The 72,089-nt window shown below is 45.3% G+C and overlaps 1 long non-coding RNA gene across 2 annotated transcripts; it reads left to right on the top strand.

Annotated features, from left to right (window-relative positions):
- The first annotated feature begins 12,195 nt into the window (after nucleotides 1-12,195).
- On the top strand, nucleotides 12,196-39,931 carry LOC139241760 (uncharacterized). 2 transcript variants are annotated; one of them, XR_011588955.1, is made up of 4 exons: nucleotides 12,196-12,355; nucleotides 13,436-13,541; nucleotides 38,675-38,757; nucleotides 39,062-39,931. It is a non-coding gene; the product is annotated as an uncharacterized lncRNA (long non-coding RNA). The 2 variants fall into 2 exon arrangements; XR_011588994.1 differs by lacking the exon at nucleotides 12,196-12,355 and adding an exon at nucleotides 13,147-13,341.
- Nucleotides 39,932-72,089: the final 32,158 nt, after the last annotated feature.

Genomic DNA, 72,089 nt, shown 5'->3' with positions numbered 1-72,089 from the left:
GGTGGTGCTGGCATGGGTTCCTCGTAAGGCTTCTCAACCTCATCCTCATCCTCATCCTCCTTCTCCTCCCCCCTCTCTCCTGAGGTGGTCCTGCAATCCCAATTGGCAAATCCTGTCCCCTCATGGTGTCTAAGTTGTGTAGCATGCAGCACACGACAATGAACTCAGAGACCTGCTGAGTGGAGTATTGCCGGCAGCCTTCAGAGTGGTCCAGGCACCGGAAGCACTGTTTGAGCACTCCAATTGTCTGTTCGACGATATTGCGTGTGGCTGCATGGCTGTCATGATAGCAATGCTCGGCTTCTGTCTGAGGGTTCTAGAGGGGGTCTCATGAGCCAGATGGTGAGGCTGCAACCTTTGTCCTCCACATCCAACTCTGGCCTTGTGGTTAAAGCTGAAACAGGCGTGAGACAGTGCTCTACGCAAGATGAAAGCATGATGGATGCTCCCTGGATATTGGGCATTGACTGCCATGAGGCACTGAGTATGGTTGCAGACGCTCTGTACATTCATGGAGTGGAATCTCTTTTGGTTTTGGTAAAACTCTGGATTCTGTAAAGGTTCTTGCAGGGCAATGTGCGTACAGTCACGAGCACCTTGGGAAAGCCAGCAAATCGTCCAAAACCTTTGGGTCTCCTTGGTCATTGGGAAATTTATGAACTCCATCCTGTGTGCGTGTAGTGCAGTAGTCACCTGAATGCAGCAAAGGTTAAGGATGGAGCCTTTGTCCCCCACTGATGCCTGAAAGGAGCCAGAGGCATAAAAGGCAAGTGCGACAGTCACCTTCACCTCGATGGGCAATGCAGTCCTGGTACTGCTGGTAAACTATAGGTTTGCCTGTATGAGCTGGCATATCTCTGTCAGCACTTCTTTTCGGAAGTGCACCATCGTAACGCACTGACCCTCAGAGAGCTGCAGGTATGAGCGATGCTCCCTGTAAAGTTGTTGGGAGTAAGGTCTCCTCCCCATACGTCTGTGACCTCTTCGATTACGTTCAATGAGCCTTCTTGTAGCTTGACGCCATATAAATATAGCAACCAGGAATAATGGTTGAAATAGTATAACACCCATCTTTTAAAATGTTCTCAAATGTCCTTTAAAACAAACTATAAACTCACATAAATTTCATAATGAAAAGTATGCAGTAATACAGCATTCTTCTCCCAATGCTTTTAATCACTCAGAACACTGAGTTTCTTCTCCGTTTATAAGATGGCACCGTTACCGTCTGGTGTGCCCGGGGTGTGACTGTTTTTTGCTGGTGGGTTCCCGAACGGATGCAAAATCGGGCGATATGCTCGAAAGTTTCGCCTGGGATGCTAGCGCAGCGATGCATGACGATTTACGTCAACCAAACGGTGAAAACAACGGGCGGGTACTAAATTTTAGCACCGTGGCAAAACCGTTGCCGAAAGTTCCGCCCGGGTGCAAAATTTTGTGCGCCTCGTTTCGCGCAAAAAAAATTGTTTTTGCGCCCTGCCCAGCCACTAAACGGGGTGCAAATTAGCTGAAAATTCAGTCCTAAAAGAAGTTTTAAACAAGTAATTTCTAACTAGATAGAGATACGTGTTCCTGTGGTAGAAATAAAAACAATAAATGCTGGAAATATTCAGCAGGTCAGGCAGCATCTGTGGAGAGAGATTACTTGCTGTACCTGCATGCTTACTTTTAGTGTTTCATGTACAAGGACCACCAGATCCCTCTGATAACACAGCATTATATAATCTCTCCCCATTTAAATAATAATTTGCTTTTTTATTTTTCCTACCAAAGTGGATAACCTCACATTTTACCACATTATATTCCATCTGCCAATTTTTTGCCCACTCACTTAGCCTATCTATAATTCCTTTGCAGATTATTTGTGTCCTCCTCTCAACTTGCTTTCTCACCTATCTTTGTATCATCAGCAAATTTGGCTACATTTCACTTGGTCCCTTCATTCAACTCATTAATATAGATTGTAAATAGTTGAGACCCCAGCACTGATCCCCGTGGCTGCCCATTAATTACAATTTGCCAACCTGAAAATGACCCATTTATTCCAACTCTCTGTTTTCTCTTAGTTAGCCAATCCTCTATCCCTGACAATATATTACTCCCTACCCTGTGAGCTCTTATCTTGTGCAGTAACCTTTTATGTTGCACCTTATATAATGCCTTCAGGACATCCAAATACATGACATCTACTGGTCCCCCTTTATCTACACTGCTCATTACATCCTCAAAGCACTCCAGCAAATATGCCAAGCATGATTTTCCTTTCATAAAACCATGCTGTCTCTGCTTGACTGTGTTATAATTTTCTAAATGTCCTGCTACTACTTCCTAAATAATGGACTCCAGCATTTTAGGCCAACTGGTCTATAATTTCCTACTTTCTGTCTGTCTCAAAGATTAGTGGGAAAGCGGGTTGTGTAGAGGACACAGAGAGGCTGCAAAGAGATTTAGATAGGTTAAGCGAATGGGCTAAGGTTTGGCAGGCGGAATACAATGTCAGAAAGTGTGAGGTCATCCACCTTGGGAAAAAACACAAAAAAGGGGAATACTATTTGAATGGGGAGAAATTACAACATGCTGCGGTGCAGAGGGACCTGGGGGTCCTTGTGCATGAATCCCAAAAAGTTAGTTTGCAGGTGCAGCAGGTAATCAGGAAGGCGAATGGAATGTTGGCCTTCATTGCGAGAGGGATGGAGTACAAAAGCAGGGAGGTCCTGCTGCAACTGTATAGGGTATTGGTGAGGCCGCACCTGGAGTACTGCATGCAGTTTTGGTCGCCTTACTTAAGGAAGGATATACTGGCTTTGGAGGGGGTACAGAGACGATTCACTAGGCTGATTCTGGAGATGAGGGGGTTACCTTATGATGATAGATTGAGTAGACTGGGTCTTTACTCGTTGGAGTTCAGAAGGATGAGGGGTGATCTTATAGAAACATTTAAAATAATGAAAGGGTTAGACAAGATAGAGGCAGAGAGGTTGTTTCCACTGGTCGGGGAGACTAGAACTAGGGGGCACAGCCTCGAAATACGGGGGAGCCAATTTAAAACCGAGTTGAGAAGGAATTTCTTCTCCCAGAGGGTTGTGAATCTGTGGAATTCTCTGCCCAAGGAAGCAGTTGAGGCTAGCTCATTGAATATATTCAAGTCACACATAGATAGATTTTTAACCAATAAGGAAATTAAGGGTTATGGGGAGCGGGCGGGTAAGTGGAGCTGAGTCCACGGCCAGATCAGCCATGATCTTGTTGAATGGCGGAGCAGCTCGAGGGGCTAGATGGCCTACTCCTGTTCCTAATTCTTATGTTCTTATGTTCTTATGTCTCCTTCTTTAAATATGGGCTTTACATTTGTGGTTTTCCAATCTGCTGGGACCTCCCCAGAATCGAGGGAATTTCGGTAGATTACAACCAATGCATCCACTGTCTTTGCAACCACTTCTTTTAAGAACCTAGGATGCAAGCCATCAGGTCCAGGGGACTTGTTCGCCTTTAATCCTATTATTTTACTGAGTATTACTTCTTTGGTGATAGTGATTGTATTAAGTTCCTCCCCAGTCTATAGCCCCTTGATTATCCACTATTGGGATGTTTTTCATGTCTTCTACTGTGAAGACCGATACAAAATATTTGTTCAATGTCTCTGTCATTTCCCTGTTCCCCATTATTAATTCCCCAGTCTCATCTTCTCGGGGACCAACATTTACATTAGCCACTCTTTTCCTTTTTATGTACCTGTAGAAACTCTTACTATCTGTTTTTATATTTTGTGCTAGTTTATTTTGCTACACTTCCTTCCGGGACGGTAACCCGAATTTATTGAGAGCGGCGAGACTTCTGCACCTGTTGCCTTCGCACAAAGCTCCGCATTTCCTGAGTTTAACAGCCCCCAAACAGGGCAATACTGAATTTCTTGGCCTATGATCCCTAGTTCTAGACTCTCCAGCTAGGGGAAACAACCTCTCAGCATTCACCCTGTCAAGCCCTCTAAGAATTGTATACATTTCAATGAGAACACCTCTCATTCTTCTAAGCTCCAGAGAATATAGGCCTATTCTGCTCAATTTCTCCTCATAGGACAATTCTCTCATTCCAGGAATTGATCTTGAGAACCTTCATTGCACCTCCCCAAAGGCAAGTATATCCTTCCTTAGGTAAGGAGACCAAAACTGTACTCTGTCTCACCAAAGCCATATACAATTGCAGTATGACTTCCTTGCTCTTATACTCCAATCCCCTTGCAATAAAGGCTAACATACCATTTGCCTTCCTGATGGTTTGCTGTACCTGCATTTTAACTTTCTGTTAATAGTGTACAGAGACCCCCAAATCCCTCTGTACTGGTTCTGCCAGCATGTAGCGTATGGCGAGTGATAACTCTGATTCTCCAGGTAGCTTCAACACTACACCAAGAAATATAGCTAAAGGTCAGAGTGTCAGAATCCAAATCCTTTAATAAATACAGTGTGAACTATTGGCACAAAAATAAAGGCAGATCTAGAATTCTTGTAATACGACAGGAACAATCGAATAAAGCTGTAATAAATTGAAGTTACTTATCTCTTACTGTACATCAAAGATAAAATACAATAATTCCAGAATGATTGGACAAGGAGAAGTTACTTATGTAACTGTATTTCTAGGAAGGTTCACAAAGACAGAAGTTTCATTTCTGATTAACAAAAGTTAAAGATAGTTCTAGCTAAAATGGAGGCAGCTCCATGTGGCTTTCTGGCTGTGTTTCTCTCTCTCCCTGTCTTTCTGGCTATCTGTGTCTAATCGGAAAATGCCAACCAGTAGCTGGAAATGATAAGACTCCAATCTATCAAGAAGCACCACAGTCCATCACATCCTCTGCATACCAACATTTACTCGTCTATCACCTGTTAAGCAATATTCTGCTTTTCTATTCTTCCTACCAAAGTAGATCATTTCACATTTCCTCACATTATACTCCATCTGCCACCTTCTTTCCCAATCACTTAACCTTTGCAGGCTCTTTGCGTCCTCCTCATAGATTACTTTCCCACCTAGCTTTTTATCATACAAACTTGGATATATTACACTCAGTACCCTTAACTCATTCATTCATAGGCAGTCCCTCGGAATCGAGGAAGACTTGCTTCCACTCTAAAAATGAGTTCTTAGGTGACTGAACAGTCCAATATGAGAATTACAGTCTCTGTCACAGGTAGGACAGACTGTCGTTGAAGGAAAGAGTGGGTGGGACTGGTTTGCTGCATGCTCCTTCCGCTGCCTGCGCTTAGTTTCTGCATGCTCTCAGTGATGAGACTCGAGGTGCTCAGCACCCTCCTGGATGCACTTCCACCACTTAGGGTGGTCTTTGGCCAGGGACTCCCAGGTGGGGATGTTGCATTTTAGCAAGGAGGCTTTGAGGGTGTCCTTGAAATGTTTCCTCTGCCCACCTTGGGCTCGTTTGCCATGAAGGAGTTCCGAATAGAGCGCTTGCTTAGGGAGTCTTGTGTCAGGCATGCGAACAATGGGGCCTGCCCAGCTGTCAGTGCTTCAATGCTGGGGATGTTGGCCTGGTCGAGGATGCTAATGTTGGTGCGTCTGTCCTCCCAGGAGATTTGCAGGATCTTGCGGAGACATCATTGGTGGCATTTCTCCAGTGATTTGAGGTGTCTATTGTCTATGGTCCACGTCTCTGAGCCATACAGGAGGGCTTAACTAAGTGATTGGTATAGATTGTAAATAGCTGAGGGCCGAACACTGATTCTTGCCATACTCCACTAGTCACATCCTACCATCCCAAAAAGGACTCATTTATTCCTGCTCTGTTTTCTGTCTGTTAACCAATTCTCTATCCATGCTAATATATTACCTCCAATCCCATGAGTCCCAGTCTTGTGTAACAATGTCTTGTGTGGCACCTTATCAAATGTTTTTTGAAAATCCAAATATACTACATCAACTGGTTCTACCTTATCTGCCCTGCTAGTTACACCCTCAAAAAACATGAATAGATTTATCAAACATAATTTTCCTTTCATGTTAACTCTCATATTATGATTTTCCAAGTGCCCTGTTACCTCATCCTTAATAATAGATTCTAGCATTTTCCCTGCAATTAATGTCAGGCTAACTGGTTTATAGGTCCCTTTTTTCTCTCTCCTTCCTTTTTAGAACAGTAAGCTGGGCTTTACTGAGTATTACTGCATGATTTTTAGGTGGTATTGCAGCAGGTATTGTACAGGGCTTTCAAATGCTGGAGCCTCTCACTTTTACACATCAGCTCAATATTCTGACATCACATTTGGATAGTGCTGGGTTAAGTTATCCAAATTGGACATGTGTATTTAAGAGAGGCAGAAATGATATGCTGATGTTATACATCTCCATTTTCTTCATATCTCTTTCATTGGAAATTGTGATATTTTGAGACATAGCTTATATACACAATTGCACAACATGGTTTCCGGACAGGAATTGTGCAGATCACATAGCTTTATTGTCATTACATCAATACTCCACTAGTTGGCTCTATTACAATTCTCCTTCCTTATTGAAGAAGTTAATCCTAACAAATCTTGTTATACATTTCTCAAATGGAACCCATTTCATGTTTCCAAATTCTTTAATAGAATTCTGTAAACAAAGATATTAACTTATTTTACATATTTACAGATTAAACATAACCACTGGTTTTCTATTTCAAAGAGGACACCTTCTTTCTGACCTTGTTGTAGGACTTTGCCTCATTCTAGGCCAAGACTGAGGAGCGTTTTTCTCTAAGGGCTGACCTTCATCTACATTTGGACTCTCAACAACTTTCAGACTGTTTGTCTGCCTGACTCGGACTCAGACTTAAATTCTGACTTTCTCTTGGACTTGTTTCTAGTGCATCTGATGTAGGATTTGCTACTGTTCTCTACTTGTAACAAGACTATCAGACTCATCAGAATACATTGAATCACCACAACTTTCAACTCTTTCCACATCTGTTGGTAAAATATGATCAATGTGAACAAACCTAACCTTTCCATTATTAAACATCTTGACCAAATATATGCGAGGAACACATATCTTCACTACTCTCCCTGGTAACAACTTTAACCATATTAGGTGATGGTTGTTCACTCGAGCCTTCTGGTTCAACTTCAAACTTTTCTTTCTTACTCTACATCTATCATGACTCTCCTTCTGTCTTGATTGTGCCAAGTTTGGCTTTAACAACGAGAACCTGGTTTGTGGCTTTCATTGGAGAAACAACTCTGCTGGTTTTCTACCAGTATTGGTATGAGGAGTATTCCGATAGATAATCAGAAAAATTGTCAGTTTGTGGTCCAACAACAACTGACGTTTCATTGGATTTAGATCTAACATTTTCTTGATGAGGGCATGTTTGACAATTTGTATAGTGCGTCTGCTGCACCACTTGAAGCAGGGTGGTACGGTGGAACTTTGATATGTTTCACATCACTTTTGGTCATGAACTGTGTGAACTCTTCTGAACAAAATTGCGGCCACAATCAGATATAATTTCTTCTGAGAAGCCATATGAAGAAAACAATCTTCGCAAATGGTTTAGTGTTTTGCTTGTTATTTTCTGCATCGGAAACAGCTCTACCCACTTTGAATGACCATCACTATAAATAATTGCTGTCCTTCTAGCTCAGCAAAATCTACATGTAACCTTTGCCACACCATGGGAAACCATTTCCATGACTGTAATGGTACTGATGGTGGTTTCTTGCTCACTGATTGACATGTTGTACACTGACTTATGATGTATCTGTTTATCTAAACCTGGCCACCATAAGTAACTGCGTGCAAAACTCTTTGGACAAGCACATTCCCAGGTATAACAATTTAGACCTGAACCTATTTTGGATAACCAGTCTTGCTCTCTACATGATACAATCTTTATCCACAGAGAATTAATTCCTATGAATGAAGTATGGATGAATATTTGCCTCTGATACCTGGTTTGGCCATCCAGTTACTATGTAATCATACACCCTTGACATAACTGGGTCACATTTTGTTGCCCTACCAATCTCTTCAGCTGTGACTGGCAGCTCGTCAATGCATGAAAAATAGAACACTTCTTCCCAATTGGGTGTAACTTGTGATGGGGATGGCAACCTGGACATAGCATCAGCACTACTGTGATCAGCTGATCATCTGTACTTAATGTCATACGTATATGCTGACAATCAAAGCCCATCTCTGCATTCGGACTGCAACTAAGGTTGGAATTGGGGACTTTGGATGGAGGATTGCAGTCAGGTGCTTATGGTCAGTAACTATGGTAAACTTATTAGCAAATAAGTATTTGTGAAACTTCTTGACCACAAAAATCAATAACAAAGCTTTCCTTTCAATTGGTTAATTCTGCTTCCTGGCACTGAGAGTGCATGAAGCAAAAGCAATTCATCTCTCTTCCCCAATATCTAGTACATGAGAGATCACTGCCCAACTCCATATGGCGAGGTGTCACACGCTAGCTTGCTCTCCTTCGATATGTCATAGTGAACTAACATGGTACTATCTACTAATTGGTTTTTACACTCTTTGAATGCTGTGTCACATTATTTTGACTACTTCCAAGGGTCTGTTTTTTCAACAGCTCATTCAGTGGATGGAGCAATGTAGCCAAATTTGGGAGGAACTTCCCATAATAATAATCGAAGTTCAGTGACGTTCTTGGGAGTGCTGATTGCTGATTGAATCCAGCTTTCCCTTGGTTGGATGTAAACCATCTTTGTGAGCAGTCACTCGTACTCCATGCTTCTTTAGCTGTTTGAGCACTTGATTCAACACCTTATCATGGGTTTTCTTGTTTGGTGCTGAAATGGCACACTACCCCTTCAATCTCTTGCAAAAATTTGATTCATCACCTCCTAGAATATGTCAGGGTCGAAGGCACTGCATATGGTAGCCTATTTAACTGATATAGGTCTAAGTGAATATTTATAGTCAAGCATGACTTGGACTCTTCATCTAACTCAAGTTGTAGGTAGGCATTTGTTAGATCTAACTTTGAAAAGATCTGGCCACCTGTCAGCATTGTGAACAAATCTTCCACATTTGGCAACATTTGGTAGATTACCTGGTTTACGGTTACCTTATAATCACCACACAGCCTTATCTTACCATCTCACTTAGGGACAACAACAATGAGTGTAGCCCAATTACTCAGATCTACCTTCGAGATAATGTTCTCAGTTTCTAGTCTTTTGGGTTTTTGCTCAACTGTCCCCTCGAGTGTGTATGGTACGGGATGTGGTTTGCAGTAAACTGGTCTAGCATCCTTCTGCACTCTGACACTCACCTTGAAGTCTTGGATCGGACTGTCTGTTTCAAGGAACAGCCTCGGATACTGCTTGATGACATCATGTTTCGATGCAAATTTTGTTTCCACACGAAAAATCTCATTCCAATCCAGCTTCAGTGATCCCAACCAATTTCTACCTATCAAGGCAGGCTTGTCACCTGCTAGTACTATGAGAGGCAAGCTCTGATACTGATCCTTGTATTTCACTACTATGGTGACACTTCCTACTACAGGTTTTAACACTCCTGAGTAGTCTTGCAGCTCTACCTTTGATTTCTTTAGTTGATAATAACACAACTTGTTGCTATATAATGATTCCGGTACTAGGCTCACAAATCCACCCATGTCAATTTCCATGGGTATCCTGGTTCCTGCAATGTCTACATAGATTAGGATATGTCGCAAGTTGCTGTTAGATAGCCTCGTGCTCCTGATAACATGTATCTCCAAAACATCCTCGTCATTTTGCTTCTCTTCACTGCTATGTAGTGTCTGGCAATTTCTACTTCTAGCATTGCCAGTCGGTTTACTTCTCTGTCCGCAAGATGCCCAGTTTTCTTGCAGTAGAAACACTGTGCCTTCACATATGGACAGTTTTAAGTCAGGTGTTGACTCAGGCAGAAATAGCACAACTTCAATGCACTGTTAATTTGGCCAGTTGCTGAGGCCTTGGGGCCCAACTGCCTTGTACTTTTAGCTTGAAGCCGATTCACCTCGATTGTCTGACGACTGGAAGTGGTGTGAAATTCTCGAGTGTATTGGCCGGCAATATCCATCGACATAACTGTCTGACAAGCTAAATCAAAATTCAAGTTGAGGGTTGTCAACAATTTACTTCTGATTCATTCATTTTTCAACCCACAAACAAAGCTGTCATACAAAGGTTGATCATAAAAATGTCCAAAATGCCAATGCAATGTACTCACTGGTACCCTCATCATTTAATTCATCGCATGTTCCAAAACGATAACTTAGTTAGAATCTCCTTCAGTGTGGTGTCCTTCGGTTTGGAGAGAACAAGCATATTTTTCAAGGTTTCATACACCTCAGGGCCTGCTTCAGTCAAGAAAATAGCCTGTTTCATTTCTAAAACCGCTCGGTTTAATCGGGGACTCCAGTGATACTATTTGCAGTGAAAAACATTTCTAGCTGCTCCATATATGCTTCGAAAGTCTCTCGATCACAATGGAACTCACCCAACTGCCCTATTATTCCCATAGGTGTGGCCATCTGGACTCTGGCAACCTCAACAGTTCAGCCACATCTGCTCAAAATTTACCTTGGATTTTTAAGCTTTTCTGCAAAAGGAAGAACCTCTAACAGACGCTCCGTCAGTTGACAGGATTATACTCCAACAAAAATTTCAGCAAGGGAATCCGAAAATCGCATCCTCATCGTCCATCTGTGATATCTTGGGACACAGCTTATACACACAACTGCACAACATGGCTTCCGGATAAGAACTGTGCAGAGCACATGGCTTTATTGTTATGACATCAGTAGACTCCAACCAATTCACAGGCAGAATTACATAATTGAGTTTGTCAGCTCTTCTGCTGACCTCATTCCTGTGCTCAGCAAATTGAAGCTGTGCTGCTGAAACAGTTTTTGCTGGAGTGGCCCCTTTGAGTTTTTTCAGGCCCTTGAATTGTTCAGCAGTGTGCTATTCTCCCCACTCTCCTGCCCCACGATGGGGAGCTCCCCAATATTAACTAACCTGTAATATTAAAATTAGCGATACTCCACAATAGGATGAGACTCACAGACTTTTCGTGCAGTGGGTATGAATCATGTTCTAACATTATTCTGCTTGGCTTTTTGCCCATGTATAAAATCTAGTCTATTTTGTCCGAATCATTTCTTTTGCACAGGTGCACTAAATATAAACTTTTGTCATGGCTTTTTCTCTCTCTCTAAGAGTTCAGCAGAACCAAAGGACGATGTACCATAGTTACAATAATGTATTCAGCTCTAATTAGACTGAATGTATCATTTAGCAGTGGGGAACTGGGTTAATTGTGACAGAAGTTTAAATAATGTAAGTGGCTGGGAGACAGCTGCAAATTAAAAGAACTGTGGTGCTTTGGCTATCTGCATTTTTGGATCATTCAAAATGTGATTTGGGAAAAGCAAAGTAGATCATGTTTCTTTAATTGCTTTATAGTCGTTTATTGGAATCTATTGAGCCTGCTCCCCAAAGACTTAAAAAGAAACAAACATACTAAGCATTTTTTTCTACCAGCACAATACATTAGAAAGTCTGAGTAAAACCTTTTTAACTGAAGGAGAAACAAGAATGCTTGACATTTTACAGTAACATCATCCATTTTTTAGCAGCTTCATAAATCATTACATTTTAAAAATAAAATTACGCACAAGTTACTGAGTGCTAAACAAATTCACGATACGATAGCATTGCTGCTTGGAATCCTGCTTCCCCAAAATGGTGTGCCTGGCAATGGCAGGAGGTCAATAAAATTGATTTTAATTTAAAGACTTTTGGAAGCTAATTTTTTAAAAATATATTGTTTAAGCAGGGTCTAGACAAATGCTTTCAGTGATTTTTTTTTCTTTTAAAAAAAAACTATTCCTTGTAGCTTCTTAACAAATTACTTCTGCAGCAGTTCCTTTGTATTGGAAGCCATTTAAAGCCAAACTAGTACAGATAGATTATGTTTCTGGAAATACCTTATAAATGCACTAACGAGAAAATATAACAAAATTAAGATCTGAAATTGTGTTTTGATATTAATAAATGAACAAAGTTGAGTGCTTGATTTCTTGGTGAGCTACGGGTTATAATGGGCTGACTATGAACTCAAAAAAACAGGTGGGTTGTTGTCGGGTCAGATGGAAACAATCTGAAACAGGAACCGTACCCGCCGATAATTTTAACAGATGTGGGAGAAGGGGCGGGAGAACAATTCACTTGCAGGAAGCGGACTGGTCATGTAAATATTTTAATGAGGCTACCTGCCTTCATTTTGTCACTCATTCTATTTTAATTCATGTCGGCCGAGTTTCCAAAAAGGAAGCGAGAAGGGCTGATTCCATGAGGTAAGTGTCTTTACAGCACTGCTTGTGGGCCAGGAGGAGCAGGAGTGCTTCCCCGCCAGCCAAACAAGCTACCCAGTAAACACTCGCCCCATATCAGATCCCTCCCTCCGCCCAACCACCATCTGCTCCTCCTGACCACCATCAGAGGCCCTGCCCGACCACCATCTTCTACCACCGACCACCATCCAACACCCAACCATCATCGAACCCCTCATCACGATTGGAACTCCCTCCTGATTGGAACTCCCCGCGATCGGAACATCCCCCCACCATGATCGGCCCACCCATCCACAATAGCGTCCTCCTATCTTCCATGTTTCCCAACCTCACAACTCCATGCTAAAATCCAGGTAAATGTTGCAGGAGTGAACCCTTAGAAACCAAAAACCAATAAAAAGACAAAGAAGGAAAGAAAGAATGTTTGCATTTCGCATAAATTTGCATTTATATCATGTCTTTCATAATCTCAGGATAACCCTGTTAGATCTCTTAATTTTCAAAGAGATTCAAAATCCGGTATTAGGTTAAAGTAACTTTATTTCAGCATCAGCAGCAGCAGTTCTTGGCAGAGTTCCAGCTCTTTGTTACACTCGAGCACATGTCTGAAAATGGCTGAATTTATACCGGATCAACTTACAACAATGAACTCGCCCCCATTGATACTATTGGCTCAATTGACTCAACAATATGAGTTGTTAACCCATGGTTGGCTCTCAGCCCAAAGTCCTGAGATGTCAAATGTGATTGATGGCTTAATACATCATGCCATTTCACACGTACACAAACTAACTGCTGTCTGTGTTTTCTCCCAACTTTGCAGCTTGCTTGTATTCTGTATCACCCAAAGGGCTTTATAGCCAACTAATACTTCTGAAGTGCAGTGGAAAGTGCAGCAGCATATTATGAAAGGAATTAGGAAAATAAAATAAGTTACATTTACAGTAAGCAAAGGATTAAAGCATGATAAGGATCAACTGACATTGAAGGTCAGGAAGTGGCTGCAATACTAAATTACATTTTCACAATTCTTTCTCTTTCAAATTCTCTGACTATTTTCTCCCATCTCTCCTCATCTCCAAGGGAGCAGGAGGTGGGTCTCATGGACAAGATGAGCTTGGTGAGGACATAAGGGGAGACAGGAGAAGAACTAGAGAGAAACTCCTGGAGGAATTGATTCTTTACTGAGGTTGGTACACTCATAATAAAGGATGAAACTGTGTACAATGAGCAAGTGTGATCTTAGCTCCTTTGATAAGACTCCAGAGTGCAGGTACCTCGTGGGTGGTCTGCTTATATACTGTGCTCCCAAGGGATGCTGGGATCCCTTGGGACTCTAACAGGTGGGCCCTCTGGTGGTCAGGTGTAATGCAAGTTACAAAGGGTTAAATACATTACATCACTCCCCCGTGAAGTCAATAGTACACTTATTTACAAGGTGAGACGATCTGGGGCTTTGCGCTCCCTTGTCGATCGTCTTGGTACAAATGCGGGTGTGGGTGGGTTGGTCACTTCTTCACTGGGCTGTTGGCCTGCTGGTCTGGCCGGGCTGCTGGGGATGATGAGTTCAGCTTCGTGGTCAACCATGATGTCAGTTGCCACTTGTGTATGTGTTGGAGGGTCAAAGTTGGTGGTGTCCTCTTCGGGTTGTTCGTAGCTGTTGGTTAACCGCAATTTGATTTGGTCCAAATGTTTTCTGTGCGTTTGTCCATTGGCTAATTTGACCTGAAACACCCTACTCCCCTCTTTGGCTGTGACCGTGCCAGCGAGCCATTTGGGACCATGTCCATAACTGAGCACAAACACGGGATCATTGATCTCAATATCGTGTGACAAATTTGTGCGGTCATGGTACATACTTTGTTGATGCCGCTTGCCCTCCTCGTGATCATGGAGATCAGGGTGGACAAGAGAGAGCCTTGTTTTGAGCGCCCTTTTCGTGACCAGCTCGGCTGGGGAAACCCCGGTTACCTCGTTGCCAATTGGTACACTCATAATAAAGGATGAAACTATGTACAATGAGCAAATGTGAACTTAGCTCCTTTAATAAGACTCCAGAGTGCAGGTACCTCGTGGGTAGCCTGCTTATATATTGTGCTCCCAAGGGATGGTGGGACTCCAACAGGTGGGCCCTCTGGTGGTCAGGTGTCATGCAGGTTACACAGGGTTAAATACATTACAGAGGTCTGGTCACCTCTACCTCATTGATGTAGCTTTTATCTGTGATTTGGGGCAGAAAAGAAGCTCGACACCATTCAGGACAAAGCAGCTCGCTTGATCATCATCCTATCCACCACCTTAAACACTCGCTCCCTCCACCACCGGCGCACTGTGGCTGCAGTGTGCACCATCTACAAGATTCACTACAGGAACTTGCCAAGGCTTTTTTGACAGTACCTACCAACCCCGCGACCTCTACCACCTAGAAGGACGGCAGCAGACGCATGGGAACACCACAACCAGCAAGTTTCCCTCCAAGTCACACACCATCCTGCCTTGGAAATATATCGCCAATTCTTCATCCTCGCTGGATTTAAATCCTGGAAGTTCCTCCCTGACAGCACTGTGAGAGTACCTTCACCACATGGACTGCAGCGGTTCAAGAAGGCAGCTCACCACCACCTTTTCAAGGGCAATTAGGGATGGGCAGTAACTGATGGCCACATCCCATGAATGAATAAAAAATAAATGATAGGGTAAAGTATTAAAAAGCATCTTGAAAAAGGAGATAATTGAATTGCTTAAATAGTTAAGGGATGGTAAGAGGGAGATAACATGGAAATGGGAGGGAGGTCTTGCCTCATAAATTTACTGGAATTCTTTGAAGTATCTTATTAAGAACATAAGAAATAGGAATAGGAGTAGGCCATACGGCTCCTCGAGCCTGCTCCGCCATTCAATAAGATCATGGCTGATCTGATCATGGACTCAGCTCCACTTCCCCACTCGCTCCCTGTAACCCCTTATCTCCTTATCGTTTAAGAAACTGTCTATTTCTGTCTTAAATTTATTCAATATCCCAGCTTCTACAGCTCTCTAAGGCAGCGAATTCCACAGATTTACAACCCTCAGAGAAGAAATTTCTCCTCATCTCTGTTTTAAATGGGTGATCCCTTATTCTAAGGTAATGCCCTCTAGTTCTAATCTCCCCCATCAGTGGAAACATCCTCTCTGCATCCATCTTGTCAAACTCCCTCATAATCTTATACATTTCGATAAGATCACCTCTCATTCTTCTGAACTCCAATGAGTAGAGGCCCAACCTACTCAACCTTTCCTCATAAGTCAACACCCTCATCCCCGGAATCAACATAGTGAACCTTCTCTGAACTGCCTCCAAAGCAAGTATATCCTTTCGTAAATATGGAAACCAAAACTGCACGCAGTATTCCAGGTGTGGCCTCACCAAAACCTTGTAAAACTGTAGCAAGACTTCCCTGCTTTTATACTCCTTCCCCTTTGCAATACAGGCCAAGATACCATTGGCCTTCCTGATCACTTGCTGTACCTGCACACTATCTGTTATGCTCATAATAAAGGATGAAATTCAGTACTGTAAGCAATGAATAAGTGTGACCTTAGCTCCTTTAATTAGACTCCAGAGTGCAGGTGCCGCATGGGTGGCCTGCTTATATACAGTGCTCCCAAGGGATGCTGGGATCTCTTGGGACTCCAACAGATAGGCCCTCTGGTGGTGGTGTGATACAGGTTTCCAAGGGTTAAATACATAACACTATCCTTCTTTTGTGTTTCATGCACAAGTACCCCCAGGTCCCGCTGTACTGCAGCACTTTGCAATCTTTCTCCATTTAAATAATAACTTGCTCTTTGATTTTTTTTCTGCCAAAGTACATGACCTTACACTTTCCAACATTAAACTTCATCTGCCAAATTTTTGCCCACTCACTTAGCCTGTCTATGTCCTTTTGCAGATTTTTTGTGTCCTCCTCACACATTGCTTTTCCTCCCATCTTTGTATCGTCAGCAAACTTGGCTACATTACACTCAGTCCCTTCTTCCAAATCGTTAATATAGATTGTAAATAGTTGGGGGCCCAGCACTGATCCATGCGGCACCCCACTAGTTATTAGTTGCCAACCCGAGAAAGAACCATTTATCCCGACTCTCTGTTTTCTGTTAGTTAGCCAATCCTCTATCCATGCTAATATATTACCCCCGACCCCATGAACTTTTATGTGAAAGCAAAGGGAGTTGTGAATGTAGCTGCATCGACATGACAGGGGGTCACTGTTGGGATGTTCACAGGGATCAATGCAGGGGCCACTGCCATTTGCAGTGTAGAGGAATGATTTGGAGGGCGGGAGGGACAGAAATCAAGCTGTCTAAGTTGGCAGATGACACCAAATTGTTTGCGGGGGGTGAGGGATTGGCGGGCGGGGGCAGGGAAGTGGAGATGCTTGCTCAAACAAAGAAGGCAGGATAACCAAATATAAAAGGATCTTGATAGGTTGAGAAGATAGATTGATAGATTGGGAAAGGGAGCTTATTTGTTTATTGGCTTATGGTGTTTTGCTTTTGGCTGATGTTTCTGCCAACACTTCCTGCTACGGTGAACCAGTTAATTAGCATGTAAGACTATTGTCTGTAATGTCACCATTGTCGGCTTGTTGGGAAATTTTCAAATGATTCCCAGGAAAGCAGTGGGAAGCAGACTATGTCTGGGAAATTCTTTGGTGGCGCTCTGGCTGAAGCGATGTTACTTCACTGGTAAACGGGTTTTCCACCGCACCTCTGGCAAAGTAATGCTGGTAGCGTGGAAGAAGCTCCAAGGAATTTCCAAGCCTACATTAAAAGGTTTTATTAGCTGAGCTACATATTTAAATAACACCTGAATGCAGAAATTGGTATGCATTACCCAAGGGCGTTCAGGCCACTATGAACCTCCTCAGGTCCATAATTTAGGTATCCCGGCCAGCCACTTAAAACAGGTATTAGGCCCCTTGCATATGTTAATGAAGGGCCGAACACCTGTTTAAGGATCCTTCTTGGAAATTTGTTTCCACTGAGTGGTACAGGTGCCGGGACTGCTCCACTCGGGATTCTTCAGCAGCGTATAGAGTCAGGGGGCCCGAGTGCTCCCTGACTCCACCGTTCTCGCAATCGCCCCCCACTGCCCCACAGTTGTTGCTCCGATCCCCTCCTGGGACTTAACTTTGGGCCACTGCCAGTGAGGCATACATCCCGATATTCACCTTAGTAAAACTGTGTAAGCTGCCTGTGGATGTGTGACAGGACCATCAACTCACACAAGTAATGTCACTGAGGCCCGTACACCAATCTTGGGATGGCTCCAGACCTCCCAGTTGGGCTGCACGCTATTGGCGTGCCGCTGGGTACGGAACCGAAAAGATGCCGCAAACAGTTTGCACCCTATGATGTTCTTTTACAGCTCTGGCCTCTACTACAGAAGCAGACACAGAGATGAAGAACAGTAACTTAACCAATTTAAACTTCATAACGAAGGCCTCGATATTAACGGAGATCTGGGGAGATAGTGGGGGAGTGCGTGATTGGGCGAAGAATCCCGTAAGGCTGGAAATGTGGAGACCCTGCCGATCTTGTTGGGCTGCCTCCCAGCGGCAGCTGACCAAACTGACTGTCTGCCGGAGGGTGAGAAGAAAATGTACTGGCAGGTGTCTGCAACCGGAAACGAATGAAGACGGTCCCTGGCACTTGGAAGGGAGCATCAGGTCCAGGCACGATCAGGGTGGAGGGTGTAAAGGTTGGAGATCGATGTGGGGAAGGCTGAAGATTGGTCAGTGGTGGGGGTGGTGGGAATGGTGGGGGGGCGGTGGGGGGTGCGAGCAGAAGGCTCTGTGCAGTGATCAGTGGGAGGGGTTGTCTTGCCAAGATCAGGACGGGGGTCGAGGGAGTCTTGCCGCGATCGGGGGAAGGGGCATAGCCCAGCTCAAAGGAAGCAAACATTTTCTTGTGAGGCCCGGAGCAGCATTCTTTACCCTTCTGGTGTTATATATGAATAAATGTTATGTATGAATAAAGAGTCTGACTGCATACTGTGAGCTCAAAGTAAAGTGTGACCTTAGTCTTTTATTACAGGTCTCCAGAATGCCTCTCCAGCCTGTGAGGCCTCCTTATGTACCTGTGTTCCCAAGGTATTGTGGGATCCCTTGGGACTCCAGGGGATGAGCCCTCTGATGGCTGTACAAGGTAAATACAAGTTTACATATATAACAAAACTCCCCCCACCCCACAAAAGTCAACAGTGTAACTATTTACAAGGTGAGTCGATCTGGGGTCTTTCTTTCCCTGGTTGATCATCTCGGTGCAAATGCTGGTTTTGGTGAATCGTTTATTGGACCCTAGCTGGGCTGCTGTGCAACTGGCCTTGCTGGGCTGCCTGGTGTGGTGAGTCCTGCTGGGCTGCTGCGGGTGATGAGTTCTGCTCCGCGGTGTCGGTTGCCACTGGTGTGTATATTGGGGGGCCAAAGATGGTAGGGTCCAATGTGAGTTGCTCAGGATAGTTCGTGAATCTGAGTTTGATTTGGTCAAAGTGGTTCTGGTGAATTAGTCCATTTGAAAGTTTGATCCAAAACACCCTGCTCCTCTCTTTGGCCATGATAGTGCCGGGAAGCCACTTGGGACTTTGTCCATAATGCAATACAAATACAGGATCAGTGATTTCAATTTCGCATGACACATTTGCGCTATCATGATATGTACTTTGTTGAAGCCGCCTGCTCTCTCCTTGTTCATGTCGATCAGGATGAACTAATGAGAGCCTTGTCTTAAGTGCTCTTTGCATGAGCAGTTCAGCAGGTGGAACCCCAGTGAGCAAGTGGGGCCTCATGCGGTAGCTAAGCAGGACTCAGGATAGGCGAGTCTGCAGTAAGTCTTCAGTTACCCTCTTCAAGTCCTGCTTGATGGTTTGCACTGCTCTCTCTGCCTGAGCATTGGACGCTGGTTTGAACGGGGTAGATGTAACATGTTTGATCCTGTTGTGGGTCATGAACTCTGTGAACTCGGCACAGGTAAAACATGGCCTGATGTCGCTCACAAGCGCATCAGGCAGGCTGTGTGTGGCAAACATGGCCCACAGGCTTTCAGTGGTGGTAACGGACGTGCTTGCCGACATTATCTCACATTCAATCCATTTGGAGTACGCATCTACAACCACAAGGAACATTTTACCCCAAAACGGGCCTGCATATTCGACATGGACCCTGGACCATGGTTTGGAGGGCCAAGACCATAAGGTTAGTGGCGCCTCCCTGGGTGCATTGCTTAGCTGCGAGCATGTGTTACATCTGTGCACACAGGACTCTAAGTCCGCATCGATACCGGGCCACCACACGTGGGATTTGGCTATCTCTTTCATCATTACGATGCCTGGATGAGTACTGTGGAGGTCACTGATGAAAGTGTCTCTGCCCTTCTTGGAGACAACTACCCGATTGCCCCACAGAAGGCAGTCTGCCAGTAGAGACATTTCATCTTTGCGCCGCTGGTACGGCTTTATCTCTTCCTGCATTTCCACTGGGACACTGGACCAGCTCCAGTGAAGCACGCAATTTTTTACTAGGGACAGTAAGTGGTCCTGACTCATCCAGGTTCTAATCTGTCAGGCTGTGACAGGTGATTGCTTACGCTTGAATGCTTCCATAACAATGACTAAATCTGCGGACTGCATCATTTCCACACCTGTGGTGGGCAATGGCAGCCTACTGAGAGCATCGTAACAGTTTTCTGTGCCTGGCCTGTGACGGGTGGCGTAGTTGTATGCGGACAACGTGAGCGTCCATCTCTGGATGCGGGCCAATGCATTCGTGTCTTTCCCCTTATTCTTGGAAAACAGGGATTTTAGTGGCTTATGGTCAGTTTCCAATTCAAATTTGAACCCAAACAGATATTGATGCATTTTCTTTACCCCATAGACACACGCTAACGCTTCTTTTTCAATTATGCTGTAGGCCCTCTCAGCCTTAGACAGACTTCTGGATGCATAAGCAACCGGTTGCAATTTCCCGAAATCATTAGCTTGTTGCAATACACACACGACGCCATACGACGACGCATCACATGCTAGTAGCAAATGCTTACATGGATCATACAACACAAGCAATTTGTTTGAGCATAACAATTTTCTAGCTTTTACAAAGGCATTTTCTTGGCTTTTGCCCCATATCCATTCATCTGCTTTACGCAGTAAGGCATGCAGTGGTTCTAACAGTGTGCTGAGACCTGGTAAGAAGTTACCAAAGTAGTTCAGGAGTCCTAGAAACGATCACAGCTCCATCACATTCTGTGGCCTCGCTGCGTTCTCGATTGCCTCCGTCTTCGAATCGGTGGGCCTGACGCCGTCCATCGTGATTCTTCTCCCCAGGAACTCCACTTCAGGCACCAGGAAAACGCACTTGGAGCGTTTTAACCTGTGCCCCATGCCGTTGAGTCGACTAAGAACCTCCTCCAGGTTCTGCAGATGCTCGACTGTGTCCCAACCTGTAACCAAGATGTCGTCCTGGAAGACCACCGTTCGTAGGACTGACTTCAGTAAGCTTTCCATGTTTCTCTGGAATATCGCTGCGGCTGATCGAATTCCAAATGGGCATCTGTTATAAATGAAGAGACCTTTGTGCCTGTTGATGCAGGTGAGGCCCTTTGATGATTCCTCCAGCTCCTGCGTCATGTAGGCCGAGGTCAAGTCCAGCTTCGTGAACATCTTTCCTTCCGCCAGTGTAGCAAAAAGTTCGTCAGCCATTTGGTAGTGGGTATTGATCCTGCAAGGAGAAACGATTGATAGTTTCTTTGTTATCACCACAGATTCTGACGGTGCCATCTCCCTTGAGGACTGGAACAATGGGACTGGCCCACTTGTTGAATTCGATCAGCAAAATAATGCCCTCTCTTTGCAGCCGGTCTAGCTCGATCTCTACCCTTTCTCTCATCATGTACGGTACTGCTCTCGCCTTGTGATGATTGAGTCGCGCTCCCGGAATTAGGTGAATCTGCACTTTTGCTCCTTGGAACTACCTGATGCCAGGTTCGCACAGCGAAGCGAACTTGTTTAAGACCTGGGCACACGAAGTGTCGTCAGTAGGCGAGAGCGCTCGGACGTCGTCCCAGTTCCAGCGTATCTTTCCCAGCCAGCTCCTGCCGAGCAGCGTGGGACCATCACCCGGTATCACCCAGAGTGGTAGCTTGTGCACTGCTCCATCGTAGGAGACCTTTACATTAGCACTGCTGATTACGGAAATCAGTTCCTTTGTGTAAGTTCTCAGTTTCATGCGAATGGGAGTTAAGACTGGCCTTGAGGCCTTGCTGCAGCACAATTTTTCGAAAGTCTTTTTGTTCATAATGGATTGGCTCGCACCCGCGTCCAGCTCCATTGACACCGGGAGTCCATTTAATTCAACCTTCAGCATTATTGGGGAAAATTTTGTGGTAAATGTGTGCATCCCATATACCCCTGCCTCCTCGGTCTGAGGCTCTGATTCGTCCTGATCCGCCATGGATCTGTCCTCCTCTGCAACATGGTGGTTTGCAGGATTAACAGGGTTTGCAGCTCGCCTGCACATACGTTGTAGGTGTCCCATTGTTCCACAGCCCTTTGAAGTGGCATGAATGGAAACAATGATCACCCCCGCAGCGCCAACAAGGTGTTAATGGCCTTGCATTTATCACCCTTGATGGTGGACTCTGAGACATCTGCGGACGTGCAGCTGCAGGTATGTGGGGCCTGCCCTGTACATTGAAATTTGAAAACAACATCACTTTGTTCACATTGTACTGAGAGATTTGCTTGGTATTGCCACTGGTGGCAATGAAAGATTGGGCTATCGCTATGGCCTTACTCAAGGTTGGGGACGCTACAGTCAAAAGTTTGCCAAGTATCACTTCATGGCCAATGCCACGGATGAAAAAATCTCTGAGCATGTGCTCTAAATTTCCTTCAAATTCGCAATGTCCTGCAAAGCGTCTTAGCTCGGTGACATAACTCGCCACTTCCTGGCCTTCAGACCTTTTGTAGGTGTAGAACCGATACCTCTCCATCAGAACGCTTTCCTTTGGGTTCAGATGCTCCCGGACCAGTGTGCACAAATCATCATACGATTTCTCTGTGGGTTTTGCAGGAGCAAGCAGATTTTTCATGAGGCCGTACGTTGGTGCCCCGCAGACGTTGAGGAGAATCACCCTTCCTTTGGGAGCGTTCACTTCTCCTTCCAGCTCGTTGGCCATAAAGTATTGGTCGAGTCGCTCCACGAAAGTTATCCAATCATCTCCCTCCGAGAATTTCTCCACAATGCCCATTGTTCTCTGCATCGTTGGGTTCGTTATCTGTATTTCATCACCAGTTGTTATGTATGAATAAAGAGACTGACTAGATACTGTGAGCTCAAAGTAAAGTGTGACCATAGTCTTTTATTGCAAGTCGCCAGAGTGCCACTCCAGCCTGTGAGGCCTCCTTAAGTACAGGTGCTCCCAAGGGATTGCGGGATCCCTTGGGACACCAGGGGATGAGCCTTCTGATGGCTGTACAAGGTATATACAAAGTTACATATATAACACCTGGCACACAAGAAAACCTGAGAAATAAATGTTAAACTTACCTTCTGGCTCTCTTCTGACCCAGGGTCCGGCTCCTGGTATGTTTTGCCAGATGGAGGATCTGACACTGTTCCAACGCTCAGGCCTCAGGATGAAATTACAGATTAGGTCTTGATGACATCTTTGGATCCGATCTGCATATTGAAAACAGGAAGTAGCTTACCTCCTGCTCGCCTGCTCAAAAGAGCAGATTAATAACACGTCGGGAAGGAAGTGGAATCGGAGGGAGTAGCTGACACCCGTTATTATAACTGCCCCATTGCCCGGTAACTGCCATGTGGGGTCAGTTAAAATCAGGGCCTTACTGCCAACGGTGGCACAGTGGTAACACACTCGCCGCTGAGTTTGAAGACTGTTGGTTCAAGTCCCACTCCAGAGACCTGAGCACAGGCTGATAGAGTGCGGCATTATCAGAGGTGCCATCTTCCGGATGGGCTGCACTGGAAGTATGCCGAGTAGGCAGATTGTAACATCAATTAGCGTGGAGGGCGCACAGAGTAACGCTGATTTGATGCCAGCGCTGCCATCTTTGAACTCAATGCTGGAGCATCACACGTGCATTCAGCAGCATGAAGGACCCCCAGCAGCATTACTTAAAGGAGTCATAACCTGCTTACAGTTTAGTTGCTGTTGGAGTTCTTCTGGCTGTTGCTGAGTTTGTAGAAGTTTTTGGTGCTTTCTAGAGATCTTTGAAGTTACCTAAAATCTACAGGCTGTGGTGTGGTACTTGGACAAGGATTTGGTATAGACCTACAAGGCTTTTGCTCAGATCAGTTGCTCCCAGACATGCAGTAGTTTTATAACCTTGGCCTGCAGCATGACAGGGAGAATGAGCAGAGGCAGCACAGAGCAGGACAAGCTGTTAGAAGAGACAGGAGGATTGGGTGAGGGTGGGGCAGGGAGAAGGGCTCTCAAAAGGAAGCCATGTGTACCAAGGGTCTTCCGACAGTAATTCTCCTACCTCAACCTCACCGAGAAACAGTTTGTGCGACGTCTCCACTTCTCTAAGGAGGTGCTCACTGAAATCTGTCACCTATTGCAGGCAGCACTGCAGCTACAGAGTAGGGTGAGGAGCACATTGCCTGTGGTTGTCAAGGTGACCGTGACCATGAACTTTTATGCATCTGGCTCCTTCCAGGCTGAATCAGGCGACATTTGCACCAGCTCCCAGTTGTTGTATAAGGGAGGTTACTGAGGCACTGTATGCAAAGAGAGCTGAATACATTTCATTCTCTATTGACTCTGGATCAGTTCCTATGGACTGGAGGGTAGCCAATGTAACACCACTTTTTAAGAAAGGAGGGAGAGAGAAAACGGGTAATTATAGACCGGTTAGCCTGACATTAGTGGTGGGGAAAATGTTGGAATCAATTATTAAAGATGAATTAACAGCGCATTTGGAAAGCAGTGACAGCATCGGTCCAAGTCAGCATGGATTTATGAAAGGGAAATCATGCTTAACAAATCTTCGAAAATGTTTTGAGGATGTAACTAGTAGAGTGGACAGGGGAGAACCAGTGGATGTGGTGTATTTGGACTTTCAAAAGGCTTTTGACAAGATCCCACACAAGAGATTGGTGTGCAAAATTAAGGCACATGATATTGGGACATATGTATTGACGTGGATAGAGAACTGGTTGGCAGACAGGAAGCAGAGAGTCAGGATAAACAGGTCCTTTTCAGAATGGCAGGCAGTGACTAGTGGGGTGCCGCAAGACTCAGTGCTGGGACCCCAGCTCTTTACAATATACATCAATGATTTAGATGAAGGAATTGAGTGTAATATCTCCAAGTTTGCAGATGACACTAAGCTGGGTGGCGGTGTGAGCTGTGAGGAGGATGCTAAGAGGCTGCAAGGTGACTTGGACAGGTTAGGTGAGTGGGCAAATGCATGGCAGATGAAGTATAATGTGGATAAATGTGAGGTTATCCACTTTGGTGGCAAAAACACGAAGGCAAAATATTATCCGAATGGTGGCAGATTAGGAAAAGAGGAGGTGCAACGAGACCTGGGTGTCATGGTACATCAGTCGTTGAAAATTAGCATGCAGGTACAACAGGCGGTGAAGAAGGCAAATGGCATGTTGGCCTTCATAGCTAGAGGATTTGAGTATAGGAGCAGGGAAGTCTTACTGCAGTTGTACAGGGCCTTTGTGGGGCCTCACCTGGAATATTGTGTTCAGTTTTGGTCTCCTAATCTGAGAAAGGAAGTTCTTGCGATTGAGGGATAGCAAAACTGACATATGAGGAGAGTCTGGATCGACTGGGCCTGTATTTACTGGAGTTTAGAAGAATGAGAGGGGATCTCATAGAAACATATAAAATACTGACAGGACTGGACAGGTTAGATGCAGGAAAAATGTTCCCGATGTTGGGGAAGTCCAGAACCAGGGGACAAAGTCTAAGGATAAGGGTTAAGCTATTTAGCACTGAGATGAGGAGAAACTTCTTCACTCAGAGAGTTGTTAACCTGTGGAATTCCCTACTGCAGAGAGTTGTTGATACCAGTTCATTGGATATATTCAAGAGGGAGTTGGATATGGCACTTACGGCTAAAGAGATCAAAGGGTATGGAGAGAAAGCAGGAAAGGGTGATGATCAGCCATGATCTTATTGAATGGTGGTGCAGGCTCGAAGGGCCGAATGGCCTACTCCTGCACCTATTTTCTAAGTTTCTATGTTTCTATGTTTCTCTTGCTGGAAAGAAACAGGCGGAGCGAGCACACAGTTTCGCGAGGATAGCAGGTTTTCCCACAGTACAGGGTGCCACTGACTGCACCTACCTCGCTTTATGAGTACTGATTGTCAATTCAGAGATGTACCAAGACTGGGAAGGATTCCACTCTCTCAATGTCCAGCTGGTGTGTGACAATACTCAGCGCATCATTCAGGTCAATGCTTGGTATCCTGGTAGCAGCCATGATGTCTTCATTCTGCGGCAGTCTACAGTACCATCTGCATTTGAGTCGCTACGACAAACCAGAGGGTGGCTACTGGGTGACAAGGGCTATCCGCTGACCACCTGGCTCATAGCCAAGAATGGCCAGCATCGTCCCCTCCATGGGGGTAACATTATTCAGGAGCACCTTTTCCCCTTTGGGTAGCCCCTGCTGGATCCGATTGTGAGCCACCTTGTTCTGCAAGAGAAAGGGAAGTATGTCAGTGAGCGTGGTGCAATGTGTTTGGGTGATGTACCTGTCATGTTTGAATAGCTGACAGTGTGTGCAAATTATGAGATGTGGGTGTGAGGCTTGCAGCAGTGGTAAGTGTGTGAGGATGAGGTGAAGCTATGAATGTGAGGTATGGATCATGTTTTGTCATGATTGTTGGTAGGTGAATGATGTGGGCTGTGCTGCATTGAGCAGTGTGTGAGGCTAGTGGTGCAGTTAGTGAGATATGGCATTTGAAGATTAATTCACTGTCCTTGATCATTCGTGTGAGGTCAATAAACTTCTTCCTGCATTGCATCTAGGTCCTCGGAGCTACACTGCTGGGATTGACGGCTATGACTATCTACTACCATTGCCATTTGTGTTATATATGCAGACTATAGATATACTCTCTGTAGTCACTGTATAGTTGCATAAGATGGAGACATTTTTACCTGATGTACTATCAATAAGGCTTACACTGTGTTTACACTATGCTGGCACCACTAGAGGGTGCAACTGGTGGAGACCGGGGTTTCCTGCCCCTGTGGCAGAGGCTGTTCACCAGAGGGCACTGTGGTGGGAGACCTGAGGGTCACCTGCATAGGTGTGCAGGGCCCAGTATAAAAGACTGCCCACCATGCTTGTGCCTCACTCTGGAGTTACGAATAAAGGATCAAGGTCACTACAGTTTGAGTACAACACATTGCCTCATGGAGTCATTCATAAGTGCATTACAGACATAACAATTTGCGATTTTGTTTGGAGGGCCTCCTAGCCCGTTGTGGGAGCAGAACCTCTCTCCTCCTAACAACCTCCTGCACCAACGCCTTCATTGCTGCATCTGAGAACCTTTGTGCACAATCTCTCCCCTGTTGTTGTTCCTGCACACCCAGCCAGCTCAGTGAGCTTCTGCAGGCAGAGTGCACCTCCCCTTTAAGAGGTGCCAACCACCTTTAAGTAGTGTATGGCAACTTTAAGTGGTGCTAGCCTTCCACTGGGCTGAACGCTGCTATAATGAAAATGAGCAGGCAGCACAAAGTTTGCGTGCTGCCTGCATTCATCTGAATGGGCACAGGTTGCTCGTGTATCGCCATCCCGCGCCAGTTTTCAGGTGCTAATGAATTTCTAGGCCATCATTTTTTTTGGTAAAATAAAGCAATACATTTGTAATATGAATCTTGTTATATATGCAAACTTGTATATACACTGTACAGCAACCAGAGGGCTCATTCACTGGAGTCCCAAGTGATCCCATAATCTCTTGTGAGCACAGGTATTTAAAGAGACCTCACAGGTTGGAGAGACACTCTTTAGACCTGCAATAAAACACTAAGGTCACACTTTACATTGAGCTCACAGTATTCAGCCTGACTCTTTCTTCATACATAACAACTGGCGACGAGATACAGATGGCGAACCCAAAGATGCAGAGAACAGTGGGCATCCTGGAGAAATTCTCGGAGGGAGATGATTGGGAAACCTTTGTGGAGTGACTCGACCAATACTTCGTAGCCAACGAGCTGGATGGAGAAGAGAACGCTGCCAAACGAAGGGCGATTCTCCTCACTGTCTGTGGGGCACTAACGTATAGCCTCATCAAAAATCTGCTTGCTCCAGCAAAACCCACAGAAAAATCATACGATGATTTGTGCACACTGGTCCGGGAGCATTTGAACCCAAAGGAAAGCGTTCTGATGGCGAGGAACTGGTTCTACACGTACAAAGGTCTGAAGGCCAGGAAGTGGCAAGTTTTGTCGGCGAGCTAAGACGCTTGCAGGACATTGCGAATTTGAAGGACATTTGGAGCACATGTTCAGAGACTTTTTCATACTTGGCATTGGCCACGAAACCATACTTCGCAAACATTTGACTGTAGAGACCCCAACCTTGAGTAAGGCCATAGCGATAGCCCAGGCATTCATTTCCACCAGTGACAATACGAAACAAATCTCTCAGCACACAAGTGCTGCTACAAGTACTGTGAACAAAGTGACGTTGTTTTCAAATCGCAACGTACAGGGCAGGTCACACATGCCTGCAGCTGCACGTCCGCAAATGTCAGAGTCCACCATCAAGGGTGATGAATGCAAGGCAATTAACATGTTATTGGCGCTGTGTAGGTGATCATCGTTTCCATTCATGCAGCTTCAAAGGGCACATTTGCAAGGGCTGTGGAACAATGGGACACCTTCAACGTATGTGCAGGCGAGCTGCAATTTCTGTTAATCCTGCAAACCACCATGTTGCAGAGGAGGACAGATCCACAGAAGATCATGACGAACCATAGCCTCAGACCGAGGAGGCAGAGGTGTGTGGGGTGCACACATTTATCAGAAAGTGTCCCCCGATAATGCTGAATGTTGAACTAAATGGACTCCTGGTGTCAATGGAGCTGGACGTGGGCGCGAGCCAGTCCATCATGGGCAAAAAGAGTTTTGAAAAATTGTGGTGCAGCAATGCTCAAGGCCAGTCTTAACTTCAATTTACACGAAACTAAGAACTTACACAAAGGAACTGATTCCTGTACCCGGCAGTGCTGCTGTAAAGGTCTCCTATGATGGAGCGGTGCACAAGATACCACTCTGGGTGGTACTGGGCGATGGTCCCACGCTGCTCGGCAGGAGCTGGCTGGGAAAGATACGCTGGAACTGGGACGTTCCAAGCGCTATTGCCCGCTGACGACACTTTGTGTGCTCAGGTCTTAAACAAGTTCCCTTCGCTGTTTGAACCAGGCCGTGGGAAATTCCAAGGAGCAAAAGTGCAGATCCACCTAATTCCAGGGCGCGACCCATTCATCACAAAGCGAGAGCAGTACCGCACATGATGAGAGAAAAGGTAGAGATCGAGCTAGACTGGCTGCAAAGAGAGGGCATCATTTCACCGATCGAATTCAACTAGTGGGCCAGTCCAATTGCCCCGGCCCTCAAGGGAGATGGCATCGTCAGAATCTGTGGCGATTACAAAGTAATTATCAATCGATTCTCCCTGCAGGACCAATACCCACTACAAAAGGCCGATGACCTCTTTGCAACATTGGCGGGAGGAAAGACATTCACGAAGCTGGATTTGACTTCAGCCTACATGACACAGGAGCTGGAGGAATCATCAAAGGGCCTCACCTGCATCAACACGCACAAAGGTCTCTTCATTTATAACAGATGCCCGATTGGAACTCGATCAGTGGCGGCGATATTCCAGAGAAACATGGAAAGTTTACTGAAGTCAGTCCCACGCACCGTGGTCTTCCAGGACGACATTTTCTTTACAGGTCGGGACAAAGTCGAGCATCTGCAGAACCTGGAGGAGGTTCTTAATCAACTCAACCGCGTGTAGATCAGGTTAAAACGCTCGAAGTGCATTTTCCTGGCACCTGAAGTGGAGTTCCTGGGGAGGAGGATTGCGGCGTACGGCATCAGGCCCACTGATTCAAAGACTGAGGCAATCGAGAACGCACTGAGGCCACAGAAAGTGACGGAGCTGCGGTTGTTTCTAGGACACCTGAACTACTTTGGTAACTTCTTACCGGGTCTCAGCACACTGTTAGAACCACTGCATGTCTTACTGTGTAAAGGGGATGAATGGGTATGGGGCAAAAAACAAGAAAATGCCTTTGTAAAAGCGAGAAAATTGTTATGCTCAAACAAATTGCTTCTGTTGTATGATCCATGTAAGCGTTTGGTACTAGCATGTGATGCGTCATCATATGGCGTCGGGTGTGTATTGCAACAAGCAAATGATTTTGGGAAATTGCAACCAGAAGTCTGTCTAAGGCTGAGAGAGCCTACAGCATGATTGAAAAAAAAAGTGTTAGCGTGTGTCTATGGGGTAAAGAAAATGCATCAATATCTGTTTGGGCTAAAATTTGAATTGGAAACTGACCATAAGCCACTAAAATCCCTGTTTTCCAAGAATAAGGGGAAAGACACGAATGCATCGGCCCGCATCCAAAAATGGGCGCTCACGTTGTCCGCATACAACTATGCCATCAGCCACAGGCCAGGCACAGAAAACTGTGTGGATGCTCTCAGTAGGCTGCCATTGCCCACCACGGGGGTGGAAATAGCGCAGCCCACAGATTTAGTCATGTTTATGGAAGCATTTGAGAGTGAGCAATCACCCGTCACAGCCCGGCAGATTAAAACCTGGACAAGCCAGGACCTCTTATTGTCCCTAGTCAAAAACTGTGTGCTTCACAGGAGCTGGTCCAGTGTCCCAGTGGAAATGCAGGAAGAGATAAAGCCGTTCCAGCGGCGCAAAGGTGAAATGTCTATACAGGCAGACTGCCTTCTGTGGGATAATCAGGTAGTGGTTCCCAAGTAGGGCAGAGATACCTTCATCAGTGACCTCCACAGTACCCACCCAGGCATCGTAATGATGAAAACGATAGCCAGATCCCACGTGTGGTGGCCCGGTATCGATGCGGACTTAGAGTCCTGCGTGCACAGATGTAACACATACTCGCAGCTAAGCAATGCACCCAGGGAGGCGCCACTAACCTTGTGGTCTTGGCCCTCCAAACCGTGGTCTAGGGTCGATGTCGACTATGCAGGCCCATTCTTGGGTAAAATGTTCCTTGTGGTTGTAGATGCGTACTCCAAATAGATTGAATGTGAGATAATGTTGGCAACCACTGAAAGCCTGCGGGCCATATTTGCCACACACGGCCTGCCCGATGTCCTGGTGAGCTACAATGGGCCATGTTTTACCAGTGCTGAGTTCAAAGAATTCATGACCCGTAACAGGATCAAACATATTACATCTGCTGCGTTTAAACCAGCATCCAATGGTCAGGCAGAGAGAACAGTGCAAACCATCAAGCAGGGCTTGAAGAGGGTAACGGAAGGCTCACTGCAGACTCGCCTATCCCGAGTCTTGCTTAGCTACCGCACGAGACCCCATTCATTCACTGGGATCCCACCTGCTGAACTGCTCATGAATAGAGCACTTAAGACAAGGCTCTCGTTAGTTCACCCCAATCTACATGAACAGGAAGAGAGCAGGCGGCTCCAACAAAGTCAATATCACGATAGCGCAAATGTGTCATGCGAGATTGAAATCAACGATCCTGTATTTGTATTGAATTATGGACAAGGTCCCTAGTGGCTTCCTGGCACTGTTATAGCCAAAGAGGGGAGCAGGGTATTTCGGGTCAAACTTTCAAATGGACTCATTCACCGGAAACACTTGGACCAAATCAAACTCAGATTCACGGACTATCCTGAGCAACCTACTTTGGACCCTACCTTCTTTGCCCCCCCCCAACGCAAACACCAATGAAAACCGACACAGCGGTTGACCATGAAGCAGAACCCATCATCCACAGCATCCCAGCAGGACTCACCAAACCAGGCAGCCCAGCAAGGCCAGCTGCACAGCAGCCCAACGAGGGCCCAACAGACGATTCACCAATACCAACATTTGCCCCGAGATGATCAACCAGGACAAGAAGGGCCCCAGATTGACTCACCTTGTAAATAGTTACACTGTTGACTTTTGGGGGGGTGGGGGAGTGTTGTTATATATGTAAACTTGTATATACACTGTACAGCCACCAGAGGACTCATTCACTGGAGTCCCAAGGGATCCCATAATCCCTAGGGAGCACAAGTATTTAAGGAGGCCTCACAGTTTGGAGAGGCTCTCTGGAGACCTGCAATAAAAGACTAAGGTCACACTTTACTTTGAGCTCACAGTATTCAGTCTGATTCTTTCTTCATACATAACAAATCTGAAATGAAAAGATAAATCCTCTCAACCAATGCTGGACTCTTATAGAACATCTTCTATATTCAGGGAAGCGCTACGGTTAGTTCAGTTCAGAAAATCTACTTTACAGGACACTACTTGAATTGAAGCTGCATGACTACATATAGCAAGAAAGGATACTATTCTTTCATCTGTGGACATGGGTTTGAATCTTGCACAGTCTGATGGAATGAAAGGCACATCACTCAGGCTACTTTAATGGTATACCAGGAAATAACTTTCTAGTGGGTGCAGATCTGCAAGACAAATCTGATATTTCCAAAATAATTGGCATGAAATTGACACTATCACTTGGAGAGGGCACATGATGGCTTGAATGCAAATAGAACTGTGGCATTCCTGCAGTATATTCCTGCAGTAGTGGGTATCTCTCTCTCTCTCTCTCTCTCTCTTTCTCTCTCAGCTCAGACTTGTTGTTGGGGTAGAGCATTGTTCGGGTAGAGCTTTGTTCTATGCCTGTCTCTGTTCTAACTTGATCTAGCAGTGCATTCATCTGACGCTGGGTGCCAAATGCAGAAAAGATGTTCTATCCCACACCACTGACATCTTCATCTTTGTAAGCACAAAAAAGTGTTCTCTCCTCATAAGAAGAAAACACTTCGACTGTGGCAGATGTGTGTCTCCTGATCAAGTCAATAATGTTCATTCTCATTAAGAGATTGTTGCTGGTTAATGATAAATCAGTTGACTTCCGATTTTCTGAAAAGTATTAATGTTTTTTTCTATTCTCTTTACCCTCATGCTGAAGGCAGTAGCTTGTGCTGTGATACAGTTTCAATGGAGGTGACAGTCACTTTTCACGTGTGACTATTAATGGGCTTCATTGGCTGTGCCCTCCGAGGGACTCCTGAATCTTAATTAAGCCCTTACCTGCTTTTAGCGGGAGCCTTGTCCAGGCCAAGGTCTGAGTCGGCGCTGTAAATATTACTGTGGTCGAAAATACGGCGGGTTGGGTCAGTTTGCATGAATCCAATATTTTACCTCCCACTGACCTCCTGCCTGTCGAGGGTGTGTTAAAATTTAGGTCACTGTTTCCACTCTCTAGTCCAACAGCACTAAGACCAATTGACTCACAACCATCCCAGCTGAGCTTGGCTAACCTCCCAAATGTATACTGCATTTGACAGCATAATTCCCAATGCACCATTGGAATAATTACGTATTTGATTTTGTTATTTTGAGTCGATGTTTTGTGGCAAATTAGTCCAGAGACCAATCTTAAGCAGAAATGTGCTCTGGATGTAAACCATTGAATTTCAGCTGCATTGTAATATATTTCCTAAGTGACCTTGTTATGCAAAATGTTGGATTATAATGTGACGAATGACACGTCTACTTTATGCTTCGAAGGGCGACTGTCGCCAGGGAGGGAAGAAACTCGTGTGTCACTTCCATCATGATTTCTTCAAGCATAAGGACAGAATGACACATTTCAGTGGAAATTATGTCACAGCGTCAAACAAATAAAAAAGGCTTTGCTAAGGCCTTTAAACAATCTGTGGGTGACGTGCTTTTATGTGTTTAATAATATTGGGAAGAAAACAAGTGAAGAGTACATTGACAGAGTTTGTGGTTACAGGTTTATACATCCATACAAAATGCCATTTCTCCAAACCCTAGACAGGATGCTATAATTACTTTTTAAAAAATGTGTTTTTCATAGCCAATTCATGGTCAATATTCTTGAATACATTTATTAAAAGGCAGCACAGCAATTAGGAAAGTAATGGAAATTGCACACCTGGCAGACAGTTCTTTTAAAAAATAAATGAATGAAAATAATGAATATTTAGCAGGGAGAGCGCTGAGAGAATTGACACTGTCACCATCACAAGCCTATATTTAGATTTGAACAAATGCATTCGGAATTCCAATTGTCATTTTTAAGGCTATCCTTGGTTTTTGGTTCAATTTTTAAAATATCACGTTTGCCTGGCATTCTAGAAATGAAATGTAGCTAAATTAAATGCCATAAATTCCAGACAAACACCGGCTCCTTCCAAGCCTGTACACCTTGTGGGGAGCTTCACTCCGTACTGAGACTTCCCATCAGTAAAACATGTTCAAAGTGTTAATACACTTGGGCTTGACTGAGGATTTTCCAGCTGGCTTAAATACTGGTTCAGACCTGTGTACACTGCTGTTTCAATGTAAAACCAATTTATTTAGTGTGGGGAAATAGCACCCCATGCAGCGAAAAATACTATTCTCAGAAATAAAGTGTATTGGTATAATTTATCAGTTAATGCACATGTTAAATTCAAGTGAATTAGTAAAAAAAAGAGGAGAAGATAATTTTGGAGCTTGGAGTAAAAGAAATGACTATCCATTTTAGCATTTTTTTCCTCAAAATTAAGCATTTTGTGAAAGATTTTGGTCAAATACTTTCCCCTTTCGTTGTATAGGGTTCATATTGTGTGACCCACTCTTGTCACTTGACAAAAGCATAGATTGAAAATCAGTGTGCTTGATCCATGGCACTCTCCACTTTTCCTCTCATTAAAATTAATGATCGGAGAACGGGAGCTCTGCCAATCGAGTATAATGACCTCTGTTCCTGATACTCTTTTCTGCAGTCCTGTCGAATGATGCTCTGCACAGTGGAGCTTCCACTAAAGTAACCTTCGCCCTTTGAATTAATCACTGAAGGCCACTTCGTCGATGACACTTAACTCCACTTCCGATTAGGAAAAAAGTCAGCATGAGTATGGGAAATCCAACCTTGGAGGAACTTTATCCAATTAAAAGGAGTGGCAATGATACATTTTGTTAGGAAGAACGAGGAGAGGCAATATAAACTAAAGGGTACAATCACCATCACATCAAATATTACAATTATATAGGGCACTGATGATAATCCATCTGGAGTATTGTGTACAGTTTTGGTCTGCTTACCTAAGGAAGGATATACTTGCCATTGAGGGAGTGTAATAAAGGTTCACCAGACTGATTCCTGTGAGGAGAGATTGAGTAGACTAGTCCTATATTCTCTAGAGTTTAGAAGAATGAGGTGATCTCATTGAAACATACAAAATTCTTACAAGGCTTGACAGGGTAGATGCACCAGGAGTCCCAGTCTAAGTCGGCCATTTTGGACTGATATGAGAAGAACCTTCTTCACTCAGAGGGTGGTGAATCTTTGGAATTCTCTACCCCAGAGGGCTGTGGAGACTCAATCTTTGAGTATATTCAAGACAGAGATTGATAGCTTTTTGAATATTAAGGGAATCAAAGGATATGGGGATAGTGCAGGAAAGTGGCGTTGAGGTGGAAGATCAGCCATGATCTCATTAAATGGCATAGCAGGCTCGAGGGGCCGAATGGCCTACTCCTGCTCCTAATTCTTATGTTCTTCTGTTCTTAATCCTAAAGTGGGTGCTTGAACAGAGACCTGGAGGTATATCTGCACAAATCATTGAAGGTGGCAGGGCAGGTTGAGAAAGCGGGTAAAAAAGCATATGGGATTCTGGGTTTCATTAAAAGAGTACAAAGCAAGGACGTTATGATGAACCTGTATAAAACACTGGTTCAGCCTCAACTGGAGTATTGTGTCCAATTCTTAGCACTGCACATTAGGCAGGATGTGAAGGCCTTAGAGAGGGTGCAGAAAAGATTTATGAAAATGGCTCCAGGGATGAGGGACTTCGGTTATATGGATAGACTGGAGAAGCTGGAGTTGTTCTCCTTCGAGCAGAGAAGATTGAGAAGAGATTTGATAGAGGTGTTCAAAATCATGAAGGGTCTAGTCAGAGTAGATGGAGACAAACTGTCCCCATTGGCAGAAGGGATGAGAACCAGGAGGACACAGATTTAAGGTGATTGGCAAAAGAACCAAAGGCGACATGAGCAAAAGGTTTTTTACACAGCGAGTGGTTATGATCTGGAATGCACAGCCTGAAAGGGTGGTGGAGGCAGATTCTATCACTGCTTTCAAAAGGGAGTGGGATAAGTACCTGAAAGAAAAAAAAAATTGCAGGGCTGCGGGGAGAGGACGGGGAGTGGATTTGCAGAAAGACAGCAAGTGCTCGATGGGCCGAATGGCTTCTGTGCTGTAACCATTCTATGATTCTATGATAAGAAGTCAGAAGCAGTGATACTGCCATTACCCATGGAGCCGAAAGCAGGAGATGACAGATTTAGCCCTATAATTTTTAGGAACAAGCAAACGCCATTTGACACAATTAGCCATTTACTTTCTGATACATCTTCTTCCATTCCTATGTACCTCCTCACCGTATGTCTCAATATCTTATTTCTCCAGAGAATTCATGTAGATGCTTCTTGAATTCATTTATATTGTGCTCTTCAATTAACTTCCCTGCTGATTTATTCCATGTCTATTATTCTAAAGTGCAATAATTCCACCCAATCCCCCTTCTTACTCTAAACTTCCGATTGTTAACTTGTGTCCCTGGTATTGGAACCCTTTGCCATAAATAAACATAAAGTGGTAAAGTTTCTGCTTTGGGAACAATTGTCAATCCGGGCACAAATTGAAGTGGTTTATCAAATTGACTTTTTGGTTCAAGTTTCCGCTCATAACTCATTTACATAATCGCATACGTAGAATCGTCCATGAACCAGCAGAATCAGGCTGCATTTTAGAATGTCATTTATTTTCCTACATGAAACAATATTCCTTGATATATTTAAGAGTGGTAACCTGGTATAGTTTTATTAACACAGCTGAAAATAGGTTTATCACTAAAAATAAGGATTTTTAATAAGAGTGTCTAGTTCACCACCTATGAGTAACCCAATTTTAAATAACTGAAAATGGTAATAAGAAACTATACAGAACCATTTACTAGTTTCATTGGTGGACACAGGTCAGTTTCCTAGTAAATTAAATATGTTTCAATATTTAATCTTTTAAAACATGCCTATCAGTGTCCTTGTGCCTAAAAAAAAGCTTAATTTTAAGAGCCTCCTCTAAGGCCCGCAAATGGGTGCAATTAGCAGAAACTTGCAATGGTGATTAATTCGACCTGCGGATTATTTGAAGAGGCTGCTCCTCAAATTCTCATTGCACTTCTGATCTTTGGGCATCCTGTGCGGGGGGGAGTGGGCAGATCGGAGGGCTTCCTCGTAGGACTGCACCTGGGCATGGCCAAGGTGGCCATCAACTGGTCCAGGCAGCGGGCGGTCGAGGGGGTCATTGAGCCCGACTGCCTGCCTCTCTTCCGCGGTTACATTCGAGCCAGGTTGTCCCTGGAGCTGGAGCATGCGGTGTCTACCGGTACGCTCGCGGCCTTCCGCGAGAGGTGGGCGCCGGAGGGACTGGAGTACATCATCACACCCGGCAACCAAATTTTAATTTGATTTGTTTAACGTCCATAGTTTAATTTGTGAATTTGTCGATTCTAGTGCCCCCTTTTAAGGGGGAAGTTGATTTATAGTTTTACTTAAAATAGTTGTGGTCAAGTTTGTGGGTGGGCCCAGCTTCCAGCATGATGTTTCATAAGCCAGTGCAAAAGATCGCGGAAACTCGAGTTGTGCTGGATGTTACTTTCACTTGAAATTCCTCAATCTTTTATGTTGGTTTGGCCGATTTCGGACGAATCGGACTGAAATCCTAATGATACCTAGCAGAAGCTCCAGGCTTTTGTCTTTATTTCTGAATCAAACAAATTCATTAACTCCCGTTGGGTAAAATATTCACGAAAAATACCTAAGAATGTTAGTCAGTGTCAGAGAGTATTCCTTGCATCTGAGTGAATAAAGAAATTATGTGTATAAAGCTACTCATTGAGAAGTTGCAGATCCCATTCACCTTACAATATCCATTATTTTGGAGTTATGATTGATTTCTCTTAAAGGTCCCTTTTTGTTATCCAATATTTTGCAAAGATAAATGACCAAGATGTGGGGATACAAGTGTAATCAGGAAATATCAGGGAAATGCTGTTGTTAAATTATAGTTAAGAATGAAAACACAGTCAATGGGCTGGATTTTCGGGTTTTAGTGATTTTGCCTGTTTACGGGCGACAATCGCGGAGATAATTTTTTTTTACTGCTGGGTTACCATTACCGCCAGAGCAGCGCAACTTTCAGGACATGGTGAAGATTGTTAGTGTTAACGATAACTCCGGCAACAGAATTTGTGCGCCGGAGCCGAAAGTTGCAACTCAAAAAAAAAATCAGACCATCTCCGCATGCGCAAATTTATTTATTTGTTTTTTTCTTCTTCCCGCACTTCTAGTCAGCTGTCGATCACAAACACTAATGCAGGCAGGGACTGCCTGTGCATGCGCAGTACACCCAGGGCTGAATCAACCATTTTACAATTTGATTCACAATGGAGGTTGATGGTAGTAGACAGAGAGTCAGAAAGTTCAACCCAGAGGTGAGATTGGCTGAATTGAACAGGAAGGGTGTGTAGAACCCTTCCAGCAGTTTTTAGAAAAATTTGGATCAGTATAGCTGAGGAGGTCTCCTTTGTTGACACTGTCCGAAGGACGCCCCACAGAAGAGGTTTAACGATCATTGCAGGGTTGGTAGAGTAAGTACAATTTTTATTGATGCCCTCCTTCATTACTTAAATTATAAATCTGACTCACTATCTGTTCTTATGCTGTTTGTATATGAGGCTTAGTTCGGCACCCTATTTACCATGAATGATCTTTACACATTATTAAAATTGCTTTCTGAGATCTTAAAAGATGTTTCTGCACTTCGATGTCTTCCTCATGAACCAGGGCCAATAAACAGAGGACTGTATTACATTCAGACATTATGATACAAGTGCTTTGATGGCTATCTGTGTACCACAAGAGCAAATGGACCCTCTGGTAACCATTCCCATTTTAATCTTTGCAGGGAAAAACGACCCACAACCGCTGGGAGCCACAGCGGACATGCGGTGGTCCCCACTGAACCATGCCTTTAACAGACCCCGAGAAGTGAGTGACCAGTCTGATCGGTGCCTCAGGGAGGGCAACTGCCCATGGGGGTGCTGACCTTCCCCCCGCCCGTTGGTAACTCCTGCACACTCCCCGGCTGTGTTGGGGCAATGTGATATAGTGTCTTTGGACTAGAGTTGCGGCAATGTGCTGCAGGGTCTGTGGACTAAGGTTGGGCCAATGTGGACTACATATAATGGAGTAGCGGTGATCCTTCAAATGAGCCTGTGCTATGTAACCTTATTCATGTCACCATGCCCCCCCCCCTGCTGCTAACCACTCGTCTGTTGTTTTCTACTTCCAGATGAGGAGTTGCAGGCACCAAATCCTTCACTAGAAACCTCCACCTCAGGCCGTCATGTGGGGGAGAAGGAGGAAGAGGAGGAGGAGGAACTTGAGGGAGAGGAGAGGATAGAGCAGCCTACTCTGGGGGATGTGGGGAGGCCGATGCACTCGACACCTCTTTTTCCACCGGTCAATACCCCGTCCGAGGAAAAAACATTCCCCAGCTTTGAGCCATCCAAGGCCCCGAGTACTAGTGGCGTGCAACAACGCACTTCCGGGATTGAATCCCGTATGCCGTCTCTCCGGAGAGTGAGTCGGCAAAGCCGGTCTGCTGACAGACAGGCGGATGCACAATGGTGGGACTGTCCAGGGAGAGTGTCCAACTCACCCAACAGCTCCTCGAGGTATTGGGTAGGATTTTCGCAAGACCCTCTCTGCGACTATCACGGAGGTCGGGTCGCAGATTGTCCGTGTGAGCCGCGAGGCTGTCAATGCCTACGCACTCCATCTGTGAGACTGCAAACCGCAGTGTCACACCCAGACCCCCATCACCTGTAAGTGGTGAGGCCGACCAAGAGGCTCGCTACTCAGAAGCTGGGCCTTCAATACCCCGAGCTTCTCCAGTCGATTCCCAGATGGCGTCTCCATTGTCTCCCCCCCACCCCCCTCCCCAATACAGTGGGACTCTGGCCGCCGTGCTGCATGAACTCTTGGTGCCACCTTGGGTAGGGTCATAACGTGAGAGAGGGGGGTTAGAGTCAGGGGTGGGAAGAGCCGGTGGCAAAAGACGTTTGGTGCAGGAGTTGTTTTGTTGTTTTGTTGTTGTTCTGAGTATTGTTATTTTATGAAAGTTTTAAAAGTTTACAAATTCTGTTCACGTTCAAGTTCAATGTTTAATGAATTTTATTTAAGTTTGAAAATCATGGTTAACAAGTTTACAATGTTTATTACGTTCTTTTATTCACCTTAACCATTCCTGTGTCGTGTCTCATTTGTAGAATAAGAAGGGGGATAGTCAACATGGTGGGATAGAGTGGCCAGGCAATGGTCAAACATGCCGTTCACTCTTCAAGCAAAGCGTTGAATTATGAGCTTTTGCAGTGGCGAAAGCTTCACGAGGCCTCCCCTGTGGGGGTGGTGGCATGGGTTCCTCTCCAAACTCCTCGTCCTCGTCTTCCTCCTCATCCTTATCCTCATTCTTCTCCTCCTCCTCCTCCCCCCTCTCGCTGAGTTGGTCCTGTCTCCTCATGATGGCTAAGTTGTGGAGTATGTAATACACCACAATGAACTCATAGAGACCTGCTGAGGGGAGTATTGCAGGCATCCTCCAGAGTAGTCCAGGCATCGGAAGCGCTGCTTGAGTACTCCAATTGTCTGCTCGACGATGTTGCTTGTGGCTACATGGCTCTCATTATAGTGATACTCAGCTTCTGTCTGAGGGTTCTGGAAGGGTCATGAGCCAGATGGCGAGGCCGTACCTTTAGTCCCCCAGCATCCAGCTCTGGCCTTGTGGTTGAACAAGGCTGAGACACTGCTCTCATGCAAGATGAAAGCATCATGGATGCTCCCTGGATATTGGGCATTGACTGCCCATGATACGCTGAGTATGGTTGCAGACGATCTGTACATTCATGGAGTGGTATCCCTTTCAGTTTCGGTAAACCTCTGGATTGAGTAAAAGTACTCGCAGGGCGATGTGCGTACAGTCAACGGCAGCCTGAACCTTGGAGAAGCCAGCAACTCATCCAAAACCTATAGCCCTCTCATTCTGGGTCTCCTTGGTCATTGGGAAGTTTATGAAGTTCATCCTGCGTGCATACAGTGCATTAGTCACCTGGCGAATGCAGCAATGTGTAGCGTGCTGTGAGTTGGAGCAGATGTCCCCTGCTGATGCCTGAAAGGAGCCGGAGGCATAGAAGGCAAGTGCAACAGTCACCTTCACATTGACAAGCAGTGCAGTCCTATTGCCGCTGATAGGCTGCAGGTCTGCCTTTATGAGCTGGCATATCTCTGTGATCACCTCTTTTCAGAAGCGCAGCCTTCTAATGCACTGTGCCTCAGAGAGCTGTCGGTATGAGCGCTGTTCCCTGTAAACTTTTGGAGGGTAAGGTAAGGCTTCCACCCGCTACATCTGCGACCTCTTCGATTACATTCAAAATGCTCATCAATAAGTCTTCTTGCAGCTCAACGCCATATAGATATAGCAGCCAGGAATAATGGCTGACATAATATAGCCCCCATTTTTAAAAATGTCGTTAATTATCCTTTAAAACAAACTATAAACTCACATAAAACTTCACTGTGTAAAATGCAGCCTTCTTCTCCCAATCCTTTAATGCACTGAACTTCTGCTCCATTTTTAAAATGGCGCCGTTTGCGCCGGGTGCCCCCGGGGTCTGACTGCTTTTTGCTCGCGGGTTCCCGGGCGGACGGTAAATCGGGCGATATCGCCAAAAGTTCCGCAAGGGGTGCTAGCGGAGTGTTGCATGCCAATTGACATCATCCAAACAGTGAAAACATAAGGGTGGGTGCTAAATTTTAACGCTGCCGCAAACCCAAAGCTGAATGTTCCGCCTGGGCGCAAAATGTTGTGCGACTCGTTTAGCACCAAAAAAAGTAATTTTTGCGATTCACCCAGGCACTAAACTGGTCGCAAGCCCCCTGAAAATCCAGCCCTCTTACATGAGAACATAAGAACATAAGAAATAGGAGCAGGAGAAGGCTATTCGGCCTTTCAAGCCTGCTCCGCTATTGAAGAAGATCACGGCTGATCTATCTCAACTCAACCTTCATATACTATCCCCATATCCCTTGAGTCCCTTAGTATCGAAAAATCAATTGATTTTTGTCTTGAATATACTCAACAACTGAGCACAGCCCTCTGGGGTAGAGAATTCGAAAGATCCACAGTCCTTTGAGTGAATATATTTCTCCTGATCTCGGTCCTAAATGGCCGACCCCTTATTCTGAGACAGCTACCCCTAGTTCTAGGTTCCCCAACCAGGGGCAACATCCCCCCAGCATTTACTCTATCTTCTTAAGAATTTCATAGATTTCAATGCAATCATCTCACATCCTTCTGAACTCTAGGGAATATAGGCCTTTTTGAAAAATAAAATTAATTTACAAAACCCATTATCTCAAGGTGTCCAGAAAAACTACAATTGGTCAGGAACTTCCTTCTAGACTGAGAGATTCTAGTTGAGACCCATGATATTTATGAATCAATAAGGGAAATTTTGTGACCCTCTCCGAATTTCTGCCTCTCACCTCCTGTAAGACACTCCTTAAAATCTACCTCTTTGATGAAGCTTTTAGTCATCTGTCCTAATATCTCTTTATGTGATTCGGTGTCAAATTCTGTCTGATAATAGTCCTGTGAAGGACCTTGAGACATTCTATTAACTTGAGGATGCTATATAAATACAAGTTGTTGTTGTATAAAATATGGATTCAGCAAACATTTTAAAATAACTGCCCAGACATTTAGCAACCTTTGAGACAGATGCAGATGCATCTAATTTTAAGGCCACGAGTCAAGCATAAAGTGTACTTGCAGGTCAGCTATTGAGTGCACTCACAGGACTGGTATAGAGTACAAAGAGACTATTTTTGTCCTTGCCTTTTATTTTGTTCAGTGAGAACAAATAATAGGCTGATTTGTGCAATGTGTCCATATTAATAAGAACATAAGAATGTAAAGAACATAAGAATTAGGAGCAGCAGTAAGCCATACGGCCCCTGGAGCTGCTCCACCATTCAATAAGATCATGGTAATCTTTGATGTCAACTCCACTTTCTCACACGATACCCATATCCCTTGATTCCCTTAGAGTCCAAAAATCTATCTATCTCAGCCTTGAATATACTCAATGATTCAGCAGCCACAGCCCTTTGGGGTATAGAATTCCAAAGATTCATAACCTTCTGAGTCAAAAATGTCTCTTCATCTCAGTCCTAAATGGCTGGCCCCTTATCCTGAGACTATACCCCTTAGTTCTACAGACTCCACCCAGGGAAAACAGCCTCTCAGCATCTACCCTGTCAAGGCCTCTCAGAATCTTGTATGTTTTAATGAGATGACCTCTCATTCTTGTAAACTTCAGAGAACATAGGCCCATTTTACTCAATCCCTCCTCAGAAGATAACCCCCTCATCCCAGGAATCAATCTAGTGAACCTTCATTGCACCACCTCTAAGGCAACTATATCATTAAGTACGAAGACCAAAACCGTCCACAGTACTCCAGGTGTGGTCTCACCATAGTCCTGTACAATTGCAGCAAGACTTCCTTACACTTGTATTCTAACCCTTTTGCAATGAAGACCAAACATAACACTTGCCTCTCTAATTGTTTGCTAAACCTGCATGTTAACTTTCTGTGCTTCATGTACAATGACACAAAATCCCTCTGAATTATCTCAGCATTTAAAAATATTCTGCTTTTCTATTCATCCTACCAAAGTGAATAACCTCACATTTCCCCACATTATACTCCATCTGCCAACTTCTTACCCACTCACTGAACCTGTCTCTATCGCTTTGCACACCTTTTGTGTCCTCCTCAGAGCTTACTTTCCCACCTAGCTTTATATCATCAGCAAACTTGGTACATTACACTTGGTCCCTTCCTCTAAGTCATTGATATAGATTGTAAATAGCTGAGGTCTTAGCACTGATCCTTGCGGCACCCCACTAGTAACAGCCTGCTAACCGGAAAATGAGCCGTTTATTTCTATTCTCTGTTTTCTTTCCTTTAACCAATCCTCTATCCATTCTAATATATTGCCCCGAACCCCATTAGACTTTATCTTGTGTACCAATCTTTTGACCGTGAAATTCCTTTTACCCCTTTTGGGAGCGATAACATCCGCGAAGTTGGAATTTTTGCACCAGGCGCAGAAGTGAGGTGCTATGCCACCTGACCAGCATGCAAGCAGAGTGCCGGGCTTCCAGATCGCAGCACGGACACCGCATTCAAAGTGGCAATGGGCCACAACAAGTAAGTCGGCACATTTTTATTGACCTGCCCACCTCCCCTTTAACCTGTGCCCCGCGAGCCTCCTGTCGCCTCATTCACATCCACTGAAGCTGTTACTTTCGTCACCTGGCGCAGCTTCTAGGGCCACAGGCCAATTTTTGTTCCTGCGTGAAAACGGGGCACTGCACACGGTGATGACATTATCATCGCTGGTGCAGCAGAGCAGGGTGCTACCCGTTACCGCCACCGCTAAACTGCTGCGGAATTTAGCAGGAGTCGTTAGCGGTGCTGGGAAGCACAAATAACACTGATTTTTTCCTCTATGTATGGCACCTTGAGAGATCCTTTTTAAAAATCCAAATATATTACGTCCACTGGTTTCCCTTTATCTACCCTGCTATTTACATCCTCAAAACACACTTATAGGTTTGTCAAACATGATTTCCCTCTCATAAAACCACGTTGACTCTGCCTAATCATATTATAATTTTTAAGTGCCCTGTTACCACTTCCTTTGTAATGGATTCCAACATTTTTCACGATGACTGATGTCAGGCTAACTGGCTTGTAGTTCCCTGTTTTCTATCTCTCTCCTTTCTTGAATAGTTATGTTACATTTGCCACCTTCCAATCCATTGGGACTGTTCCAGAATCTAGGGAATTTTGGAAGATCACAAACAATGCATCCACTATCTCTACAGTCTAATTTCCCAATCTACCTTAGCCAACTCACCCCTCATACCTATGTGATTGGTTTTATTTAAGTCAAGACGAGTTTTAAAGTTAAGTACATCACTCTCGAACTCAACGTGTAATTCTATCATTATGATCATGCTTTCCCAGAGTATTCCTTGCTATGAGATTACTAATTAACCATGTTCATTACATAAGACAAATTCCAAAATAGCCTCTTCCCTGGTTCAATCCACATGTATTGTTCTAGGAAACTGTCTCCCATACATTCCATGAACTCATCCTCCAAACTACTTTTGCCAATTTAATTTGTCCAGTATATAAGATTAAAGGCCCCCACGATTATTGCACTACCTTTGTTACAAGCTCCTCTTATTTCTTGATTAATAAGCTGTCTAACAGTATAGCGACTATGAGGGGCCTATAAACTTCTCACACCAATGTTTTCTGTTCCTTGTTATTTCTTATTTATTATCTCTAGACTTGACTATTTCAACACACACCTGACCACTGTCCCACATTCTACCATCCATAAAGTTGAGGTCATCCAAAACTCTGTTGCCAATGTCCTAACTCGCACCAAGTCCCTTTCACCCATCATCATCATAGGCAGTCTCTCGAAACGAGGATGACCTGCTTCCACGCCGAAAACGGATGGGTTCACAGGTGTTTCAATGATATTCCGGATCCTGAACTACATCCTGAAGGGTGGAAGACGCCTGTGCATGGATTTTTTTCATGTGTGATGGCCGTTGCACACCAGCCACCACACGGGCTTGACAGAGCTAGGTCTTAGTCCAGTGGCAAGGGTTAACCAAGACAACTAGAGACCAGCTCTGCTGCACGGACCTAGTGCACACACATATCGCAGTGTGGGCTGGTCCTTGCTGCCCCTGGGCCCTCACCTCTTCTGGGCCCGAACTTTCACCTCTCCTGGGCCCCGATCACATCCCTCTACGAACTCTTGCTGCTCCTTTGCCCTGACCTCACTTCTCCTGCTGTACCTGCCCGCACTGCAATCAGCCATCGCCCTCCTACAGCAGCATGCACTGTACTGTTCCTTGAAGTGGCATGCCATCGCACACTGCTCCCTCTAATGGCCCCGGCCTGCTGGGGGTCTTTCACCCATCACACCTGTGATCGCTAACCTACATAGGTTACCAATTAAGCAATGCCTCGATTTTAAAATTCTCATTTTTATTGTCAAATCCCTCCATGGTCTTGTTATCAACTCATCAACCATTGGAAGCAGTTTCTCTTTATTTACTCTATCTAAACCCTTCATGATTTTGAACATCTCTATCAAGACTCTTCTCAGCTTTCTCTGCTCCAAGAAGAACAACCCCAGCTTCTCCAGTCTATCCACGTAACTCTAATCCTTCAGCCCTGAAACCATTCTAGTGAATCTCTTCTCTACCTTCCTAAGGTGTGCTGCCCAGAATTGGACACAATACTCCAGCTGCGTTCGAACTAGTGTTTTTCTAGGTTTACCATAATTTCCTGGCTTTTGTACACTATGCCGCTATTTATAAAGTCCAGGATCTTTATTATTTGTTTTGTTAACCTGTTCTGCCACCTTCAATGTCTTTCGAGTGCTGTTTGAATTAGAGCAATTAAGATATTTAAAATTACTTTTTAAATTTAAAACACTGGGGGCTGGATTTTTGGTCTTCGGCTGCCCCTTTTAGCGCCACGGAGGGTTGGCAATGGTGGCAGTAAGCACTTTCGAGCAGGCGGCCAGCTTCCTGCACCCGGCGGGACATTCAGTGCCAGTCTCGAGGATGCATGGAGCATTACCACCCGGAAGAGCTGGGCTGGTGTGCAACACCGCTAGTTGCGACACTGGCTCAATATTTGGTTGGCATCCGACCCGTAGCGCCCCGCAGAGCTCCCGAGTGGGAATGCCTGTGGAAGCTGGCATTCCAAGTTGTAGCGGCCGCAGTGAGGTAAGTAATGTCGACCTGAGGTAAGTGCGATCGTTTTTTATTTTTTTATTTTTGCGATTTATGTTGTGGTGGCGTGAGTAATGTAATGGGAATGTTTTTCGTGGTTTTTTTCAGATTTTTTTTCACAGATGCATTTCATGCACCGGCTGTTTAGATCGTGATTTCCATTTGCTCAGCCGGCCTAGCGGCCTAAAAGAGGTGTGAAACTTAGTGCTGCGCTCCACACTCAGGGCCCAGCTGGTGAATTTTGCTTGGTCTGGCCTATATGTGGCTCCATACCCATAGCAATGTGGTTGACTCGTAACTACCTTCTGAAATGGCCCAGCAAGACATTCAGTTGTACCAAAGAAGTACTGCAGTGGTTCAAGAAGGTCGCTCTCCAGCACCTTCTCAAGGGCAATTAGGGATGGGCAATAAATGGTGTCCATGCAATGTACACACACTTCTGGTGTGGGCCACGCCAGAAGCTATCTTGGTGAGGGCAGTAGGGCAGCTGTTAGGACCGTGCATTGGAAATATGTATGCTTGTGAAACTATTTGGAGCTTTCTAGAGTTATTTGTAGTTGGTGAGGTAACAGGAAGTGGTGCTGCAAATGGAGAGGTTCTTGCTTCTGACTTCAAGGGTTCTGGTCAGTCTACTTGGTCCCATCATGGATGCTCTAGTTGTCATCACCTTTGGCCTACAGCATGACAGGGAGATAGAGCAGAGGCAGCAAAGAAGAGGAGCAGCTGCTCACAGAGGGAGGAGGGGGAGAAGGGCTCTCAGCAGGAAATCTTACCCACTTAGGGTTTATCTGAGAGCAATTCTCTTACCTCAACCTGAGCCAGGAGCAATATCTGAGGCGTCTGCACTTTACAAAGCAGAAGCTCATAGAATGCTGCCACCTCTTGCATATTTTCCTGCAAGAGAAGGTTAAGTGTTTTCAGTGCATGTGGTGTAACATGTTTGGGTGATGCGACTGTCATGTTTGAATAGCTAACAGTATGTTCAAGCTGTGAGATGTGAATGTGAGGCTTGCAGCAGTGGTAAGTATGTGAGGGTGAGGTGAAGCTATGAGTGTAAGATGCGAGTCATATTTTATAGAGATTGTGGTAGCTGAGTGATGGAGGTGTGGTGCATTGAGCAGTGTATGAGGTGAGAAGTGCAGATGGTGGGAGATTGCATTTGAAGATGAATTCACTGACCTTGACCATTCGTGTGAGGTTATTCAACTTCTTCCTGCACTGCGCCCACATCTTCAGGCTAAACTTCTGACATTGACCACATTGGCTATCTGCTCCCACTGCAATCTGGTCTGTTGTCTGGAAGGCCTCCTGCCCCTCTGTGGAAAGAAGACCACTCTCCTGAGTTGGCCTCATGGACCAAGTGCTGTATCCGAGAACCTTGGAGCCCTTTCTCTGGCCTGTTGTGCCATTATTCATGATTCTTCTTTCTCACCCTTGCCTCCTCAACCAGTTCCAGCAGCTGCTATAGGACGAGTGCACCTCCCCTTGAATAGGTGCTAACTGCCTTTAATAAGTGAAGGCTAACTTTAATTAGAGCTAACCTTGCATGAATATGGACTCCCTGCTGGGCATTCAGCCACTCAGCAGCGTGTTCAGTGCTGGGCTGAGCTCGACAATCATATAAATTAGCAGGCAGCACAAAGTTTGCAAGCTGCCTGCAGTCCTCCAAATGAGTGGGAGTTGAACGTGCATTGCGATCCCCACGCCCATTTTCAGGCCTTATCCAATTTCTAGGCCTTTTTCTTGGTTTAGTCATACTTCTAACAATGGCCTTTTGTACAACCCCCTCCCTCTTCTCCACCACTGATGGCAGAGCGTTCCTTTATCTAGGTCCTACTCTTTGGAACTTCCTTTGGAAGCCTTTCTCTCCACCTTTCGAAATTGCTGAAAATGCATCTCTTTCAACAAACCTTCAATACTTCTCTTAACTCTGCATAAAGTCTCAGCACCTCATTCCTCTCGTTCTTTGTGAAACTTCTTGGATCTTTCTTTATGTTAAAAGTGATACAAATGAAATTTTGCGCAAAACAGAAAAATACAGGTAAACCATAGGAAATAAATGGATGCTATGCAAATGATAATGGAGCTTTGGTATTCTGTTGGTATCTATGCTATATAATCTGAAAATACTGGGAAATATTTTCTCTCTTGGTATTGACAGGCAACAAGATGCTGCAAGGAAACCAGTAAACATCCATATAATAGATCAATTTCTAGTGGACTAACTGGCACTCAATAAAAATGAAATGACTAATTAGCAAAATTGCCTGCTATTTTATCCCTTGATGAAAACATTCAGAAGGATGAAAATGTACAGGCAAGTATCATTGTAGAAAATACATAATTTGAAGTGAATTTTAATACTGTGGTCGCATCAGTTGAACACTATCATTAACAAATGCAGTCATATAACCCTACTTTTTTATTGTGTGGAGATGTGAATTTTATATAAATCTCATCCAGGGAGCTTGTTAACAAAATACCCTGCACACTATACTTCTCTATGGTCCTTATATTGTAGTCAACTTTAATCCTGCCTTGATTTTGGAATGTTATTTCCAAATTTAAAGCACCATTTTTATGTCGTTCAAGCTGTTTTAATTTGTGTTGACAGGAAGTGGGGAGAAAGAAAATCTGGAAAATGTTTTGCTTGAGTGTTTTTTTCTCCTATGTCTCAATCAGGGCACGAACACCTTATTATATTTTAATAGGACATAACTTAAAGTATAAATCCACTTGATTGAGAAGTGTGGAAATAAAATAAGCATATTTGAGACTGAAACTCCAACCAGTTAATATATAGGGCTATATTTTCCACTTTTTTTGCATGCTTAACACCCACTTAACATCCATTTTATCGCTGAAATGACGTATATCGCCCATTTAGCCACAAAATGGAAACTGACGGGCATTTTCCGGAAACAAATCATCGAGCGTTACTTTCCCCATGTGCATAACGCTGGGAATAAATAATACTGTCCGCCCACTTTTTTGGGGTGGAATCATCAGAATGGACGAAATCAACGCCCATAATATCGCCCAGCGGTAGTTTCCGCATGGAATTTATGCCGCGATTCAATAATACAGCCCGCCCACCTTTTTTTGTTGTAAAGGTCACATTTGCCAAAACTAACACCCAGGAGATCACCCAGCATCACTTTCACCCACCTAGCACACATATCGCCCACAATATCGCTCGCCCAAAGAAACTCAGATAAAGTGGAACTGTTCTGAACTAAAGCCAACGGTGTGGCTGCCATTTTTAAAATCACAGCTCGCTTCATTGAAAAGGCTGCTTCAACTTCGGGGGTGTTTGGATTGACTCTGGAGTTCTTCCCTGGTGAAGTGACCATCTCAACAGACATACTTTCAGACTCTGGACTATTGGGGGTTTACTCAAGGTGTATTTTAGTGAGGACATTATTGCTTCTGATCAATCGCTATTATACTTTCATTGCAATGGGGCCAGCCATTTCTCAGCCTACATCGATTAATACGCAGATGCCGCAGAGTGCAGATGGCTTACTCTGTGATGCACATCATTATGTGCCCAATTTAAGACATGCAAGAATGAGGAGGAGGACCAGACCATACACACCAGGCATGTACAGGGAAAAGAGGTCTTACCTCGACGTGTCCGAGCACACCTGCCTTCGGAGACTGCTTTTCCACAAGGTGGTGATCAATGAAATATGGGAGCTCATCAGGCCACATATGCAGCCTGCCATCAGGACATCAGTGTCCGTCGAGGTCAAGGTCACCGCGGTCGAGATTTCCCCTCTATCTCACTATGCCACCCATCGCTGCATTAGACAGGTCACGGAGGCCTTGTACATGCGAAGGATGGACTTTATCAGCTTCCCCATGGCCATGAAGGCTCAGACTGACAGGGTTGGAGCATTCTACTGCATTACTAAGTTCTCCAGGGTGCAGGGAGCCGTACAGTGCACTCACATTGCCATGTGGGCACCTTCTCAGGACCCAGAGCTTGTTCGTAACAGAAAAGGATTTCACTCCCTGAAGTTCCAACTAGTTGTCGACTACAACCAGATCAATGCTGGATGCTTGGTGATAACTGATATGGCCTAGCCACCTGGCTGTTGACCCCCCTCCCCGTATGATACCCACACTGAGGCCGAGAAGCAATACAACCAGAGCCACAGAGACACACGCAATGTGGTCCAGAAAACAATAACTGTGCTTAAACAGTGCTTCAGATGTCTGGACCACTCAGGAGGGGCACTACAATACAACCCTGAGCAAGTAGTTAAATTCGTGGTCGTGACCGTAGGAAAGGGCCCGTGGTGGCTACATAGCTGCAAGACTCTTACATGAGGAGATGATATCTGAACGATTTGCCTGAAAGAACGTTGCTGTGAGTGACAACGCTGACACACTGCTGTGTGTGTGCAGCTCAGACATCAATGGTGCCCATCAACTTGGTGCCAGTTAAAGTTTACGTTGATTGAAATTAAGTTTTAGTTAACCCTTTCATGTTAAGGATCACCAGTGTGTAACGGTCCAGCTATCTGAGACAATGCGCAACAAGGTTATGTTCAATTAAAAAAAATATATACCAAGATTTGGTCTGAAATCATAAGAATCAAGGGCAAAAACATCCAACCCCCATCCACACCCCACTTTTTCCACCATTGACATCAATCAAATGTTCAACATGTCCAGCAACACAGAATACAAATGCAAAGCAGGAGGCTGGTTCCCTCCCCCCATACATTACAACAAATTGCATACACCAGATGAAGATATAACACAGTCATCACCTGCAGACATGCACCTCACTTTCCTTCCCCCCTCCCCTTCTTCTCCCCAAATCTATCCCTTCCCCTCCTCGCTCCACGGTGCCTGGCCGAGGAGCTCCTCAGGCAGTGCCTCATTGGGGGGGATGAAGGCAGAGGCGGCTGTTGCAGGGGTACGGGAGTGGGGGCTGCTGAGGGGGAACATTCTCTGATCCAGAAGCAGGATCTTGGTAAAGTTGACAGCATTGCGTGATGTAAATTCAATAGATGGCACACCCACTCATATCCGAAAAATCATATATGATGGATGATTTCTAAAATTGTCCTACAAATAATGCTGGCCAATGCTGTCAACTTTACTCACGTCGCTTCACTTCAGGGTCTGCAGATGCTTCCGTGGCTGTCCGGGTGTGCTTCCCCACGAGTGCGAACACCTGCTCCTCCATCTCCACTGGTGGCCCCCGACCCATTCACCTCTGAATGGACCTCATCGTCGATAGTTTCTTCTGTAAAAGGTGACAGGATAACATGGCATGAAATGATTGCGTGGTATCATTGCTAGGTACTGTCACAGAGACTGATACAACACATAACCGACAGATGTAATCATGATTATTATGATCATTATCATTCTTTACCTAAAGATGTGCACCGTGACCGCAGGCTTTGAGTACAACATTCCTGGTTAAGTGAAAGATCTCATAACTCTTTTTGTTGTGAACAAAAAAATAAACATTAAATCAAGTGCCCCCTGATTAAAGGGAGGGGAGGACACTCCAAACACTTTTCAAGTGCCCGTTTTTTTTTAGGGCAGTAAAAGCACACAAATTATACGTGCCCCTGGCTAAAGGGGGGGAGCACTAAAACCCAGCACAGTAAACAAATTAAACTTTAAACATATAAAATCAAATAAAACTTTGGTTGCCGGGGGTGATGATGTATTCCAGTCCCTCCGGCGCCCACCTCTCGCGGAAGGCCGCGAGTGTACCGGTGGACACCACGTAGTGAAAGACCTCACATCTGCTGTCAGTCACTCATGACTGTTACAAATCAAATTATATAAAGACATAAGTACATGTAAATCAATGTAATACTTACTTTTGCGAATCCCACAAGGTCGTTCCATCATTTGCGACATTGGTTGCCCTCACACACCTCGCCTACGAGACTACCTCTGCTTTCTCGGCCCATATCTTCTGGCAGGCCTTTGGGTTGGACTTCCCACGCCCTCTCTGGGTCAAATCACCCCAGCGTAACATGATCTCCTGCAGGAAGGAGGTAATTGCCTCGTCCGAGAAACTCCTCGCTCTTTTGCGCCCTCCAATGTGCTCCTCTCCCAGCTTATTGTTCTCGCCAGCATCAGTCTCCACAGCGTGTTGTGTTGCCTCCCCCTCTCCCTCCATTATAGGCCAAATTCAGGCAAATATGTGGCTGGTAATAGCTAATTTTTGTTTCCCTATTTGCTCTAAAGCTCTAAACTCTCCCTCCTTCCTCCCAAAGCAGCCACACCACACAAGCCTTCAGTCCCTCTCAGCTCCCTCTCTCTCTCTGTCTCCTCTTCTGTGCATGTCATGATGACTCTTGACCTCCTGATTTGGGGGAATCGAGTGTTGCCATGCCATTGCTAAGGACGGCGGCACTTTACGGCAGAAAGTCAGGGAGATTTAACGCTAACGCCCATTTCATATCGCTCGCGGTAATGCCCAATTTCAAAAATGGAGACTTGGGGCTTTGAGAAAGGGCGAGAAGCCAGCGATCTGAAAACCCATTTTTACCGCCCACACCAGAAATAACACCCATTTTTGGGTGATCTGTGCAAAAGTGTAAAATCTAGCCCATAATCTCGCACCGTGTCTCACTTAAAGAAATCATGCAGGAGAAATTAGGGTCATTTGCGCCTCCCGTTAGCACCGCCGAGGGGTGCTAATGGGGCGCAAACAACTTTGCGACCAGGCACCATGCTGCTAACAACTCCCGCTAAATTTGGCTAGACTTAACGGCGGTAACATGTAGCGCCTCGCTCTGCTGCGTCGGCGATGCTGACGTCATCACTATGCGCAGCATCCCGTTGGCGTCCCGGAACCTGAATTGGGTATTGCCCCCTGAAGCTGCGCCTGGTGCTGACAGTGACAGCTTCAGGAGACGCATACCAAGGGGCCAGCCACTAGCGGTGTGAAAGTTAAAGGGGAGGTGGCTGGCTGTTCATTAAAAATACATCCGCTTTTCTTATGTGCCCCGTTGCCGCTTTGGACGTGGTGTCAGCCCATGGTCCTGTTTGATCGCGCAGCATTCTGCTCTCCCGTGGTTCAGGTTGGACCCTTTCATTAATGTAGTGTATGCAATTTGGGCCTTTTCCTTTAAATCAAGTGGAGCTTCTCCTACATGCCAGTGTTGCACGGCACACTACGTAGTGCTGTTGAGCCGTCAGCCCCACTACCATCCCAGAAAGGAAGCGGGGCACTTGAATTAACGCTCAACTTCCTTTCGGGGGCGATAACCCCAATTTCTCATGAGAGACGAAATTTCTGTTCCTGGCGCAAAGTCTCGCGTCTCGTGAGTGTCACCACTCCCAGACGAGGCGCACAAGAATTTTTTGCCCAATTTCTTTACATGAAACAATGTGCGGTAACCTGCACTCAAAACAACACTGTTGATTCTGAGCTTTTCCAATCCATGCTGGCTCTTATTTTCAAAGCAAGAAGGTTGTTCCAGTCTAAGAATATAAAAATTAGGAGCAGGAGTAGGCAATATGGCCCCTCGAGTCTGCCCCGTCATTTAACAAGATCATGTCTGATCTTCGACCTCAACTCCCGCCTGATCCCCATATCACTTTATTCCTCTCGATACCAAATTATCTATCAATCTGAGCCTTGCATATACTCAACGACTGAGCACACACAGCCCTTTGGGGTAGAGAATTCCAAAGACTCGCAACCCTCTGAGTGAAGAAATTACTCCTCATTTAAGACTAAAAAGACCGGCCCCTTATCCTGAGACTGTGCCCCCTAGTTCTCGACTCTCCAGTCAGGGGAAACAATCTCTCAGCATTTATCCTGTCAATCTACCTCAGAATCCTGGATATTTCAATGAGATCACCTCTCATTCTTCTAAACTCGAGAGAGTATATGCCCAATATGCTCAATCACTTCTCATAGGACAACCTTCTCATCCCAGGAATTAATCTAGTGAACCTTTGTTGCACCACCTCTAAGGCAACTACATCCTTAAGTATAAAGACCAAAACTGTACACAGTACTCCAGGTGCAGGCTCACCAGAGCCATATTGATTGGACAAATCAAATTGGTCAGGGTATCCTTGAGGAAGAGTTCATAGAGTGCATAAGGGATGGGTTCCTTGAGCAGTATGTAACGGAACCAACCAGGGGGCAGGCTATCTCAGATCTGGTCCTGTGTAATGAGACAGGATTAATAAACAATCCCCGAGTAAAGGATCCCCTTGAAATGAGTGGTCATAGCATGATTGAATTTCAAATTCAGATGGAGGGTGAGAAAGTTGAATCTCAAACCAGCGTACTAAGCTTAAATAAAGGAGACGATGAAGGAATGAGGGCAGAGTTGGATAAAGTGGACTGGGAAAATAGATTAAAGCGTAAGACGGTTGATGAACAGTGGCGTACATTTAAGGAGATATTTCACAACTCTCAAGAAAAATATATTCCAATGAGGAGAAAAGTGTGTAAAAGAAAAGACAGCCATCCGTGGCTAACTAAAGAAATAAAGGATGGTATCTGTAGTGTATGGAGAAAGAGTCAGACTGAACACTGTGAGCTCAAAGTAACGTGTGACCTTAGTCTTTTATTGCAGTTCTTCAAAGTGCCTCTCCAACCTGTGAAGCCTTCTTAAATACCTGAGCTCCCAAGGGATTATGGGATCCCTTGGGAGTCCGGGGAATGAGCCCTCTGGTGGCTGTACAGAGTAAATACAAGTCTACAGATATAACAACATTTCCCCCCAAAGTCAATAGAGTAACTATATACAATGTGAGTCGATCTGGGGCCCTTCTTTCCCTGGTTGATCGTCTCGGTGTGAAAGCTGGTGTTGTTGAATCATTTGTTGGGCCTCACTCGGCTGCTGTGCAGCTGGCCTTGCTGGGCTACCTGGTGTGTTGGGCACTGCAGGGCTGCTGTGGATGATGGGTTCTGCTTCGTGGTCAACCATGGTGTCAGTCGCCACTGGTATGTGTGTTGGGGGATCAAAAAAGGTAGGGTCCAAGGTGGGTTGCTCAGGGTAGTCCGTGAATCTGAATTTGATTTGGTCAAAGTGTTTCTGGTGAATGAGTCCATTTGAAAGTTTGACCCGAAACACCCTGCTCCCCTCTTTTGTCATGACAGTGCTGGGAAGCCACTTGGGACCTTGTCCATAATTTAATACAAATACAGGATCATTGACTTCAATCTCGCGTGACACATTTGCGCTATCATAGAAACATCGAGACATAGAAAATAGGTGCAGGAGTAAGCCATTCGACTCTTCGAGCCTGCACCGCCATTCAATGAGTTCATGGCTGAACATGCAACTTCAGTATCCCACTCCTGCTTTCCTGCCATACTCCTTGATCCCCCTAGTAGTAAGGACTACATCTAACTCCTTTTTGAATATATTTAGTGAATTGGCCTCAACAACTTCCTGTGGTAGAGAATTCCACAGGTTCACCACTCTCTGGGTGAAGAAGTTTCTCCTCATCTCGGTCCTAAATGGCTCACCCCTTATCCTTCGACTGTGACCACTGGTTCTGGACTTCCCCAACATTGGGAACATTCTTCCTGCATCTAACCTGTCTAAACCCGTCAGAATTTTGAACGTTTCTATGAGATCCCCTCTCATTCTTCTGAACTCCAGTGAATACAAGCCCAGTTGATCCAATCTTTCTTGATATGTCAGTCCCGCCATCCCAGGAATCAGTCTGGTGAACCTTCGCTGCACTCCCTCAATAGCAAGAATGTCCTTCCTCAAGTTAGGAGACCAAAACTGTACACAATACTCCAGGTGTGGCCTCACCAAGGCTCTGTACAACTGTAGTGACACTTCCCTGCCCCTGTACTCAAATCCCCTTGCTATGAAGGCCAACATGCCATTTGCTTTCTTAACCGCCTGCTGTACCTGCATGCCAACCTTCAATGACTGATGTACCATGACATCCAGGTCTCGTTGCATCTCCCCTTTTCCTGATCTGTCACCATTCAGATAATAGTCTGTCTCTCTGTTTTTACCACCAAAGTGGATAACCTCACATTGATCCACATTATACTTCATCTGCCCACTCACCTAACCTATCCAAGTCACTCTGCAGCCTCATAGCATCCTCCTCGCAGCTCACACTGCCACCCAACTTAGTGTCATCCGTAAATTTGGAGATACTACATTTAATCCCCTCGTCCAAATCATTGATGTACAATGTAAACAACTGGGGCCCCAGCACAGAACTTGCGGTACCCCATTAGTCACTGCCTGCAATTCTGAAAACTACCCATTTACTCCTACTCTTTGCTTCTTGTCTGCCAACCAGTTCTCAATCCACGTCAGCACACTACCCCCAATCATGGTATGCACTTTGTTGAAGCCGCCTGCTCTCTACCTGTTATGTAGATCAGGGTGAACTAACGAGAGCCTTGTCTTAAGTGCTCTTTTCATGAGCAGTTCAGCAGGTGGGATTCCAGTGAGTGAGTGGGGTCTCGTGCGGTAGCTGAGCAGGACTCGGTATAGGTGACTCTGCAGTGAGCCTTCAGTTACCCTCTTCAAGCCTTGCTTGATGGTTTGCACAGCTTTCTCTGTCTGACCATTGGACGCTGGTTTAAACGGGGCAGATGTGACATGTTTGATCCCGTTACGGGTCATGAATTCTTTGAACTCAGCACTGGTAAAACATGGCCCGTTGTCACTCACCAGGACATCGGGTAGGCCGTGTGTGGCAAACATGGCCCACAGGCTTTCAGTGGTGGCAGCGGACATACTAGCCGACATTATCTCACATTCAAACCACTTGGAGTACGCGTCTACAACCACAAGGAACATTTTCCCCAAGAACGGACCTGCATAGTCGACGTGTACCCTAGACCACGGTTTGGAGGGCCAAGACCATAAACTTAGCGGTGCCTCCCTGGGTACTTTGCTTAACTGTGAGCATGTATTACATCTGTGAACGCAGGACTCGAAGTCCACATCGACACCGGGCCACCACACATCGGATATGGCTATCGCTTTCATCATTACGATGCCTGGATGGGTACTGTGGAGGTCATTGATGAAGGTGTCTCTGCCCTTCTTGGGGACCACTACTTGATTGCCCCACAGAAGGCAGTCTGCCTGTATAGACATTTCATCTTTGCGCCGCTGGAATGGCTTTATCTCTTCTTGCATTTTTACTGGGACACTGGAGCAGCTCCCGAGAAGTACACAGCTTTTGACGAGAGATAATAAGGGGTCCTGGCTTGTCCAGGTTTTGATCTGCCGGGCAGTGACAGGTGATTGCTCACTCTCAAATGCTTCCATAACCATGGCTAGATCTGCGAATTGCATAATTTCCACCCCCGTGGTGGGCAATGGCAACCTACTGAGAGCATCGGCACAGCTTCCTGTGCATGGGCTGTGGCGGATGGCGTAGTTGCATGTGGACAACGTGAGCGCCCATCTTTGGATGCGAGCCAATGCGTTGGTATTTATCCTTTTACTCTTGGAAAACAGGGATATAAGTGGCTTATGGTCAGTTTCCAATTCGAATTTTAGCCCAAACAGGTATTGATGCATTATGCTTCTTTTTCAATCATACTGTAGGCTCTCTCGGCCTTAGACAGATTCCTGGATGCATAAGCAACCGATTGCAGTTTCCCGAAATCATTAGCTTGTTGCAATACACACCCGACGTCGTATGATGATGCATCACATGCTAGTACCAAACGTTTACATGGATCATACAACACAAGCAATTTGTTTGAGCATAACAATTTTCTCGCTTTTACAAAGGCATTTTCTTGGCTTTTGCCCCAAACCCATTCGCCCCCTTTTTGTAGTAAGATATGTCGTGGTTCGAGCAGTGTGCTGAGACCTGGTAAGAAGTTACCAAAGTAGTTCAAGAGTCCCAGAAAGGACCGCAGCTCCGTCACGTCCTGTGGCCTCGGTGCGTTCTCGATTGCCTCCGTCTTTGCGTTGGTGGGCCTGATGCCATCCACCGCAATCCACCTTCCCAGGAACTCCACTTCAGGCACCAGGAAAACGCACTTCGAGTGTTTTTGCCTGAGCCCAACACGTTTGAGTTGACGAAGAACCTCTTCGAGGTTCTGCAGGTACTCGACTGTGTTCCGACCTGTGACCAAGATGTCGTCCTGGAAAACCACGGTGTGTGGGACCAACTTCAGTAAACTTTCCATGTTTTTCTGGAATATCGCCGCCGCTGATCGGATTCCAAACAGGCATCTGTTATAAACAAAAAGATCTTTGTGCATGTTGATGCAGGTGAGGGCCTTCGATGATTCCTCCAGTTCCTACGTCATGTAGGCTGAAGTCAGATCCAGCTTCGTGACCGTCTTTCCTCCCGCCAGTGTTGCAAAGAGGTTGTCAGCTTTTGGTAGTTGGTATTGGTCTCACAGGAAGAAACGATTGATAGTTACTTTGTAATCGCCACAGATTCTGACGGTGCCGTCTCCCTTGAGGACTGGGACAATAGGACTGGCCCACTCGCTGAACTCAATTGATGAGATGATGCCCTCTCTTTGTAGCCGGTCTAGCTCGATCTCTACACTTTCTCTCATCATGTAAGGTACTGCTCTTGTCTTGTGATGAATGGGTTACGCCCCCGGAATTAGATGGAACTGCACTTTGCTCCTTGGAATTTTCCAATTCCTGGTTCGAACAGTGAAGGAAATTTGTTTAAGACCTGGGCACACGAAGTGTCATCAGCGGGCGATAGCACTCGGGCATCATCCCAGTTCCAGCGTATCTTTCCCAGCCAGCTCCTGCCGAGCAGCGTGAGACCATCACCTGGTACCACCCAGAGTGGTAGCTTGTGCACCGCTCCATCATAGGAGACCCTTAAGGTAGCACTGCCGATTACAGGAATCAGTTATTTTGTGTAAGTTCTGAGTTTCGTGCGAATTGGAGTTAAGACTGGCCTTGAGGCCTTGTTGCACCACAACCTTTTGAAAGTCTTTTTGCCCATGATGGACTGGATTGTGCCTGTGTCCAGCTCCATTGACACCAGGAGTCCATTTAGTTCAACATTCAGCATTATCGGGGGACAATTCGTGGTGAATGTGTGCACCCCATGCACCTCTGCCTCCTCTATCTGAGGCTATGGTTGATAGTGATCCTCCGTGGATCTGTCCTCCTCTGCAACATGGCGGTTTGCAGGTTTAACAGGCTTTGCAGCTCGTCTGCAAAATCGTTGGCAGTGTCCCATTGTTCCACAGCCCTTGCAAACGTATCCTTTGAATCGGCATGAATGGAAATGATGATCACCCCCGCAGCGCCAACAAGGTGTTGATGGCCTTGCATTCATCACCCTTGATGGTGGACTCTGAGACATCTGCGGACATGTAGCTGCAGGTATGTGTGACCTATCCTGTATGTTATGATTCAAAAACAACATCACTTTGTTCACAGTACTTGTAGCAGCACTTGTGTGCTGAGAGATTTGCTTAGTATTGTCACTGGTGGTGATGAATGGCTAGGCTATCGCTATGGCCTTACTCAAGGTTGGGGTCTCTACAGTCAAAAGCTTGTGAAGTATGGTTTTGTGGCCAATGCCAAGTATGAAAAAGTCTCTGAGCATGTGCTCCAAATGTCCTTCAAATTCGTAATGTCCTGCAAGGCGTCTCAGCTCGGCGACATAACTCACCACTTCCTGGCCTTCAGACCTTTTGTAGGTGTAGAACCCGTACCTCGCATCAGAACACTTTCCTTTGGGTTCAAATGCTCTCAGACCAGTGTGCACAAATCGTCGTACGATTTCTCTGTGGGTTTCGCTGGAGTGAGCAGATTTTTCATGAGGCCATACGTTGGTGCCCCATAGACAGTAAGGAGGATCGCTCTATGTTTGGCAGTGCTCTCTTCCACATGTAGCTCGTTGGCCACAAATTATTGGTCGAGTAGCTCCACAAAAGTTTCCCAATCATCTCCCTCCGAAAATTTCTCCAGGCTGCCCACTGTTCTCTGCATCTTTGGCTTTGATATCTGTATCTCATCGCCAATTGTTCTGTATGGAAAAAGAGTCAGACTGAACACTGTGAGCTCAAAGTAATATGTGACCTTAGTCTTTTATTGCAGGTATTCTGAGTGTCTCTCCAACCTGTGAAGCCTTCTTAAATACCTGTGCTCCCAAGTGATTATGGGATCCCTTGGAACTCTGCGAAATGAGCCCTCTAGTGGCTGTACAGAGTAAATACAAGTCCACATATATAACAATATCCAATTAAAAATAAGTGCATGCAAAGTGGCCAAAACTTGTGGGAGGACAGAAGATTGGGAAGCTTTTAAAAACCAGCAAAGAATGACTAAAAAAATGAAGTAGAAAGGGAAGATAGACTATGAAGGGCAGAAAACACTCGTGGGTGTTGTGTACAGACCACCAAATAGTAATATTGAGATTGGGGACAGCATCAAACAGGAAATTAGGGATGCGTGCACTAAAGGTACAGCAGTTATCATGGGCGACTTTAATCTACATATTAATTGGGCTTCCCAAACTGGTAGCAATACGGTGGAGGAGGATTTCCTGGACTGTATTCGAGATGGTTTTTTTAGACAAATATGTCGAGGAACCAACTAGAGGGCTGGGCATCCTAAACTGGGTGATGTGCAATGAGAAAGAACTAATTAGCAATCTTGTTGTGCGAGGCCCCTTGGGGAAGAGTGACCAGAATATGGTAGAATTCTTTATTAAGATGGAGAGTGACACAGTTCATTCAGAGACTAGGGTCCTGAATATAAGGAAAGGTAACTTCGATGGAATGAGACATGAAATGACTAGAATAGACTGGCGAGTGATATGTAAAGGGTTGACAATGGATAGGCAATGGTAAACATTTAAAGATCACATGGATGAACTTCAACAATAGTACATCCCTGTCTGGAGTAAAAATAAAACGGGGAAGGTGGCTCAACCATGGCTAACAAGGGAAAGTAAGGATAGTGTTAAATCCAAGGAAGAGACATATACATTGGCCAGAAAAAGCAGCAAACCTGAGGACTGAGAAAATTTTGCAATACAGCAGAGGAGGACAAAGGGTTTAATTAGGAGGGGGAGAATAGAGTATAAGAGGAAGTAGCTGGGAACATAAAAACTGGCTGCAAAAGCTTCTATAGATATGTGAAGAGAAAAAGATTAGTGAAAACAAACGTAGGTCCCTTGCAGTCAGATTCAGGTGAATTTATAATGGGGAACAAAGAAATGGCGGACCAGTTATACAAACACTTTGGTTCTGTCTTCAGGAAAAAAGACACAAATAACCTTTCGGAAATACTGGAGGACAGAGGGTCTAGTGAGAAGGAGGAACTGAAGGAAATCCTTATTAAGTGGGAAATTGTGTTAAGGAAATTGATGGGATTGAAGGCCGATAAATCCCCGGGGCCTGATAGTCTGCATCCTAGAGTACTTAAGGAAGTGGCCCCAGAAATAATGGATGCATTGGTGATCATTTTCCAGCAGTCTATCAACTCTGGATCAGTTCCGATGGACTGGAGGGTAGCTAATGTAACACCACTTTTTAAGAAAGGAGGGAGAGAGAAAACAGGTAATTATAGACCGGTTAGCCTGACATCAGTAGTGGGGAAAATGTTGGAATCAATTATTAAAGATGAAATAGCAACACATTTGGAAAGCAGTGATGGGATCGGTCCAAGTCAGCATGGATATATGAAAGGGAAATCCTGCTTGACAAATCTTCTTGAATTTTTTGAGGATGTAACTGGCAGAGTGGACAAGGGAGAACCAGTGGATGTGATGTATTTGGACTTTCAAAAGGCTTTTAACAAGGTCCCACACAAGAGAATGGTATGCAAAATTAAAGCACATGGTATTGGGGGTAATGTACTAACGTGGATAGAGAACTGGCTGACAGACAGGAAGCAGAGAGTTGGGATAAAAGGGTCCTTTTCAGAATGGCAGGCAGTGACTAGTAGGGTGCCGCAGGGCTCAGTGCTGGGGCCCCAGCTCTTTACAATATACATTAATGATTTGGATGAGGGAATTGAGTGTAATATCTCCAAGTTTGCAGATAACACTAAGCTGGGTGACGGTGTGAGCTGTGAGGAGGATGCTAAAAGGCTGCAGGGTGACTTGAACAGGTTAGGTGAGTGGGCAAATGCGTGGCAGATGCAGTATAATGTGGATAAATGTGAGGTTATCTACTTTGGTGGCAAAAACACAAAGGCAAAATACTATCTGAATGGTAGCAGATTAGGAAAAGGGGAGGTACAATGAGACCTGGGTGTCATGGTACATCAGTCATTGAAACTTGGCATGAAGGTACAGCAGGCGGTGAAGAAGGCAAATGGTATGTTGGCATTCATAGCTAGGGGATTTGAGTATAGGAGCAGGGAGGTCTTACTGCAATTGTACAGGGCCTTAGTGAAGCCTCACCTGGATTACTGTGTTAAGTTTTGGTCTCCTAATCTGAGGAAGGACGTTCTTGCTATTGAGGGAGTGCAGCAAAGGTTCACCAGACTGATTCCCGGGATGGCAGGACTGACATATAAGGAGAGACTGGATCGACTGGGCCTGTATTCACTGGAGTTTGGAAGGATGATGGGGGATCTCATAGAAACATAAAATTCTGACGGGACTGGACATGTTAGATGCAGGAAGAATGTTCCCGATGTTGGGGAAGTCCAGAACCAGGGGACATAGTCTAAGGATAAGGGGTAAGCCATTTAGGACTGAGATGAGGAGAAACTTCTTCACTCAGAGAGTTGTTAACCTGTGGAATTCCCGACAGCAGAGAGTTTTTGATGCCAGTTCATTGGATATATTCAAGAGGGAATTAGATATGGCCCTTACGGCTAAGTGGATCAAGAGGTATGGAGAAAAAGCAGGAAAAGGGGTACGAGATGAATGATCAGCCATGATGTTATTGAATGGTGGTGCAGGCTCGAAGGGCCGAATGGCCTACTCCTGCACCTATTTTCTATGTTTCTATGTCTATGTTTCGATGAAAGTAAACTTGCACAAAATATAAAAACAGATAGCAAAAATTTCTATAGATATATAAAAAGGAAAAGTGTGGCTAAAATAAATGTTGGTACCTTAGAGGTCAAGACCAGGGAATTAGTAATGGGGAACATGGAGATAGCAGAAACTCTGAACAAATATTTTGTATCATTCTTTACGGGAGAGGACACTAACAATATCCCAACAGTGGATATCAAGGGGCTATACTGGGGGAGGAACTTAACACAAATCACAATCATTAAGGAGGTGGTACTCAGTAAGATAATGGAACTAAAGGCAAATAAATTCCCTGGACCAGATGGCTGACATCCTAGGATCTTAAGAGAAGTCACGGCAGGGATAGTGGATGTACTGGTTGTAATTTACCAAAATTCCCTGGATTCTGGGGAGGTCCCAGCAGATTGGAAAACTGCAAATGTAACGCCCCTATTTAAAAAAGGAGGAAACTATAGACCAGTTAGCCTAACATCAGTGGTTGGGAAAATGTTGGAGTTCATTATTAAAGAAGCAGTAGCAGGACATTTGGAAAAGCATAATTCGGTCAGGCAGAGTCAGCATGGATTTCTGAGGGCAAATCATGTTTGACAAATTTGCTGGAATTCTTTGAAGATGTAACGAAGAGGGTGGATGAAGGGAAACCAGTGGATGTGGTGTATTTGGACTTCCAGAAGGTATTTGATAAACTGCCAGGAAAGTGGACCTGAGTCCATGATCGGATCAGCCAAGATTGTATTAAATGGTGCAGCAGGCTCGAGGGGCCATATGACCTACTCCTGCTGATATGTCTTATGTTCTTATGTACAATTGCAGTAAGACATCCTTACTCTTGAACTCCAGCCTTCTAGCAATATGGGCCAATATGCCATTTGCCTTCCTAATTGCTTGCTGTACCTGCATGCTAAAGGGTCAAATTTTGCATGTTAACGTCACCTGTTAGTGCCGGAGAGAGGCGGTAACGGACAGCTAAGGACTTACCGATAAGCGGAGCATGTCTTCGCCTCCCGAAAACTTTAGTTGGGCAGTGGGGGCAGCGCTAAGAGGGCGCTCTACCGCCACTCACAAGATGACATAATCGAGCGTGGAAAGCCTCCTTTGCGCTGCAGCAGAAATCTTCAGTTAGATCGCCTGCTTTACCAGCAGGCACTTTTCCCAACTGGGAAAACTGTCGGTGCATGAGAGATCGCGGAGCGGATCTTCGGCCACCTGAGGAAGAGAGTGTTCCAAAATCAGGCCCTCAAATCTGGCACCAAGCTCATGGTCTACAGGGCTGTCGTGATACCCGCCCTCCTGTATGGCTCAGAGACGTGGACCATATACAATAGACACCTCAAATCGCTCGTGAAATACCATCAACAATGTCTCCACTAGATCCTGCAAATCCCCTTGGAGGACAGACGCACCAACGTTAGCGTCCTCGATCAAGTCAATATCCCCAGCATCGAAGCACTTACTACACTCAACCAGCTCCATTGGGCGGGCCACATGGTTCGCATGCCTGCCACAAGACTTCCAAAGCAAACGCTCAACTCAGAACTCCTACACACCAAGCGAGCTCCAGGTGGGCAGAAGAAACATTTCAAGGACACCCTGAAAGCCTCCTTGATAAAATGCAACATCCCCACCGACACCTGGGAGCATCTGGCCAAAGACCGTCCTAAGTGTCTCGTCGCCGAGAGCATGTAGAAAGCAAGCGCAGGCAGCGGAAGGAGCGTGTGGCAAACCAGTCCCACTCACCCTTTCCTCAACCACTCTCTGTCCCACCTGTGACAGAGATGTAATTACCGTATTGGACAGTTCAGTCACCTAAGAACTCAATTTTGAGTGGAAGCATGTCTTCCTTGATTACGAGGGACTGCCTATGATGATGGATGATGTCGAGAGAGCAAGGTAAGTTGTTAAGTTTAATTTTTTTAGCTTCTATTTATTTATGTCAGCAGTGGAGTCGCTGAAATTTTCGCAAACATTTTCTTTTTCATTTTCAAGCACCAGAATGCCGGTTATCCTAGCGCCAGAAAATTGAGTAGGTCCCCTGAGCCTGAGGACGAGTGAGCAACACCTATATTAGTGCTGCACTCTCATCTGTGGGGAAGAAAACTGAATTTTACAATTTGAGGCAGTAATTACTGCCTGATGGCAAAATCACCACCCAGACGGTGTCACCGCCTCAAAATTGGCGGTACGGAATTTCGACCTCTAACTCTCCGTGTTTGTTGTAATAGGTGCAGCACCAGCTTTCTGGCAATTTTTATGAACAATACTTTATATCCTCAAATCTAAAAACTCCAAGAAAGAACTGCACTGTTTGGCAAGCTTGTGGAGGTGGCACTAAGGTGCATTCATATGCAAACGGACATTTCACACTGATAGGCTGGGTGGAAGGGAACCCAGGCCAAATGATGTCATCACCATCTACTGTGATTGCTGGGAGCAATACCCCGAGAGGTAACCCAGAGACACTATGCCTTTGCATTATTAAAGCACAGTCATGACTCAGTCCCAACCGAAACTGGTGCAAGGCAGGAAATGGCCGGGTCATTGTCTTCCAGGAGATAAGCCAGTTAAGCAAGATCAGTTTGAGATTGAAACCCATTACCTGCTAATGGGGGCCATCAACTCAGGAAACGACAGACATCCAGTAATCAGCACCCATTGTCTCTCCAGATGCAAGGCCTGGGAGCAGGAAAACAAAATATCATTTTTCACAAAGATTTCAAAAGCTGCGAGCCACTCCAGGTCACGGTGGGGGGTGGCGGGAGGGTGGTCGGGGGATGTCCAGACAGGTCACCTGAGTCAATCCATTGGTCAGTATTGGCGGAGGAAAGGCAATGGTTTTTGAGGATATAAGGAGCCGTTTTGCAACAAGCTCCAGCTCAGGAAAAAGTTCAAGCGGGAGCTCAGGAAAAAGCTGAAGTTCAAGCTCTTCGAAACTCTCTTCATTTCAATGACACACCGCCAGAGGCTGAGCGCTGCTCTTCAACCCTCACCAACGGATCTCGACTCAAACTGGAACTTGGATACTGTGTCGGCGGTACAGAAGAAGCTGCAAGCAAGACAATGAGCAATCAGGGTGAGCATATTGCCTGCGCCTACACAGCTGCAAGACCACTTAGCTGTGTGAGGGGGTGATTGTAAGTCCCAACCAAACCCAAGGGGTTTAGTGCTGGGAGGGGTCCTGTGTTAGTTTATTAAGCACTGCTAACTTAGCATGGCGGGGCTTATTGGATAAGCCAGGGTTGAACTGTTTGGCACTGTTTATGAGTGGTGTTGTTAATCTTATTAAACACAATACGGTTGAACCGGAAAAACACGTGTCCGAGTCTGATCTGTCCATATAATCCCTATCGTCCAGAACTTGAAGTAGGAGCTGCCTTTTCGGTATGCCTGAGAAAACCACCTACATAGAACACCTAACTCTCTCTGAACACCAACATTTAATAGTTTCTCACCATTTTAAAAATATTTAGTTTTTCTATTCTTCCTACAAAAGTGAATAACCTCACATTTCCCCACATTATACTCCATCTGCTACCTTATTGTCCACTCACTTAACCTGTCTATGGGCCCGAATTTGGTCAAACCTAAGTTCCGCACATTTACCGTTGAAAAGACTGCTAAGATACTGACGATACTTTGGGCGAATGTTTGGTGAAAAAATGGGAAAAAAAAATGCCCGGCGGATAAAATGGGCGTTACACAGCGATTCTGGGTGGTTGTAGGTGGTAGGTCGGATTTTGGGCGGCAAATGCAACCCTGGACAAAGTAACGCCGAGGCTGGAATTGCGCCCAAGGAGGGGGAACGCAAAAAAAACGTTCAACAAATAAAAAACAAAATATGATACAATCTTCAGAGGAACCTTTGAAACAAAATTGCTGCAAAAGAATTAAAGTAAAACATTTCACTAACCTTTTCTCTGCAGGTCTTCATACCTACCGTGGAAGTAAGACCTGCTTCCACGCAACGGTCTTTTCTCCTGCAGGAGCGGAGGACCGCTCGGATTAATTTCGGGCGGGAGCGGGCGGGAGGACTTCAGCGGATGCTCCCCAGTGGTCCTTTCAAACCGCCGGTGTGAGGGCCTCACCAATCTTGCACAGAGGGGAGAGCGCCGAAAAAACAGGGAAACTTCCGAGAAAACTTGGCGGCAGCTGGCGGTAGGGTGATCAAATTCAGGCCTATATCCCTTTACAGGCTCTTTGTGACTTCCTTATATCTTACTTTTCCACCTAGCTTTTATCATCAATAAACTTGGATACATTGCACTCGGTTCCTTCATCTGAATCATTGATCTAGATTGTAAATAGCTGAGGCCCAAGCACTGATCCTTGGGTCCCCCCAACTAGTTGCAGCCTGCCAATCTGAAAAATATGCTTCTATCCCTACTCTGTTTTCTGTCTGTTAACCAATCCTTTATCCATGCTAATACATTACCCCCAACACCAGATGCCCTTATTTCGCTTAACAACCTTTTATGTGGCACCTCATCGAATGCCTTTTGGAAATCCAAATATATTAGATCCATTGGTTCCCCTTTATCTATCCTGCTGGTTACATCCTCAAAAAAAACACAATTTACCTTTCATAAAACCATCTTGGTTCTGCTTAATCATATTATGACTTTCTAATTACCCTGTTACCACTTCCTTAATAATGGATTCCAGAATTTTCCCAATGCCTGATGTCAGGCTAACCTACCTGTAGTTCTCGGTTTTCTCTCTCCCCGCTTTCTTGAATAGGAACCAAGCTATTCAATTCAAATACAAACAACTTGATCGGAATTTCCTCAGGGTTTCCTCTGATTGATCACCGTAACTTTGGTGGAAACTGCCAATCTTACCACAAACTGGCTGATCGGTGCAACTCACCGAGGATATTCCTGGCACTGATGTCTGAATATGTCTTTAGTTGGTAGCTTTTAGTAGTTATTTAAATTTGTTTGGTTCAGTATCCTTTCTGTAAGGTATTTCTCAGTGTGGCTGGTTCAAATGAGAGTCTGTCTGTGGTCTTCAGAGCTGATAGTCAGGCCAACTAACTTCAGTAAATGGTGACAAAAAGAAAAGATCACTTTGAATAACCAAAGCATAATTTAACTCAGCAACTGTGATTATTTTTTTGTTACTCGAAAAGTTGCCTCGATTTTAAAATTTCCATCCTTGTTTTTGCATACCCTCTTCCAGCCCGACAACCATCCGAGATTTCTGTGCTCCTCCAACTCTGGCCCCCCAAGCATCCCTAACCCTAAACGCTCCACACCCCCAACTGCCAAAGACCCAAGCTGCGGAATTCCCTCCCTAAACATCTCTGCCTCTCTCTCCTCCATAAAACCTACCTCTTTGACCAAACTTTTGGTCGCCTGTCCTCAAATCTCCTTATATGGCTCACTGTCAAATTTAGTTTGAAAATCGCTCCTGTGAAGCGCCTTGAAACATCTTACCAAGTTACAAGGAAAAGTTGAGCGGGAAATTCCAGATCTTAGGGCCTCGTCAGCTGAAGGCACTGCTGCCAATAATCGAGCGATGAAAATCAAGGATGCTCAAGAGGCCAGAACCTGAGGAACCCAGGGAGCCCGGACGGCTGCAGAGCTGGAGGAGGTCACAGCGATAGACGAGGGAGGCAAGGCCATGGAGGTATTTGACAACAAGGATGAGACTATTAAAATTAAGGTGTTACCGGACCCGAAGCCAATGTAGTTCAGTGAGCACAGGGGTGCTGGATGAATGGGACTTGATGCGAGTTATGAAAAGCTTTATGTATTTAACCCCTTGTAACCTGCATCACACCTGTCCACCAGAGGGCCTACCTGTTGGAGTCCCAAGGGATCCCAGCATCCCTTAGGAGCACAGTATAAAAGCAGGCCACCCACGAGGTACCTGCACTCTGGAACCTCAATAAAGGAGCTAAGGTCACACTTGCTTAGTACACACAGTACTCAGTCTGACCATTTATTATGAATGTAACAATTGGTGAGGAGGTAAACACAACCGCGCGAAAATGCAAAGAACAGTCAGCATCCTGGAGAAGTTCTCAGAGGGGGACGATTGAGAGGCCATCGTGGAGAGACTCGACCAATATTCGTGGCCAATGAGCTGGAAGGGGACAAGAACGCGACCAAATGAAGGGCGATCCTCCTAACTGTCTGTGGGGCAACAACCTATGGCCTCATGAAGAATCTCCTGGCCCCGGCAAAACCAACAGAGAAATCCTACAAAGAACTGTGTATGCTGGTCCGGGAGCACCTAAATCCTAAGGAAAGCGTTTTGATGGCGAGATATCGGTTCTACAAGTGTCAATGATTGGAGGGCCAGGAAATGGCGAGCTACGTCACCGAACTAAGGCTCCTTGCAGGACATTGCAAATTTGAAGGATTCCTAGAACAAATGCTCAGATTCCTAGAACAAATGCTCAGAGACTGGGCATTGGACATGAGACAATCCTTCACAAACTGTTGACTATAGAAACTCCGAATCTGAGTAAAGCTTTAACGATAGCCCAGGCATTTATGTCCACCAGTGACAACAACAAGCAGATTTTGCAGAACAAAGAAGTTTCGGCCAGTAATGTGCATAAAGTAACGTTGGTTTAGAGCAGAAATGTACATGGCAGAACGTACACGCCGGCTGCTGTGGCCCGACCTCAACTGACCCAGAGTCCGCCATCATCTGTTAATGCGAGGCAGTTAACACCCTGTTGGCGCTGAGGGGGCGATCATCGGTCCCATCAATGCCGCTTTAAGCACTCTGCGTGCAATGGCTGCAGAACAATGGGACATCTCCAATGAATGTGCAGGCGAGCTGCAAACCCTGCGAACCACCACGTTGCAGAGGAAGATCGATCCAGAGTTGATCAGATGGAATTGGAAACTCACACTGAGGAGGCAGAGTGTACGGGGTACACACGTTCACGACGAAATGCCCACCAGTAATGTTGAAATTTGAACTGAACAGAATTCCGGTGTCTATGGAGCTGGACACGGGGCCAAGTCAGTACATAATGAGTAAAACGGCCTTCGACAGGCTGTGGGGGAAGAAGGCACACTGGCCCAAGCTCAGCCCCATCCACACCAAACTAAGGACTTACACCAAGGAACTAATCCCTGTAATTGGCAGTGCTGAAGTCAAAGTCTCCTATGATGGAGCTGTACACCAACTCCCGCTGTGGATTGTGCCAGGGGATGGCCCCACGTTGTTTGGCAGAAGCTGGCTGGGGAAAATCCGCTGGAACTGGGATAACATCCGAGTGCTTTCATCCGTCGACGACACCGCACGTACCCAGGTTCAAAGCAAATTTCCTTTATTATTTGAGCCAGGCATTGGAAGTTTCCAGGGGGTGAAAGTGAAGATCCATTTGGTTCCCGGTACGTGACCCATCCACCACAAGGCACGGGCGGTACCGTACATGATGCGTGAAAAATTGGAAATCGAGCTGGACAGGCTGCAACGTGAAGGCATCATCGCGCCGGTGGAATTCAATGACTGCGCCAGTCCGATTGTTTCTTACTCAAAGAGGACAGTATGGTTAGAATTTGTGGGGACTATAAAGTAACGATTAACCGTTTTTCGATTCAGGACCAGTACCCGCTACCCAAGGCAGACGACTTATTCGCGTCCTGTTGGAGGGAAGACGTTCACTAAGCTGGACCTGACCTCGACCTACATGACGCAGGAGCTGGAGGAGTCTTTGAAAGGCCTCACCTGCATCAACACGCACAAAGATCTGTTTATCTACAACCAGTGCCCGTTCGGGATTCAGTCGGCCGCAGCGATCTTTCAGCAGAACATGGAGAGCCTGCTAAAGTCAGTTCCTTGCACAGTGGTCTTCCAGGACGATATATTGGTTACAGGTCGGGACACCTTGGAGCTCTTGAAAAATCTGGAGGAGGTTCTTAGTCGTTTGGATCGCTTGGGGCTCAGGTTGAAACGCTCGAAGTGTGTTTTCTTGGCACAGGACGTCGAATTCTTAGGAACGAGAATAGCAGCAGACGGCATCAGACCCATGGAAGCCAAGACGGAGGCCATCAAGAACGCGCCATGACCACAGAACATGACAGAGCTGCGGTCATTCCTGGGACTCCTTAACTACTGCAGTAATTTCCTCCCTGGGTTACGCACACTGCTAGAACCCTTACATGCGCTACTGCGCAAAGGAGACGACTGGGTATGGGGTAATTCACAAGAGGCAGCCTTTAAGAAAGCCAGAAACTTATTGTGTTCTAACAAACTGCTTGTCCTGTATAACCCATGTAAACGATTGCTGTTAGCTTGCGATGCGTCGTCATACGGGGTCGGGTATGTGTTACAACAGGTTAATGAACCGGGAATTTTGCAACTAGTTGCATATGCATTCAGGTGTTTGTCCAAGCCGAAAGGGCCCACAGTATGGTTGAAAAAGAGGTTCTGGCATGCGTTAAACGGGGTAAAAAAAATGCACCAGTACTTGTTTGGCATCAACTTCGAGCTTGAAACTGACCACAAGCCGCTCATATCGCTGT

Source organism: Pristiophorus japonicus, chromosome 1, assembly GCF_044704955.1.
Source record: "Pristiophorus japonicus isolate sPriJap1 chromosome 1, sPriJap1.hap1, whole genome shotgun sequence".
In the NCBI taxonomy this organism is placed as follows: Eukaryota; Metazoa; Chordata; class Chondrichthyes; family Pristiophoridae; genus Pristiophorus; species Pristiophorus japonicus.
This window is presented reverse-complemented; position numbering and strand designations above follow the sequence as displayed.